The 72089-nt window shown below is 36.4% G+C and overlaps 5 protein-coding genes and 3 long non-coding RNA genes across 9 annotated transcripts; 4 read left to right on the forward strand and 4 right to left on the reverse strand.

Annotated features, from left to right (window-relative positions):
• The first annotated feature begins 685 nt into the window (after positions 1-685).
• On the forward strand, positions 686-2150 carry LOC131001449 (uncharacterized). Its single transcript, XR_009093937.1, has 2 exons — positions 686-1251; positions 1870-2150. It is a non-coding gene; the product is annotated as an uncharacterized LOC131001449 (long non-coding RNA).
• Positions 2151-14129: 11979 nt separating this feature from the next.
• Positions 14130-17575, forward strand: LOC131001453 (uncharacterized). Its single transcript, XM_057927844.1, has 3 exons — positions 14130-15045; positions 16395-16505; positions 17162-17575. The coding sequence occupies exons 1-3, from the start codon at positions 14410-14412 to the stop codon at positions 17327-17329; spliced, it is 915 nt and encodes a 304-aa protein (XP_057783827.1). The 5' UTR covers positions 14130-14409; the 3' UTR covers positions 17330-17575.
• A 1425-nt stretch (positions 17576-19000) lies between these two features.
• On the reverse strand, positions 19001-23467 carry LOC131001451 (protection of telomeres protein 1b). Its single transcript, XM_057927843.1, has 10 exons — positions 22954-23467; positions 22719-22852; positions 22418-22610; positions 22103-22167; positions 21900-21988; positions 20956-21237; positions 20730-20806; positions 20581-20639; positions 19789-19941; positions 19001-19326 (listed from the first exon to the last, which is right to left on the reverse strand). Exons 1-10 carry the CDS (start codon positions 23072-23074, stop codon positions 19120-19122), a joined length of 1380 nt encoding a protein of 459 aa, XP_057783826.1. The 5' UTR covers positions 23075-23467; the 3' UTR covers positions 19001-19119.
• A 2184-nt stretch (positions 23468-25651) lies between these two features.
• On the reverse strand, positions 25652-33913 carry LOC131001454 (ABC transporter G family member 1-like). Of its 2 annotated transcripts, none has more exons than XM_057927845.1 (8): positions 33527-33913; positions 33372-33451; positions 32839-33303; positions 32680-32766; positions 32477-32587; positions 31550-31744; positions 30653-30739; positions 25652-26447 (listed from the first exon to the last, which is right to left on the reverse strand). In XM_057927845.1, exons 1-8 carry the CDS (start codon positions 33786-33788, stop codon positions 25824-25826), a joined length of 1911 nt encoding a protein of 636 aa, XP_057783828.1. In that variant the 5' UTR covers positions 33789-33913; the 3' UTR covers positions 25652-25823. The 2 variants fall into 2 exon arrangements, with proteins under 2 accessions (XP_057783828.1, XP_057783829.1); XM_057927846.1 differs by having other exon boundaries at positions 33372-33447; positions 33527-33820.
• A 3202-nt stretch (positions 33914-37115) lies between these two features.
• LOC131001455 (uncharacterized) lies at positions 37116-40082 on the reverse strand. The gene is made up of 3 exons (XR_009093939.1): positions 39784-40082; positions 37820-37886; positions 37116-37306 (listed from the first exon to the last, which is right to left on the reverse strand). It is a non-coding gene; the product is annotated as an uncharacterized LOC131001455 (long non-coding RNA).
• A 6415-nt stretch (positions 40083-46497) lies between these two features.
• On the reverse strand, positions 46498-49507 carry LOC131001456 (uncharacterized). The gene is made up of 3 exons (XR_009093940.1): positions 49207-49507; positions 47243-47309; positions 46498-46729 (listed from the first exon to the last, which is right to left on the reverse strand). It is a non-coding gene; the product is annotated as an uncharacterized LOC131001456 (long non-coding RNA).
• A 13788-nt stretch (positions 49508-63295) lies between these two features.
• LOC130998128 (uncharacterized) lies at positions 63296-64449 on the forward strand. Its single transcript, XM_057923562.1, has 2 exons — positions 63296-64064; positions 64181-64449. Exons 1-2 carry the CDS (start codon positions 63296-63298, stop codon positions 64447-64449), a joined length of 1038 nt encoding a protein of 345 aa, XP_057779545.1.
• On the forward strand, positions 64446-68540 carry LOC130998129 (uncharacterized). Its single transcript, XM_057923563.1, has 2 exons — positions 64446-65371; positions 65576-68540. Exons 1-2 carry the CDS (start codon positions 64446-64448, stop codon positions 68538-68540), a joined length of 3891 nt encoding a protein of 1296 aa, XP_057779546.1.
• Positions 68541-72089: the final 3549 nt, after the last annotated feature.

Genomic DNA, 72089 nt, shown 5'->3' on the forward strand with positions numbered 1-72089 from the left:
GAAAGAAATGATATTATGTTTGGTAAATACGAGTCTTTAAAGGAAAACCCTCGTATCTTACTACTGTTGAAAGGCTTGACAATAAAATATTATGCATGTATGTAAATTTCGGCAAGTGTCCACTAAGTACTTTTGTACTTAGCCCTGCATGTATTTTTTTAATGTGCAGGTTGAGCGGTGATCGAGGATGTAGTGTGCAAGCGGAGCTTTGTCAAACTAGGATGATTACCTCAGAGTGGAGTATATGTCTTCATACATATACTCAAATTGTTATTCCGCTGCAAACACTGATTTTACTAAGACATTATGTTATCTGTCAAAACAATATGTACTATTTAATAATGTACTCAAACTCGTTGAGTACCCCTTTGAATAATATTATGTACGGTCCCCTTGTGGCCTTCATTGATTTCTAGATATTTCGATTGATTTCTTTATACAAGTCAAGTCATCAAGAAACCGAATATGCCCCTTTCTAAATCCCGCTCCTAAATTCCCTCCCTTAGTCGCGGTTTTCCCGAATTTGCTATCCTTAGCAAGTGCGGTCGTGACAGTTGGGCTAGGGCTTGAGGACTTGGGCCGATTTTAATGGAGTGTTGGGCTTAGGTTTGGGTTGAATCAGTTGGGCTTTTGTTTTAATCTCTTTGGGCCGGTTTTTATTTTATTAAACAGTTGGGCCTTTATTTTATTTATCAGTTGGGCTGATTAGTTTAATTCAGCTGGGCCTTATTTTAAATCCTAATTGGGTCAGTTTTATTTTAAAACTTTGGGCTGTCTTGATTAATTAATTAATTGGGCTGCTCTATTTTAATTAATTGAACTATTAATTAGTTTAATTAATTATTTTCAAAGACTAATTTTCATAATAATATTAAAATTATTATTATGTGCATATTTTAAGTAAATTACTTATTATATGTTAAGCAAGACATGAAATTGCATTATATTTTGCAATAAGAGAATTTATGATTTAATTGGTTTTAATTATAATTCCAATTATTAAAGAAAGTCGAGTAAGAATATTGTTGGTGTTCTTAACTCAAGAGAAATGTTTTTAATTATTTATTCATTAAATTTTAAAAACCCGGCTAAGTGAATCATAGAATATTAAGCACTACACCATGACTTAAGATTAGCTTCACGAGACCTATTAAGAATAGAATTTCTTGTAGGCTTTGTGACCAGGGGGATTAGCGCTGCTTTCCCAAGACAGGTTTTTATGTGTATGATCTTCAGGCTTTGCCTATCCAGGTGGGCTTACTTTCCAAATGTACAAAGTATGATTGAGTTATTAAGCTCTAAATGTTTTCAATGAAATGCAAATTGTTTATTTAATGTAATGAAAACTGTTTATCCAATAAAATGTTTATGTGCACTATGCTCTGTTTAAGGCTCGCGCAGTTAATCAATTGAGGTTCTCTTATGACCTAATACGTTGTTTGAGAATTGTGTACACTTGTTAGTTGACTCGGTGGGTTGATCTCCATCGGGCTCTAACCAGAGGCGTTATAAGGGTGCTCGGCTGGATGTGTTCCGGAGCATGAGAAATATCAGGCCTGCCTGGGTAGCGTCCCGAGGTCAAAGTAAACTTGTTTGAGTTACGCCCTCAGTTCAAGTAAGCGGGAGACAGAGATCCGTCGGTGGCTAAAAGGTCCGGGATCACAGCGAGTAACAGAAAGGGAGTGTGACATGTGCGCACAAATGAAAAATGTTTTAACATGCTTAGAAGTTCTTTCAATTTAAAACCTTCTAAGTCATGTCAAGTATGATTGGATAAACTGTCTTTATTAAAATATGAGATGTTTCAGAAAATGCATGCCCACTAAGTACATTAGTACTTAGCCCAAAAATACTTTCAAATGTTTTCAGGTTGGCTGGCCGGTGCTGACGGGACGGAGCTGAGGCTAGCGATAAATTCCTATGTTAGACTTCCGCTGTAGCAATTACTCATATCAGTCTTTTGTTTTCCCAACTTAAGATCTTCATGTTAAATTTCAAATGATATATCTGACCGAGCTTAGACTCTTCACTACTTAATTTATGCCAATGAATGTCGGTTGTCAGAAGCATGAAACAAAACTTGTGATCCAAAGGGGCATAGCCCGACTTTCTATCATATTTCGGGTTTTTACAAGGTTGTTCCTTGTTTATTTCTATGAATTAGTTGCACCTCGATTATATTTATTCATTCAAGAATTGGGGTGTGACATTGTTTCTTCTATTTTATTTATATTCTCCGTACAGTTGGTGGGGCTGTAATGCCTGTTAAACTGAAAATTATTGTTTTGTCACTTTGTCAACCCAATATAATGTTGGCTAAGTGTTTCATCGACTTAGCTCTTTTTATCATTCTATTTGTTTAGATTCAGTCATGAATTCTTACTTCCACTTTGTAGGAAAGTCTGTTGTCCTTCTATATACATCAAAATATCATGACATACCTGTTGTTGTAAATCTTTCTGATTTTTATGATCTCAAAAGAGGAATTTAGGAACGCTTTGGTAATGATATCTTGGGAAGACTCAAGAAGAACGAAGACATAGATGTAAAAGCTGAGACAGGTTATTGTTTGATTTTTCCAGTTCTTCTTTTGGCATATTTTATCTCTCTCACGTTTCTCTCTCTTCCACTATTCTCTCTTCGTTTAGCCCACGATTTTCTCTTGATTTAACCTATAGACATGTGAATGTGTGTCTCTAAAAATGATAGGAATTTAGTTAGTGTATTAGTTGTAAGTGATGCTATGAGATATTTTAAATTCTTTAATCTACAACATAAATATGTGATTTCTTGAACATTTTTCTAAAGTTAAATTATCATAGATGATCATAGGGATACTATTAAAAGAGTGACTTATTATAAGTTTTATGTTGGACAAGAGAGACTGATATGTGATAAAGGTTTTATTCTAAGAAGATCCTCCAACACCAGTGGTAATGTAACATTGAAAAGGTTCTTATGTCATTGAATTTAATTTCTCTTTTCTATAATAGCTTTAAAAACAGTGGAGAAATGTATCCAGATTGGGTGTCGAAGAAGGATGGAGAGCATTAGAAATTCGATGGAACGAGGGAAGGGAGTAAATGGGTGTTGTCCATCGATGCATAGATCTTTGAGGTTGCACCGGATTTTCATCTGGTCAAGATGAAGAAGGCGAACATAGATACATTGGAGTATCATAAGGGAGTGAAGGAGGAGATAAGGTCATCGTTGAAGGATATTATTTGGACATGGCAAGGGGAGGAGCCGCCGCCTACACCACCACAACAACACGAAAAAATAGAGTTTCAGACATCTCAGATTTCAGAGTTTTTACCTTAGAAGCTTTAGGTTTATGATTGTGACTTAGATATTTATGTATTGTATTTTTCCTTAGGCAAGAGTTGATTCCCTTTGATTTTTTAGTCATTTGTATCTTCATGCTAATTTTTCGATATAATCTAACATTGCGATCTTCATACTCATGTTTATATTTTAAAATAATCTTGATGATATCCGTTTTGTAAGAATAAATAGATGTAACGTTTATTACATTGTCATGTAGATCATTTATGTTTCAACTTGAGAATGAATGTTTTTATACTTCCTTAATATTTATATAAAATTATTTGCTGTGAAATCAACTTAAGAAACAGTAGGTGCATGGAAATGTATGGAATAATAGCAATTTTGGAAATGATTTTTTTTTTTTTAAATATGACATGCATTTTTCCGTGTCTAACTAATGGAAAATGGAAAATTTGATGAAGTCAATTTGTATAATTTTGTAATTTTGATATGAATGTTATATAAAATGAAATATCTCAAAATCAATAAATTTTATGATTTTATATTAAATTTTTGTGATTTATAATTCCATTCTATTGAACAATTTGATTGATGTAAATTATATTTTTGTTATCCATTAATTTAACTCATAAATAATGATATTTTTATATAATACTGTAAAATATGAAAAAATTATATCATGGTCCACGCGATGATCCGTGCATCGCACGGGAGGACGTACTAGTTTAGTTATTATACTGCAGTAGTTTTCAGTTTATGTAATATCATTTTATGTAATTTTAATTAATGTAATTTCAGCTTTTATACCTTATACTTTATTAACATCCATTACTTTTTACAATGTCACATGCATATACTTTTTCACTTCATTTTTTGCAGAGTCACGTACATTTATTTTTGCTACATCTTTTTTGTATAATCATATGCATTTGTATTGTATGCATATATTTTTTTTTCCTTTTTTTTGAAACCTTGCAATTTTCTATTATTTTAATTTATATTTAACATAATTAAAAATATTATAATTAAAAGTAATAATATCGACATTGGATGATTGTAGTGGTCATTGATAACCCATCAAAAGTATGTGTGGTTGAGTTGGATAATATATTGGTGATGTGAAAGAGAAAGAAATTAATAAAACATTGAAAATATTGGATGATTGGGTCGGTCACTATTAGGGATAGTCTTGGCAACCACTTCAAATAGTCAATTATCTAACTCTTTTAATATTTAATTAAGGGTTAAGTACCAGATTCCCCCTATCGATGACGTCTCTATCGCGTACAGGACTTCATAGACAGGGTTAGAGATGTTTACTACTAGGGCTGGGAATTTCGGGATCGGGTAATCGGGTACCCGATATCCGACCCGAAAAAATTGGGTATCGGGTACCCTATACCCGAAAAAATCGGAGTCGGGGTCGGGGTCGGGTATTTAGGCTGTGAAAAAATCGGGTATACCCAAAATACCCGAATTTTTAATTAAATGTATTTTAAATTATATAATTAAATTTAATTTTTAAAATCAAAAGTTAAAGTTTCAAAATGAAGTCAGAGGGTCTAATTCCCATTTCCGAGAATCGAGAATCCCAAATTCCCTATTTCCTTTAATCCCTTCATTTTCCTATTTCCCTTCGTCTTCGTGAGTCTCCCGTCTCCGCCTCCCGCCTGCTGTTCCAGGGACCAGAATCTCCGGCCTCCCACCCAGCGCCCTTCGCCCGCCGTTGCCGTTTCCGCGACGGCGCGACCCTCTCCAGTCGCCCCCAGGTCCGAGACCCTTGCTCAGTCGCCCAGCCGTTCCCGTCGTTCCGCCGCCGCCTACGACTTCGCCCCGCAGCAGCCGCACCGCCTCCGAGCTCCAACAGGCGCTGCTGCTTCTTCTTCTTCCTCTTTTTTTTTTTTTTTAAATAAACAGATATGCTTTTTTGTACAAAATGGAGAATTGCTACAGATCTGAAAGTTGATACGACTTAGAGTTTGAGAATTGAGCAAAAAAAATGAAATTATGTACAGATCTGAAAGTTGCTACAGATCGGGTAATTTAGGGTACCCGAATACCCGATTCGGGTACCCGAGTCGGGTATTAGGGTACCCGATTTTAATTTCGGGGTCGGGGTCGGGTATAGGGTTTAGGGGATTTTCGGGTTCGGGTACCCGATTTTTTCGGGTAGGGTACCCGAACCCGACCCGATTCCCAGCCCTATTTACTACCACAACGTGGCAAAATCGCATCAAATTCCTCCACCATTTAACGGGGGTTAACAGCTTTGACTATGACTATAGGGTCCTATACGATTTTGGTGGGGTATTTGGTGCGATTTTGCCACGTTGAGATAGTAAACATCTTTGACCCTGACTATAGGGTCTTGTACGCAATAGGGACGCCATCGATGTGGAGAAATTTGATACTTAACCCTTTAATTAATTTATCTCTCTTCAATATCACCAATATCTATCTCAACCAACCACATCCTTTTGAACTGTTTATCCACAACCACTCCAACCACACTATTTTATACAACTATTTTGTTGTGATTTTTAATCATAATATTTTTAATTGTCTTAAATACTAATTAAATAATAATAATAAATTAAGAGAGAATGATAAATTTTTTAATAGTGAAAATTGATGTTATATATAGAGAAAATTTCCTAAAAGTACGAAATAAATAGGGGTGAGCAAAATCGGACCAAAACCGACGGATCGGTTTTTTCGATCTGGGTCGATTTTGGTCCATGTATTGGTCCGGCCCGGTCCTATTTTCTTGGACCGAAAATATTTCGGTTTGGTCCCGGTCTCGGGGAGGCCAAAACCGACGAAAATCGGACCAAACCGAATATATACTCCCTCCGTCCCCAAAATAAGTTCCTCTTTGGGGACGGCACGGGTTTTAAGAAAAAGTGGTAAAGTGTATTGATAGTAGAGAAAAATATGTTATAATTAGTATTGGGAGTAGTGAAAATGTGAAAAAGTGAAAAGTAAGAATAAATAATGGGGTAGTTGTCCAAAAATGGAAAGAAAGAAAGAGGAACTTATTTGGGGGACGTCCCAAAAAGGAAAAAGATGAACTTATTTCAGGGACGGAGGGAGTATATTTTAAATATATATTTAATATTTTTATTAATATTATTAATATTTTTATTAATATATTAATATTTTTATTAATTTCTAATATTTTTATTAATATTTTTAATATTTTTATTAATTTTTAATATTTTAAAAATGGTCGGTTTTGGACCGAACCGGACCGAGAACCGATGGCGGTTTCGGTTCGGTCCTAGGGTTTTAGTTGGTCCGGTTCGATCCAAAAACTATTAAAAATTCGGTCCTCGGTTTTATCGGTTCGGTCCGGACCGACTGCTCACCCTTAGAAATAAATATCTCAAATATCATATCCTCATAATTTCCTATTTTGTTATAATAATAATAATAATTTTAATTTTATATGTTTGAATACAAACCAAGAATTTCGTTAAAAAAATACGAACAAAGAACTTTTATCATCATTTGTTCATATCTATGGATAATTCTTTTTTCTTGAAATGTTATGGATCTCAATAGTAAATTTCTGAAAGCATAAAAAAGAAGTCGAAATTTCGATCAATTTTCAGAATTAGAACACATTTTGAATTTGAACATATCGATACTCAAAGAACGTATTTAAAAATTTAGAGCGGCTCAATTTTCCAAAACTATGGTGGCAGAGACTACATATATTCCTGCTCATGTTGCTATAGACAACTCGAAACGTTGGCCGGAATTCTGGCTAGGATGCTCGTCGTCTCTGCAGTCCGAATGTTTCTGTCAATACCTATGGTTATGGCTATGGTCTGTCAACATAAACCAGAGTATTATATAGATTGAAGAGTCACGAGGGGGACTTTGTCAGCAACATTTCAACAAAACCACAAGCCATCCAACATTTCAAAAAAAAAAAAAAAGAACACAAACCATCCAAAATCAAATCTACCTTCACATGTCATAAACCTCTTCATGCATTGTTGGCATTGTTGCCCTCTACCTACTCATGGGGGAGTTCTCGGATCTAGTAGAGTTGTTCCGACTGTCAATAAATCACAGACACTGAAATTGACCCTATCATCACATTTACCATTTCATAGGGAGTCCATGCCCTGAACCCGGCTACGCTGATGTCATCTTCATGCGTCGGGTATACACCTTTAATCCACCTGGCGCTGCTCCATCACTCTCTTCCTGCAAATTCTGCCGTTTATAATCATAGCGATAAGGGATGTCAACGGAGTGAAGCCTGGCTTCTCTCTCTTCCTGCAAATTCTGCTGCTGTTTATGCTCATAGGACATAAAGCGATAGGCGAAATCTGGTACTTAACCCTTAATTAAATATTGAAAATAAAAAAGAATTCACAATAATAAAAATTGATATTATGTAAAGACAAAAAAAATAAGTTACAAATAAAAAATAATTAAAAAATAGATTTATTCAAAACAGATGAGAGAGGATAGAGATTTTTTAATAGTTTTAATCTTTAAATAAACATTAACTTTTATATTTTAAATAAAATATTTACATAAAATAGTATCAAATTCAAGTTCTTATTGTGATATTTACTGGGGTGTATTCGTTGTGAACCCAGCGCTCGCTGGGAACCCAGCGTGTTCTGCCTTCCAGCGGCCGCTGGAGCTCCTATTCAGAATGCACGAATTCTGGGATTTTACTCAAATCCCAAACAAATACCCCTAATTCATGCTCAATTTCGTGAAATTCATCAAATTCCGAACTAATACACCCCTAATTATATAATTCATGCTCAATAAAATCAACCAATATCCATTAAAAAAAATCTAAAAATAACGTCAACATCCATAAAAAATCCAACATTGAAAAATAAAACGTTAATTCAACGACATCCATCAAAACACCTCCCTAACTATTATCTTCGGTTTCCGCCTGTGTGTCTTGATCGGTTTCAGTTGTTTGTCTATTTTCCCACATAGCATTAGCAATACTTGCTCTTCATGCATTAGCTTCATTCCTCTGAGACAGCTGGCTTTGAGAAAGATAATCCAAAATGTCCGCATCGTTCTCAACATCTGCTGCAACATTTCCTTCTTCAACATCGACTGGAAATTAATCAGAACGACACTCCTTTCGGAGAAAGTTATGCAATCCAGCACAAGCCAAAACTAACTATGCTTGTGTCTGAAAAGGGAACGGAGGAGCTGTTTTGAAAATTGTGAAACGTGATTTGAAGATTCCAAAAATGCGTTCAATCACGTTTCGCAATGATGCGTGTCGAAGATTGAACAACTCATCTGCATTTCTTGGATTACGACCGTCACCACCGAAATCTTTGAGATGATATCGAACGCCACGCAACGGAGCCAAAAACTGACGACGATTAGCAAATCCACAATCTACTAGAAAATATTTACCTTGAGGCACGTGGAGTCCGTTTGGTCTAGACAACGCATCACTTAAAATTTTGGAATCATGGGCTGAGCCTTCCCATCCACTAAGCACATAGATGAACTGCAAATCAAAGTTGCAAGCTGCCAAAACATTTTGCGAATTCACCCCATGACGGTTACGATAACAACTCACGTCTTTACCTATTATCGTGGCCGAGATATGAGTGCCATCTATAGCCCCGATACAATCCTAAAATAATAGGTGAATGTGTTATACAAAAACCAAAAATATTTAATATAATACAAGAGCAGAAATATTATACCTTGAAGTAAGGATAAAATCTGGTACTTTTCCGAATTTTAGCGGGTATTGCGCCAGTCGGCTTAACCATCATGTCCGGTGCTATGGTGTTCAATGCTCTCAATATTTTGTTGAAGTTCTGACTAGTAGCAAAATGCGAACGACCAAACCTTTGGCGAACGTTACAATAACGATCGTTGTGCCCTACAATGATGAGGAATGTTGCCAACATTTCTTCAACAGTTGTATATCGTGTATCATCCACATGGGCTTTCTCCCTAATGATCTGGCATAATTTGATGAAGACGTCAGGATACATTCTATACAACTGTCGAAACTGGCTCGGATCTCCATCCATCATTCTCGTAATAAAACGGAATCCTTCCCTAGTCTTTGGTCGTCGCATCAGAGCGTTGTCAGCAGTCGGATGTAGCGTCATAATATTTCCCAATAGAGTGATAACTACCTTAGCTGCTTCCATCAGTTGCCTAACAAGATCAGAAAGTTCAATCTCCATCTCTGTTTCGATTTCATCCTCAAGTTCTTCATCTATGTCTTCTTCAATTGCAATGTTAATTTTATCTACATAATTCATGCTGCCATTTAAAACAATGAAACAATAATTGAAATAAGAATAAAAGGGACTCACAAAAAATAGCCTTTTAAAAATACTCATAAAAAACCATTCATTAATCAACAAAATAAAGTATTAAAACATAAAACCAACAAAACAATGTACTCATAAAAAAATGGTGAAACAAAAATAAAAACATAGTTCAAAAAACATGACTAAACTATCCTCTATTTCCTAGTCTTGAATTCTATCCATCTTTTGCGTTGAGGAACAGTCATTTTCATAAATCCATATTTTTGTGACTTTGTAACAAGCAAGTCAAATGCTGTGTAGCGGTCATCTTCACTCAAATCAGGAATTTCTAAGATAGCATCCCAAGTTGTAAAACTTTTTTCCTTTTCTCTTTTCTCCATCATAGTATCTCGTTTCACGAAGAGGCTTTCAACTCGATCCATTGTGCTAGTGACTTTTTTAATTTCTACCATGAGCTCCTGATGCGAACTATTTTCAGTGTGGCCTGAATTTGTCTCAAACTGGCCTCTGCTTCTTTTGGCGGGAGCTCTTCTCTGAGTTGACTCCACAGGCACTTCAGTGGGCTCCAAAGGTGATTTGGAGCCGGATAACGGTGGATCATCTTCACCCAGTACTACAAACGCCTCAGTAGCAGTATCGTAATTCAACTCCTCTATGAGCGGACCTCTACTTTCATCAACTCCTATTGTCCTAGCATCAGTAGCACTACCAACTCCAATTGCGTTTCTTCCTACAGCCACACCGTTTCCAACAGCAAGCCTCAAGTCATCATAATCCGAAAAACTCCCAGTGCGTAAGTATGCATCTTTTGGGTGAGCCTAAAAACATAAATAAGAAAATTATTAATTAACTATATTATTTAAATTAAATTGTGTTTAAAAAATAATTGATAACAAATTTACCTCTATATACGCATCCCATACTTCATCTGGGGCCGTGAATTTTTTGGTGTCGTTGTCATAACCAAAACCAGAGTTAAACTTCATGAGGTTTGAATACGCAATCCAACGGCTCTTAAACCATTTGATACGACTTTGGTAGTGATTATAATTTTTATTGGACCTAAGTTTTTCATTGAGAACAGGCAATATCATTTCCTCTACTGTTGCTTTGCTAAATATACCACTATTATCGCGCCATCCCCTAATTGCAGATTCAACCAGAATTCGTAACAAGACATCACTTTGTTCCTGTGTCCATGCTTCATCCACTGCCCTTTTTTTGGAATCTTGTGGTTGAGAGTCTCCCATAATAATATTACTAGACACCGAACAGTACTATATGAATGAATAAAAATAAAAAATAAAAAACATCAACAAAAAACTAAAATCAACTCACATGCAATAGAAACACAGCATACAGTTGCTAACAATTTATAAAGGTACAAGATTCATGCTATAGAAAAATTGCATAATTAAAATACTATGAAGATATAAAATTTATGAAAAAATACCTGGCTAAAAGCTAATATAGAACCCTGAACTTGTCTTTTTTTTTTAAGGGGTGGTAGGCGTCTGGCGAATGTGAGAGGAGAACCCTGAACCTGGGTATTTAAAAGCGTTGCTGGGCTGGGCTGCCTGGGCCCAGCGACCGCTGCAACCCAGCGGCCGCTGGGAACCCAGCGCACGCTCAAACCCAGCGAGCGCTGGACTTTCTCAACGGGTGCTGAGTTCCGGCGCTCGCTGGCTTCTTGGCCGCGGGCGCTGGAACTCAGCGCTCGCTCAAAAATCCATGGATTTCAATTCTCGTGGTTCTTGGCTGGATTTTGTCGTGTGTATTTTTTTGATGAAATCCATGAAAGTCATTCCGGATTTGAAGTCAATGGAATAACGAATACACCTAGATTTGTATGGATTTTAAAAAGTCTGAAACGAATACACCCAGATTTATATGGACTTTTAAAAGTCTTGAACGAATACACCCAGATTTCTACAGACTTTTAAAAGTCTGGAACGAATACACCCAGACTTTTAAAATCCATAGAAATCTATTAAACTCCACAACTAATACACCCCCCTTAATTTAAAGGTTAATTACGCCAAAAATCATGAACTATACATCCATTTTCAACTTTTCCATGAACTTTTTTTTATATAAAAAATTCCCTGAACTTAAAGGGTTGAACAATTTTTCCATGACTTTCAAGAATCCCCAAATTGAATGCTGATATGGTGTCGCCGGCACTGACATGACGTCGTCGGCAGTGAATCAAAACGACGTCGTTTAGTTGGGGGATAAAATAATGTCGTTTTGAGCCCCAACCATGCCTCATAGCCGGAAAACTCACTAGACGTCGCCGGAATCAGATTTCCAGCCTCGGGTCTGTTGCAACGCCGTCGCTGCCGCGATTCTGAATGCCCGGTCGCCCGCCGCCGCCTTCACGGTCCTAGGGTTTCGATTTGGGTGTGGGAGGCGGAGGGAGGCGACGATGGCGCCGGTGTTCGAAGGCCAAGGCGGCGGCGACGTCTTTAATGGAGAAGCTAGGGCACGAGGTCTTTAGGAGAAGAAGAATTTCTGGTGGAGAAAAAGACCCTAGGCAGCGCAAACCCTAGAGAAGGGCGGCATGGCGGCGACCGGATGCAGGCGGTGGTGCGAGGGGGATGAAGACCCTAGGCAGCGCAAACCTTAGGTCGGTGGCGCGAGGGGGAAGATGAAGGCAGCAGATCTGGTGTGGTGATGGATGAAGGCAACGGCGGCGAATCTGGTGTGGTGGTGGGGCAAGGCAGCGGAGGGGGCGACAGAGGGTGGTGGATCTGGTGGTGGTGGGGGAAGGCAACGGCGGCGGATCTGGTGTGGTGGTGGGGGAAGGCAGCGGAGAAGGCGACAGAGGATGGCGGATCTGGTGGTGGTGGGGGAAGGCAACGGCGACGGGGGCGACAGATGGTGGCGGATCTGGTGATGGTGGTGGAGAAGGGCGGCGGCAGAGGTGGGAGTCAGTGGGCAGTGCCATGTCAGCTCGTAATTGCCATGTGTCAATTTTCAATCATAATAGGCACCATGTCAGCTCGGAGCTTCACCGGAGCAAAAAAGCATGGAAAAATTGTTCAATCCTTTAAGTTCAGGGAATTTTTGATACTCCATCCGTCCCATTAAAGTTGGCCACATTTCCTTTTTGGGCGTCCCACTAAAGTTGGCTACTTTCCTTTTTGGGTAAAAATCACACCAAATTAAACTCTATAATTAATCAACTAATCTACACCAAATTAAACCTATCTTCTAATTAAATCTAAATCATCTTTATTTAAAAACACACACCAAACACACACGCACACAGCCCACAGCGCCCCACTCCATTCTCTCTTCTTCTCCGGCGGGTGCCACCCCCATGGTCGCCGCCGCCTCCTCTCGCCCCTTCGGCCGCCGTCGTCGTGGTCTTTGCCGCGACCACCGCCGACCCTTTTCCTCTCCCTGGCCTCTGCTATCTCCCTCTCGCCCCACCTCTGACCTCCATGTCCCTCGTCTCAACTATCTCCCTCTCACCACCCCCATGGCCGCCGGCGCCTAGATCTGAGGTGGTGTGGTTGACCGGCGGCGAGGCAGCCGTCGACCGGCCTCCATCTCCCAGACACTTCCGCCGCTTAACAACACAAACCAGATCTCACTCTCTCTCAGCCAAGTTCAGATCGGAAATCGGCCCCCCCTCTTCTCATCCGGCCGCCGCGAACCGCCACCGGGTGCCGCCACCCTCGTCTCCCTCGAATTCCTCTGTTTCTGCTCTACCACCTGCACACAGCGGCGACACTGCTCCCTCCATAGACAAGGGCCGCGAATGGAGGATCTAGGGCTCGGCGGCGGCGGTCTTCCGAGCGATTCTGGCTCGTTTCTTTGAAAATCTCACAGATCTTCTTCTACCTAAGAAAGTCTCTCAGATCTTTCTTTGAATCTATGGTTCAGATCTGGTGTTAAGGTTGTTGGCAGAGATGGTGGTTGTTGGAGACGGTGGTGGTGGTGGTGGTGATTTCTGGTTTTTGAGTGGATTTTGAATTGTTTCTTGGATTGGGAGGGAGACGAGGGTGGCGGCGACTTCGCTGGAGGAGGGGGTGGCTGACGCCGGCGACTTCGCCGGATGAGGGGGTGACTGATGCCGGCGACTTCGCCGGAGGTGGGTGGATGAAGAAGAAAGTGAAAGGAGGAAGAAATTATTTTAATTAACTCAATAATTTTAATGGGCCCCACTCAATTAAAACATAACACTCCATTTCTTAATCTCCGTGCCGAAAAGAATGTAGACGACTTTAATGGGACGGAGGGAGTAAAAAAAAAAATCATGGAAAAGTTGAAAATTGAGGTATAGTTCATGGTTTTTGGCGTAATTAACCCTTAATTTAATATGCATATTAAATATATTATAATTAAGCGAATTCCATAATTTTAGAAAGAAATAAAACAAAGAAATAAAAAGTTAAAGATAAAGAAAATAAACTTTTTTATAGATTATAATTCTAAATTTTATGGTATATATTCATAATATTTTATTATTATTAACAATATTTAACATGTGTCATATCGGTATACAAACAATTAACCCAAATTATTACCAAAATAATTTTTTTTAGTTGATCAAATTATTACCCAAATTATTAACACTTGATGATCACAAGATTATTTAGCAATTATCTGCAGCGAGCACAAGAATGCAGAAAGAAATGGGAAAAAAAATAATGTTAGAGGTGGCGCATCCTAATTAAAAATTGCTAATATGCGCGGGTGGGCTGTCTCTCCCGGCGGCAGCCATAGAAAGCATCGCTCCTCTCTCTCAGTGTTGAAAGTCAAAACCATGCAAACGCAATTCTCCTGCAATCCACTTGAGTGATAGCAGATGGCGCTCACACTTTATACCATCTTCACTAACAAGAATCCCACCCCTACACACTCCCTTTTCTCCCCGACACATTTCTCCAAATCCCCCAAATTAACATTCCCGCCCCCAAATTCGAGGACCCATTTCCCCAATCATAGATTTTTCGCGCCCCAACCCAGCCTTCTCGCCGCCGCGAGAATCACCGAGTCATTCCAAGAACCGTACGGAGCCTCGCAGCAGCAAGCTAACGGCAACGGTGGCGCCAATCTCGACACTTTTCTTTCCGTTCTAGAATTCGTCAGCCTCGCATCGTCCGCAGCTGTTTGCTTTTATGCCGCAGTGAGATGCGGGCTGCAGAGGGGCGGGGGTTTGGGGTGGTTGGGGAGGAGGGTTTTGGTGTGGCAGTGTGTGGTTCTCGTGAGCGGCTTGGCTGCCGGGGCGGCGATACGGCGGCGGCAGTGGAGGAGGATTTGCGGCGTTGGGCTCTCGAGAGTGCCGGCTTCTCCTGCGGCTAATTTGCTGGATAGGGTGGAGAAACTGGAGGAAGATTTGCGTGGCGCCGCGACGATCGTTCAGGCGCTGTCGAGGCGGCTTGAGAAGCTCGGTATTCGGTTCAGGCTGACTCGGAAAGCTCTCAAGGAGCCCATTGCTGAGGTGATTTCTTGTCTTTTGTGTTCTCTATTTGTATTTGGAAAGTAGATTGCTTGGATTGGATCATGGTAGATTTGGGATGTTGATGGCATGGCTTATTTGCTCCTTTTTTGTTACAAATTAAAGCACAAAGCAACTATAAAAAAACACACGAAAATTGGTTACCCAGCTGCATGTAGGGCGCTGCTAAGCCATAGAATTTTCACTATATTTTTTCGGATACAATTTCAGGGAACATGACAGGCTATTTATAATGGGAAAGATAGCCCTAATCCGACCCTAACAAGGATTCCTAAACTCCCTTACTAACAAAACGGACCCCAAGAATTCGGACTCCACAACCACAACTCAACACTTTTCAATTGAAAGATTCTTGCTTGGAATAGTATTCCGAAAGTGGATTACTTGTTGATTATAGGAAGTTTTGAGGTTTTAGATGATACGACATGTTTTCTCCTTTTCAATTGAGCCCACGTTTGGTTGGGTGTTTTTATAGGTTGGAAAGGGAATCAAGTAATTGAATCCATTACTTGTTGTTTGGTTTGGATAATGAAATAAGTATTACCCTTACTTGAGGGTAACTCAATCATTCAATTTGTTACCCCTCAAAATAGAGGGGAAACAAAAGAAATGGAATCCCTTACTAATGATTCATTTCCATTGTTAAACCAAACACTCAATAAAAGTAATGGTTATTGTTACCATTCCACTCCTTTATTTGATTCCATTCCATTTCCATTCCTCTACTTGAACCAAACGAGCACTGAATGTGTTTTTCCTGCTGAAAATGATGCAGGCTTTCTAGTTTCTATGCTTTAGTCCATTGTAGAAGGAATGCAACAAAGTTATCTATTGATAAACTACCATCTTATGAGATAATGTGCTTATGAATAAGTAATTTGAGTGGATTAGACTGATTCTCGATTGGTGAATGCTAGTAGATGAAGCTTTACTTAAGCTGCATCGAATATTAGCATTTCTGTTCATTTGAGTGATATAATGGTTAGCGCTTAATATATAATTTTGTTGCTTTTACTTGGGCATTGTTGATGTGTTGAGAGAATATGATAGGGAGTGCTCATTTGAGTATGCTATACAATGCTCTTGCATGATGATATTAGTTTGATATCAAATTTTTTCCTAGATGTATGACTTCTGCTTTCGAAAACTTGTACAAAAGTTCGGTCCTGCATTGGTTCCTGTGTGTGTGTGTGGTGTATGTGTGTATGAAGATGCTACTCTGTCTTCCAGAGAGTGTTGTTATTGTGTGTGTTTTTTGTATTGGTTATTTAATCAAATGAAGGTTGTTTTTCGACGTTGAGAAAGTTGAAATTTGTTGCCTTTTGTATCAGACAGCATTATTGGTCCAGAAAAACTCTCAGGCCACCCAAGCATTGGCTGCAGAAGGAGATGTTTTGGAGAAGGAGCTCAGTGAAATTCAGAAGGTTCTACTTTCTATGCAGGTATATATTTTTATTGAATTATAACCTTAGATAGGACGATTATGTGAAATTCAGAAGGTTCTACCAATTATCATCACCTGCCATGAAGCAAAGCGCCTAAAAAAATCCTCTCTTTTTTTCGTCACTTTTTAGCTCTTCATTATCAGTGGAAATGATAAAGGCAGAACAAATATGCTCATATAGGCAACAACCCTTCCTCCCTGTTTGTTGTCTGTAATTTCACTCGGATTCATTATATTTACACTTTTTGAAGGATATGTTTCTTTTGTTGTTGGTAACTTCTGCATGAAGTTAGTGTAACTTTGTCGAAAATCAAAACCCTCCTCCAGGCTCCAGTTGTAATCTTGGAAGAGAGAGCATCTACAATATGCTTACCACCACTTTACAGTTGCATTTGTGTTGTCCTGCGCCATTCTTGGATATTTTTATTACTCTGTTAGAAATTTGGCCTAAAGTGCCAAACGAATGATAAGCTGTTCAATTTAGATGCCTTTTCTACCTTTACATTTTTATGTAGAAATGTAATTATTTGAAGAGCTTTATCCGAAATTTTGTGGGAACATATATTAGAGAGCTACTCACCTGTTCCTGCAGAGTTGTTTTGTCATTTTAATATGGTCTGAATCTTACTTCGATTCATCGTCTGAGTTGTGTAGGAGCAACAGCAAAAACAGCTCGAGCTCATTCTTGCAATTGGGAAAGCGGGGAAGTTGTGGGATGGTGCCAAACGCGTAAAAACTCAAGATCGAAAAGCACCCGAGGCTCCAAGCAACCAAATGGAAACAATGGCGTGGCAGAAAGAAGGCAACAACGACAGACCATAGCCATAGGTACTGACAGAAACATTCGGACTGCAGAGACGACGAGCACCCTAGCCAGAATTCCACCAATGTTTCGAGTTGTCTATAGCAACATGAGCAGGAACATATGTAGTCTCTGCCACCATGGAACAGGCGGTTATATCGTATTGATAAGATGATTTTATGTACTCTTGTTTTGTAGATTTTGGAAAATCACCTTGTGTTGGGGGAAACGGTTACAAGTTGGTCTAGTTACGAATTTTGTTAAAAGTTGCGAGTACAGACGAGTTTCACTCGAATTATGCAAGACTACTTCAACGACAATTCGACGTACGGTCCTACTTTTTTCCAGCGTCGTTTTCGAATGCAGAAGGAGCTGTTCTTGCGCATCGTCGATGCTGTTCAAGGTGAAGATACTTTCTTCCATATGAGCACTGATGCACTCGGTCGAGAATCTTTCTCTCTTTTGCAGAAATGCACATCGGCTATCCGTCAATTAGCCACCGGGGTTAGTGTGGATGTTTTCGACGAGTATCTCAAAGTCTCCGACTCCACCGGGCGTGTATGCCTCAAGAAGTTCTGCAAGGCGGTCATCCTGGCTTTCGGAGCCTATTACCTGCGCCGTCCAACGCCCACGGACGTCCAACGCCTCCTTCATAAGCACGAGGCGCGACACGGTTTTCCCGGGATGCTCGGGAGCTTAGACTGTATGCATTGGGCGTGGAAGAACTGCCCAAAGGCGTGGCACGACGCCTACACACGCGGTGATCAAGGAGAGTCCACCTTGATATTGGAGGTCGTTGCATCCCACGATTTGTAGATTTGGCACGCCTTCTTCGACGTCGCTGGTTCGAACAACGATATCAATGTGCTGAATCAGTCGCCTCTCTTCTCCGACGTGTTAGGAGGTACGGCAGCGCCGGTGGTCTTTCATGCCAACCAGCGCGAATACCGGATGGGCTACTACTTGTGTGACGGCATATATCCGAAGTGGCGTTGCTTCGTCAAGAGTCCACCAATGGCGACCAATCCGAAGGAGGCGAGGTTCAAGAAGATGCAAGAATCGACACGAAAGGATGTTGAACGCGCCTTCGGAGTCCTTCAGGCTCAGTGGGAAATCATTCGAAGTCCGGCGTGCAATTGGTACGTACATCACCTCAAGGACATTATGTTGTGTTGCATAATTCTCCACAACATGATTGTGGAGCACAAAGGTGCGGCGGCTCTCAATTGGAGAAATGACGACGGGGCGTCTAGCAATACTTCGACGGAGAGTGCTCGACAAACACCGGTGTCCTTCGAGGAATATGTGCGAAGAGATTCAATTCTTCGAGATAGACATCTACATGCTCAGCTCCGAAATGATTTGGTGGAGCACCTTCGGGCACGTTTCGGACCTCTAGGGCCAGAGTAGTTAATTTTTAAGAATTATTTTCATTTTATTAAAATTTTATGTAATATTTAGGATTTTATAATTAATGCAATTTAAATTTGAAATAAATTGTGTTATTAAATTTGAGCAATTAAATTTAAATGAAAAGCATAAAAATCAAAACTAAAAAAATCAAGTAACTCCAATGCAGCACTACTTACTCAATATGGTTCCCCACTATCAAGTAGGCTATCAAGTAAGCCTATTGCGGATGCTCTTGTAAAAGAAGCAAACGAAATCAATAAACCCAGACACACTTCACATTTCACACAATTAACTGATTAAAATAAAGCCATAACTAATCAAAGCCACAACAAGCGATATCTCAACAGTTTTTAAAAGTATGTCTAAAGCCTATTGATCCATCAGCGACAAACCATGATCAGCCAACACATGTAGTGTCAAAGATCCGATAATTCCTACTTCCCCAATTATCATCTCTGTCGATATAATAAGACTTCAGGCAACACTGTATCCATGGTGGCTTTCTGGTAACGTTCTCCGCCGTCGGATCTCTATCTAATCCAAGCAACATGTTCCGCCTTTCTGTTAGCGCATCAACAGAGTCACACTTCTCAAAAAACTTTTCCTGTGTACCAAATTAACACAAATAAAAAGTTACTACAACATATTTCTGTTTTATATTTACTCATACTTAAGAGTGAGAACTCAAATGCAGGGCATAAATTTCAAAATGATATTATCCCTACGTCTAAGCGTATTCCCAAAGATGCCCCAATGTTTGAACGTAACATCTTCTTGGTAACTAATGTTTGACCATTGTCACAAAATGTTCTAAAACACATTTTCTAGTCTCATCGGTAGTGGTGACGGACAAGGTCTAAAGAGCGGACACATCAATTTTCCAAGACTAAGAAATGTGCTCCCGGACTTTTTTTTTTTTGACAATATCTAAATGTCAGTTACTAAACTGTGACATTCTAAATGGTGGAATATTTTCAAGAATACACTTAAACTGAAGTTCATAAGTTAGAAATAAAATGAAAAGGATAAACTGAAAGGAAATTTTTCACAAGGAATGGCCTTTTACCCCATCCTCTGCATAAAGAAAAGCATGTATTCTTGCAGTGGGATCCTCCAGAGTCAACCTCACTCTGTAAATTCCACTAGGCGAACGGAAGTCCTCTACCCTCCATGGGAATAATGCAACAATCCGGACTACACACTTAAATTTATATGTCACCTGCAATGCTCGGATTAAATAGTTGGAAGTGGCAACAAGTCATCTGAGGCTCACGATTCAAGTTTGATAAGTGTTACATAAGGCATATCCAGTTGTAAGTTACTAATATTACATGCATATATGTTAGAATTTCCCTTAGATCATTTAAATTGTATAACAAGAAACAATTTTTATACCAATTAAAAAGAAATATAGTGCAGTAAGCAGAATATCAGATATCCACTTTTAATATTGTAACCATGAAACCAGATAATACCAGCATAGATAGTCATGATTTTTTTTATAATCTAGCAAAATAATGTAAAGCCTCAATATAATATAAGTATCCACCTAAACATTAAAAAGAGCAAACAATAACTATAAATAAAACTTCCAAGAGACAAAGTGATAGAAGTATCACGAGAAGTGGATAAAATCATAACAAGATGGACATCCAACAAGTAATCATCAAATGACAAATGACTTGGGTAGGAGAGCATGCTTTTTCATGAAGGAACTGCATAAAACAATTCAAAATGTTGCAAAACTAGGCTAAAATCTCCAAGGAAATATTTATGTATGGATGCTTATCCACATATGTAATGAGAGAGGTACACTGACTAACAACATAAGGTTGAGAAAGCAAACGTGACAAGGTACCTCAGGATAAGTGAGGACATCCATCAAGGTTACAAAGGGCACATCAGGATGATCGGTCTCTAATTTCAAAAAAAATAAAATTGTAAGCATGCATTATCAGTATTGGTAACATAAAGTACAAAGTCATCATATCTTCAAAGCAACAAGACCTGTTATGGAAGAAGGCCAAGGAAAACATGTGAAGGGCATCCTTCCCCATTTCAAAGGGACGCGCTCCTCATGATTCCTGAATCACACATTCCTTTAGTAATTACTTGAAAAACAAAGAATATCGGAAAAAAATATATATATGAGATACTTGAGTTGCTGTTACATAATTTGGAAAGAATATCAAACACAATTATCATATTAAACATACTGAATGAACTTTATGACCTTTGACGTAGCATTACAATCTTATCATCATCAGGCAAATAGCAAAGCTTAGAGGAGGGTGTCAACACTGCACGCCACAATGCAGCATGAGATTCACATCTTATGTTGATAAACTTCACCCATCTGTTAGATTTTATAAACTTAATGCCAAGCTTCTCCCGGCCTCGATCAACAACCATCCCAAATACACTTCCAACACCTGGAAAGGTGCATAGAATGTCTCTTGATAATGGAGAGGGTTCCAGCGCTAAAGGTAGTGGATTTTCCTTTTCTTCCTCTAATCTGACATAGTATACCACAAGAGCAAAGGATTTCAGTTCACGGTTATGTTTTATGTGTGAAATGCATATTTTACTAGTTGCTTATAGAGCTTTACATTAGGTTAAATCTGTAAGAAATTACTGAGCCGTGTTTGGTTCCTTAAGATATTAAGGCTTTCTAGTTATAATCATAAAATGACCTAAAATGCATATTGCTCATATTTTTATTTCAAATGCATGGATCATGGTTACACAGAAGATGATAAGCTGAGCAGGGTTCCTCCTCAGCATAAGTTCCATACATGAAGTAATGGCACTATAACTAATCTTCAGTTTCAGAATTTAACACTCGAAACCATAAATCAACTATCAACTATGCTGTAATGGCATTATAATTAAACCTCAGATGTCGTGTGCGTAAGAGGGGATACCTATTATAATCAAATAGAGCATAGTTAAATGTCATGATCAAATATATATAGTTCCTTAGTCTACTGACACAAAAGAGGGAAACAATTCCAAGTCCTACATATCCAATTCACATGCATAAGAGGCAATACCTGATATGCTCAATTGATTCAGAGTTACATATCACCCTAAAATCTATAGTTTCTGCGTCAATGACACAAAAAATAGGGAAACAATTCAGAATTAATAACATATAGGAAAAGAGAAGTATGCAACTTCGCTTCAACAGAAACTGGAGGTGTGTCTGTTCCATCCCAAATAAAGAGCATCCACTCATCTTCCTTGACTTGAGCAATATGCAAAATCTAACACAGTAGTGAAAGAGCAAAAGATTAATAATATCAACCAATTGCAAAAGCAACATGAACCCCAACTCTCTAAAATGGGAGGTGTGTCAGCTCTACAGCATTTCAAACTACCTTGCAAAGCAAGTTGAAGCATTCGCCTTCTTTGATCTCTCTCAGGAACAGTGTCTCATGCAAGGCTGTCAAGCAAACATATATGTATAAAAACAACCAAAAGCTACACACTTATCTTCAAATTCAATGTTGAAATGTTTCACAAGAAAATCAATGAATAAAATAGATAAATATAGACCAGCAAATAAGGAACCCCAGCCTGTGATGAACACATAGACATAATAGCCTCAGGTAATAAATGAGTTATAGTAAAACATTAAAAAAAAAAAAAAGTGTGTTGAATGATTAAACTGAAGCAGTGGCAAGCAAACCTACCTTCAATTTTGTCACCAAAGGAACATTTCCTTAACCTCATTATGGCATTCTTGTCTGTCTCTCTAGGTTTATATTTTGCTGATATTTGATAAGGTACAAGTTCCTTAATGGTAGAGCCCCTTCCTTCAAATAATGCAAAACTTGAAAATTTCTTGTTAAACAAAGCATAAACACCCTCAGCCCTAGTTTTTATCTGTACGAAACCACAATTTAATAACCAGTACAACCAATTAGCACCGAACACAAGGGAGGCTTCAGCCAAGAAAAGCTCAAAGAGAGAGAAGAGTAGTTATTCATTTACCACAACATGAGAAACCAGAACTATATTTCCAACACACTCAATTGCAGGGAGCTCCTCCATAGTTTCAGCAAAAAAATGTATATAAATCCCACTTGGCTGCGATTCATCGATGATCCTTACCGAGCAAAAACAATCTTCAAAACCAACACAGAAAGACAATTCAGTCCCATAATTTCTGAAAAATAAAAATTAAAAAATGAAAGAGGTTAGGAAAATACGAAAGGGGGGAAATTACCGGTTCCTTTAGTACGTTTTGGAAGACTGGTCTCGGTTGCTACACCGATAAGATTGACTCGCTGATTAATACAAGAAACTGCGTCAAGTATTTGCAAAAATGTGTAACCGTCGGCACTCATTTTGCAGTAAAATCGAAAGCCTAGCTTTTGTGAACAATCTGTGAGGCGGAGAGGTCAGTTGTATATCTAAACTCTGAAGGCGGCGATGTCGAACAAGGAGGAATACGTAAAAGCAGAAGAATTCGGTAGGAAATTTTTCCCCGTCTCCATAGCACAATACAATGTGCAAGTCTATATTTTCTGTGTAAAATGGTCATTGATTTTCACCAAAAATTAAATTTAGCTGCTTCTGCTGGCTTTACTTAGAAATCTTTCATTTCTGCGTAAAAATACAAGAACAGAATCTGCACTTCTTTTTAAACGCCAGAATCTGCATCAAGCTTCACTTGGAATAATAATCAACACATTTTACAATTTCAATTTCATTTACTTACTCCGTCCACGGATAAATTAAGGTGTAAGTGGAGTTGGGGTCCCACTATAGTAAATTATATTGTGGAATAGTGTTTAAAAAAAAAAAAACATTTTTCCTGAACATACTAAAATGTCAAAAACAAAACATTGATCGTGAACAGATGGAGTATCAGTTTTCTCATGCAATAAAATTTTATTTATAATTGCTTTCGTCCATCCTGAAATAGTTATTTATTTTATTATTTTGGTATGTCCACAAAAATTTTATTTATTCTATTATTCTATTTTTAATATATACTCCTTTCGTCCCTAAAACTTGTGATCCAATGGAGGTGGCACGGATTTTAAGAAAAAATGTGATAATTGTGATTGAGTGGAGATTAGATCCCACATTTTTTTAGAAATGTGAGAGAGAAAGTTTTTGCGGTCTAATGAAATGTCACAATTTTTAGGGACATCCCAATATGATAATAAGGTCACAATTTTTAGGGACGGGGGAATACAAATTTTGACTCATTGAGTACGGCTCCCTATTTTTGGGACACAAGTATTAAGAAAAATAGTGATTAAATAATAAAAGTATAAAAGATGATCGTAACTTTTTGTGAGAAGTTTTTTTTAGAATGAATCATTATTAATGTGATAGACGAAAAATGAAAATGAGTCATTATGAATGAAATGGAAGGAGTATATTTCACACAATCAACTAATTGTAATCTTTAATACTCCCTTCATTAATAAAGAACTTCCTACTTTTTCTTTTTAGGACGTCCATAGAAGAGCTTTCTATCTATTTTTGGACTATACTCCACCACTTATAATATATACATTCCGTCCACGAGAGAACTTCATATCTTTCCTTTCTGGGACGTTCAAAAAAAATTTCATACCTATTTTTGGACTCCCAATATTAATTATAATACATTTTCACAATTTCCAATACACTCAACAACTTTTTCTCTACTCTCAATACACTCAACAACCTTTTTCTTAAAACTCGTATCACTCACTCCTAGGAAGTTCTTTCATGGACGGATGGAGTATTATTTATTCCTACTTTCCACTTTTTCATCACCCTAATAGTATTAATTACACAACCTCATCATTCTCAATACACTCAACAATATTTTCTACACTCTCAGTACATTCAACAACTTTTTTCTTAAAACTTGTGTCAATCTCTCCTACGAAGTTCTTTCGTGGACGGAGGGAGTATTACCTTTTACTCCTTTCATCAATGAAACATCTTTCTACTTTCAATTTTCGTCCGTCCACGAACATCTTCCGAATCTATTTTTAGAATTAATTTCATCAACTATCACTCTCATAATTTTCACATATTTATACATTACAAGTAATGAATCCGTCATTTTTAAAAATAACCCTAATAATTATCATCACTTGTTATAATTTGTGAGACTTATTTTCTATTCACTAAATATATAATTCTTAGAACTCTATTCATTCTTTTAAGAAGATATTTTGTGGACACGTGAAGTATTTACTAATATTTTTATTATTATATTTATCATTCAATTAAATTAATTACTTTAAAACGACAAGAAAATAATATTCTTATTCCGTGTATAAAACTTGCTTAATTATAATTTGCAGTATTAATTTTATTTATAAATATTATTATTAGATCCATTATTGAACTAAATTAATTATTTTAAAATTATAATAAAAATAAAATCTTTATTATGTTCACAGCACATTCACCCATTTGACGGAGAAAAATAAAATCTCCATTATCGAATGAGTGATTATTTAATGGACGAAGATAATTATTTATTTGTTTCCTATAAGATCTTTTCAGTAAATACTTATTCCTCTGTCTCACAAAATAAAAGATAATATGTGGAAAAGAATGACCCTTAAAGTTCGTTTGGTACGGGTGATTAGGGTGTATAATATATTTATGACACTTTAATATCTTATTTGGTAAGAAGTAATATTAAACACACTGCCCTCTATAAATTAAAAGTCCGAAAATATTATACTGATTTGAGGGATTATGTATCCAACCTCTGTAGGTGGCACATGTAGTACAAATCTTAATTATAACTATTGTCAATTTTATATAATCTTAATACATCATATCAAACAACATATTATATTTTACAGATATTTTAATGCATTTTCAAACATGATATTAATATGACATACAATAAAAGACATTTCAGTCAAACGTATCACACATTATCCCATACTGAGCAGACATTTAAACAATTAAGGATAAGTTTTTATTTAACTAGCATCCGAATATTTCCTAGAAGCACAAAATCCAAAATCAAAATACAATCCAATACTATTATCCTTTAAACCCAAACATTACTGCATTTGAACGTCTCAGTAAATGAAATATATATACATATACTAGTATCTTAGAGAATCAAAGTTTTGATCTCCTGAAAAGATTTGGGGATTTATTATGCTTAATTATCTCGGCCGCCATTATAGCCCCCCAAAACAACAACCTATAAGCCACCACCATCCCAACAATCACACCCAAATCCACCCACTTAGAACGGCCCATTTGGATCTGCCAAACACGGGCCAAAATCTCGGCGCCGCTGACCTGCCCGGATTGCCCGTCGGGCAGCATGAGCCCCTCAAACTCATTCTTGTAGAAACCCTCGTTGGCGTAGCGTTGGAACGACATGTAGTACACCGGAAACTTCCACAACACCTTGGGGATGTCGTTGGGCAGCCGGAAGAAGCCGTTGTTGAGGATCATGATGCCCTGAATTCCGGCGCCGGAGATGATCCCGATCAGGAAGTTGGGGACGAGGGCCGCCACCAGCATCATCAAGCTCTCCACCAGCATCATGCAGCTCAGGAGAAGCAGCACAAAGTAGGAGAAATGGTTGGCGCTTCCCTGGAGGCCCACCAGGTAGTATGCAATCGCTCCGGGAATCGCCGTCACCAGGAAGAGGTATGGCGCCGACGAGATGCTGTTTCCGGCCACGAACGCCGCCACACTATAATGCCCGTTCAGACGCTCGCGCGTGAATACCTGCCGAGTGAATGTTTTTTTCTTTCATAATTAATAATTAAATTTAAAGGTTGCATCACGATACACTCAAATCTAAGACTTTTGACCTTCGACATTAACCACTTTATCATTAGACCGACTCCCGCACACAAATTCCTTTATTATTATTTTTTTTGATAAATGAACAATTAAATAAATAAATTTAAGACCACGCTACAGTGAACTTTAACCCGAGATATTTGATTTTAAACATTAACCATTGATCTATTGCTAAACCAGCAAATACAAATTCCTCTATTTTTATTATCCAGCAGGGTTGCTAGCTACTAAATGCATGCACTATTGTAATAGTAATTCGTTGTTTTTTATGGTAAAAGATCCCATTTCAAAATCGAACGCTTTGTCCATAAAAAGTATTTTCTCACTAATCTCTTGCAAAAAAATAAAATAAAATTGTTTTTGATTTTTGGTAGAATAATTATGTAATTGCAAAAATAAAAATAAAAAATAGTGTTTGATTTTTAGTAGAATAATTATGTAATTTGATGATTTACTGAAATTATCTATGTTTTATTTGAAAGTGAACAACACCTATCTCATATTCAACCCTTTTTTTCCACGAACCCACTGATAAAAGACAACTATCGGTATAATTTAAAATTTAAATGCATATAAAAATTTGTTATCGTATTTATTCAAGTTACTTATCACGTATTCACTCACAACTCACTCATAACACCACTGTTATCAACTTTTTAATAAAATCGAGATTCAACTAAAATAGTACAACATTATTATTTAGTGTTATAATTTTTTAAGAATCAATGTTATAAAATTAAACTTAATAAATCAAGAAAATTATTTATAAATCCTACCTCATTTGCAAAATCATATAGAAATAATAAGTGTAGCTACATTTCTTATATAATATTTTATTGCGTATAAAATGGTCAAATTTAATTATTTACATAAGGTTATAATTTATTACTATTTAATAAAATTAGTTTTTATAAAATTTAATTTGGTTTGAATAGTTATTAGTTTGACCTTTAATTGATACTATTTAATAAAATTATAGTTTTTATAAAATTTAATTTTGTTTGAATAGTTATTTATTTGACATCCACTGCGTTGGTTTTCTTTTGTAATTGATAGTGTTGGTTTTCTAATTGGTGGGTATTGTTGTGAGTAGAGTTGGGTCCAAATATTATTGTGAGTGAAGTTTGTGGATACTACTACTATAAATGGAAGTGAAAATGATATTGTGGATGGATCAAAATAACAAACATGAAAATGTTATCGTGGACGGATGGAGTATCATTTGTACTTACTTTTGATTTTTGATGAATTTATATACTTACAGTGCTCATTATCAATTATTAAAATTTAATTGTTATTTCAACTATTGAAAATATAAAATAATTTTAGTTTCAGGATTACCTTTTTTAAATTAACAAGCATTTGCTTATATTTTGATATTGTTTAATATTTAGTTAATTAAAATGTACATAGTTCAATTTCAATGCTCGTCGTGCACAAGCGGACGTACTAGTTATTTTATTATTTATTACTCTCTTCGTCTATAAAGAGTGTGTGGTGGACTGGAGGACACAAGTTTATTAAAAAAAAAGTTGGAAGATTTGATTTTAGTATTAAAGGACAGTATTGGCCCACAAAAAATGTAAAAGCAAAGGGTGAATGTTTTGTAAATATTGAGTGTGAATGAGGTTTAAAGTATATTAGTTCATAAAATTTATCAAAGACACAATCTTTGTGGACAGAGAGTAAAATTTATGATTTATTGAACTAATCCAATTTAGGACCCAAGAAACTTATTAGTTCATAAAATTTATTAATTTATTGAGTATTATTATTTTAAAGAGGTTTCACTATAATTGTAGAATCAAATAGATCAAATTGCTAACTAAAAAAATAAAATATAGTAATAAATATTATATCTACATTTTTTGATTTTATCAAATAAAATAAAAGTACTTACACGTACAACGTACACTCTTTCTGCTAATATAAATAAAAGGTACCAAGTGATAAAAGGCCTATTATTTTTTTCGGCGTTAACAATAGAAAATTAACAACCGAAATTTTCTATCATTAGTTTTCACTGTTAGCGACCGATTAATGATCAATTTTTTTTACGATCGAAATTTTTTTCTTAATTATTTTCTTTTATCTTTTTTATTTAATTAACCACTGAAATTTGTTGCTATTATTATTATTATTATTATTATTATTATTATTATTATTATTATTATTATTATTATTATTATTATTATTATTATTATTATTATTATTATTATTATTATCACCGAATTTCGGAAGTTAACGTATTTTTTTATTACCAATTTTCATTTTTCTAATGTATACTCCATCCATCCCAGTAAGAACGTCCCAAATTCGTTTCTTGAGCGTCCCGTTTACAATGTCCCAAAACCTAAAAAATGAAATAATTTATTATATCTACTCTCTCTATCTCTCTCCTCATTTACTTTTAATTATTTTTATATTTTATCTTATTTTAAAATTGATGAGAATTTCTTACACGTTTTTTAATGATAATATTAACTTTTTTTTAAAAAAAATAACGATAATATTAATTTTGTACTCAATCATTATTTTGGCTTCACTCTGCCGCCGGCAACAACACAAGTCTTAGATATCATTTTGATATATTTTAAGGGCTTGTTTGCTACTCCCTTCGTCCCACGAATTTTGACACGTTTGGTTTCGGCACGGAAATTAAGGAGTTGTAGATTAGTGTTTTAAGTTTGTAGTTAATAAAATATAAAAGTGATAAAGTAGGTGAGAGAAGGTAATAAAAGTGATAAAGTAGGAGAGAGAAGATAATAATTATTACCTTATTTGGAAATGTGTCAAGATTCGTGTGACGGCCCAAAAAGGAAAACGTGTCAAGATTCGTGGGACGGAGGGAGTATATGGTATGGGATAAGATATATATCTTTGACTTTAAAATCTATTAATTTTATTAGATATCAATATCATGTTTGGTAAGATATATCAAAAAGATTTTACGCTATGGATAATAGATAGCATGCCATTAATTTATAAAGTGTTTTGAGTTTTGAAGGCAAACAACATATTAAGGTGTTATAGTTATCTATCCCACACTTATTTTGCATAAAAAATGGGTCCTAAGGGTAGGGGTGAACAGAAACCGAACCGACACTGAAAACCGAACCGAACCGAACTGGATTGGTGCGGTTCGGTCCCAATTCTATTGGTTCGGTTTTCGGTTCGATTTTGAAAAGTAAAAACCGAAAATTTTTGGTTGGTGTCGGTTTCCATTTTTTGGTTCGGTTTTAAACCGAACCGAACCGATACATAATATTTTATTATATATAATTATTTTATAATATATAATTATTTTTCTAATTTTTTAACCTAAAACTAAAACCCTAATTCACAATTATAATATATAATTATTTGGCATGTTCATGTTGTGAGGATTTGACATTTCAAATTTGTGTATTTTACAATTTTTAATTGGTATTTTTGAAAAAAATAAAATAAAAAATTGCATCGTTCGGTTCGGTCGGTTCGGTTTCGGTTCGGTTCCGGACCCCCAATTGGTGCGGTTCGAGTTCAATTTTAACCATCGATTCGGTTTTCGGTTTTGAATTTTTGGTTCGCGATTTTGCACCGAACCGAACCGTGCTCACCCCTACCTAAGGGTATGCATGAGAATGAGACTGTATAATGAATGAAAGTTTAAATGTATTGATATGTGCTACTTATATCAATAATACACTTCTTCTATGTCTCATTGGGAAGTTTATCAAGACGTAACCCACTGGTAAGTTTATCAAGCTATATGGGATGGAGTTCAAAATACGTTAAATACATTTGAAATACTTGTTGGATAAAAAGCTAAGTTGCTACAATTGATAATGAGTTTTTTCTTTTAAAGTTTTTTTAGCGGTCGATTTTTTCGTTCGTTAAAAATAAAACTTCGATTGTTAAAAAAAATGGTGAAAATTGACTATAAAAATCAGTATTTATAATGATTGAATTTTTTATCGTTAAAATTAATATTTTAACGATTAAGTTTTCGATCATTAATTTTCGGAATGACCATACAAATAACGACCAATTAATTCAATCGTTATCATTTTAACAATTATTTTTTTCATTTTTAAGGATTGAATTTTTCATCGTTAAAGTCGTATTTTCTAGCAGCGGGGACTTACTTTCATATCCTCCACAAAGGAAGGGAAGCCTCCAATTGCCATAAATGTCATGAAAGATGAAACAAAAACCAGCATTGAAGCCCTAGCCTGTCAAAATAATAAGAAAAATGAACCAAGTAACTGGGGTAAATTGATGTTAGTAAATCAACTCAAAAATAATTTTTAGACAGAATTTTGATCAAAGTTCCGTTTTTATTATTAATTCTTTTGTTCACGAGATCAATTTCCTTTGTCAAGTGATATTAGTTACATTACATGTACAAAATAGAATTTCAAATCAATAAGGGGTTAAATTTGACGATGATGATTGATTAGATCTCAAATATTCAAATTCAAGCTCGTAGAATCGGGATGATTTCCAGCGTTCCATAATTTTCTATATATTTGTCAGTCATATTTCATTATTATATCTATATATATTATTTTAATAATATTTTTTATAAAAATAAAATTTATTATTCCTTCCGTTCCACTTTAAATGGCACAATAAAGATAGGTGAGAGTGGGTATAGGAACAGAGAGAGTATATCTAATATTATGAATCAAAGAAAGTGTCATTATAAAATTTGAAATATATATATATATATATATATATATATATATATATATATATACTAACTTTGAATTAATTAGCAACTTGTTAATAGGTAATAAAAGTGAAATTAAATCATAAAATAATTATATTCCTAATAATTGGATGCAATAAACTCTAGTTAAAAATCACAAAACTAAACAAATGCATACAAAATTAAAATTGTTTGAAAAAAAAAAAAGAGAGAATGAGACACAAAATGCGATTCTAACCATCAAGTGTCGTGGCACACTAAATCTCAAGTGCGTAGAATTTTTATTTAATTCTATCACACATATATTGAAGGTGTAAATATATTTAGGTACCTGAATGGAACTATAAGTAGAACCGATATTATGAAACACGGTTCCCACACATAAGCACAAAGCAGTATATATTCCAAAGCGAAACCAGTAATAGCCCACGTCACGAAACATGTTCAAAGATGATCTTCGTGTTAAAACTGCACATTGAGTAATGAATCCTGCTTGCTTCCCTTTCTTCTCCGTCAATCCATTCTTCTACAAACAACAACAAAAAAACATTCAATAATTTGAACTTTTTATTTAACTGAAATAATATATTTATGTTAAGTTGTTCATATTATACACGATAAGATTGTTTAATGTACCATAGATTCTTTTAGGGTGCGTTCTCTTTGGTTGCAAATTTATCATGAAAAAATAAGGGATAATCAAAATTTCACCCTTTAAATCATTCTTTTCTTTTCCCTCATTTCCTACTTAACCCTTACTCATTCCTCATTTTCACTACAAATGAAGGATAATATTATCCCTCCTTTGTAATGTAAACTGTAAAGGAGGAATGAGTAAGGATCAAATAAGATATGAGGAAAAAGAAATGAAAGATTTAAAGGGTGAAATTTTATTTATCATTTCTTTTTCCATGATAAATTTACAACCAATAAGAACGCAAACTTAGGAGTTTATTCTTTCATTTGTGATAATCTTGTGGTGCATAGCAGCTGACTTTAGCTACTGCTCACTCGAATAAGCTAGCCCACCCCTCTATATGTATATTATATACACAATAATTTCAAAAATTACTATTTCACAATTAATTAATTTTGAGCTGCCAAAATATGGTACGCTGAATTTCATTCTCCAAGAATATAGTAACCACTTATTTCAATCTATAAGCTAGAAATTTGAAATTAGGCTATTTTTCATCCACACACGTGGTTTCTCTGTTTCTGAGAGAGAGACGTAGCATCTAATTCCCATGGCACATACCTGTAGTCTTATCTCATCCACACACTGTTTAACTTGTCGGAAAATATCTGACCTCTCGTAAGCTTTAACAAGAACGGTAATAGCTTCCTTTGCAAACCCTTGTTCAATATCCTGAATATTAATTACAATGAAACACATTTCTCCAGATTACATATAATAACAAGAATTAATTATGTATAGTTTATTAATATTCCGGTGCTCACCGAATCAAAGTCTTGATTAATTGTTCTCAAATAATGATCAGAAGGGTTCCTCTTAGGTGGACAAACGAATCCATTTGTTTCAAAAAACTGTTTGCAAAAAATAAATACATGGTTACGTACAACTTAGAAATTACATGCAAGTAGAGTAAATCAAAGTACCTGATTTGCTGCTATAGTGGAGCCAAAATAGACAGTCTGGCCACATGAGAGAAGGCATAGATTATGGAAAAGCTCAAAAACTTCTGTACTAGGTTGATGAATGGATGCAACGACAGTTATCCGTTGGTGTTGGGCGAGTTGGACGATGTGTTTCATTACATGGTAGGAGGCGGCGCTGTCGAGGCCACTGGTGGGCTCGTCGAGGAACAGCAGCTTGGGGCGTCGCAGCAGCTCGATGCAGATGCTGACCCTTCTCTTCTGCCCGCCGCTCAGCCCTTTCACGTTCCACCCTCCGATCCTCGTGTCCATGGCGTCGTTTAGTCCCATCTCTCTGATGGTGCCCTCGGCTCTCGCCTTCTTCTCCGATTCCGACATGGAATCGGGAAGCTGGAGGAGAGCCGAGTAGTATACAGCTTCTCTCACGGTCAGCGTCGTCACCAGCGCATCGTCTTGGGGCAGGTACGACTTCAAAACCGCCATAATTAAGTTAGGAATAAATTAATTGCATTATGATAGTAATTAGTCATTCTTACTGAAATGCCAAATGCAAGTTGCTGCTTTCGGCCGTTGATGAGGATGTCTCCCTTCTGTCTGGTGTTAGAATCGAGCCTGCCTGCATGGTATTTATAATTAATATCTATATATAACCAAAATATTGTTAAGGTATGTAAGTGAGTAATTAATTAACCTGCTAATGCGTCGAGGAGAGTGGACTTGCCGCAGCCGGAAGGGCCCATGATGGCGAGGACCTCGGCCGGCTGGACATAGCCGGTGAGGCCGCGGAGGATGGGCCGCCATGCGGGCTTGTCCGGCACCGTCACCCACAGGTCTTGCCAAGTTAAGTGAATGCCATTGCTGGGAGTAGATGATAGAGATCCTCTTTTATTTAAAAATGGAATGGGAGATGATGTTTCAAGAGGCCCAGGGCTGCTCTCTATTCTACTCACCATTCTCTTGTTTAATTTCTTGGTATATGTGAACTAACACTAGTACACTGGTTGCACAATTTATATAGACATATTTAGCAAATAACTGTATTTAGAAAAGTCAACAATGTACTTTTGGGAGAATTAATTTTCTACCAAAATTGTATAGGTGGTCCATATATATCAAGAGCTATCAAATTCAAGACGTGTTTGGCTAACCTTTTTAAAACAATTTATAAGTTGCTAAGAATTTAAAAGTATTTTCAAAGTGTTTAATAAAATAAGTTCTTAAATAATTTATAAACTCTAAAAATAAATTTCAAGTGCTTATAAGCTTCCCAAAAAATAAATTCATCTACTATAATTTATTTTTTCATAATCTTATACGCAACAATTCTTTTACAAATATTATTCAATTATAATTTGTTATTTTTATCATATATCATTTTAAGTTTATTTCTTTTCAATTTTTTTTCTCTCAACAAATGTTTTTTTTTCTCCAATAAAAAATTATGTCTAGCTTATAAGATCATTTATCTAAACACTTTGATAATTTATAAACTCTTTAAACATTTTATACTCCCTACACACCCACTAAATTACATCACCTACGTATACGGTACAAGAACAAGAAATGCGTGTCATATTAATATTATTGAATTTTCAACAACTCTAAAATGGACCTGCCATTGGCTGCCAATGGATTTTTCAACTATGCAACAGCATGGTGTCGTGTAAAGCATGTTTTCAAAATAATAAATGTAATAATTATTTTTTTATAACTAACAAAATTAATTAGAGATTTAATACAATTATTATTAATTTTAATGGATAAATATAAGTTGTATCTACTAATAATTTATATTTTTTAAGCTGAATCACTTGACGAACATGTTCACGAGCTAACGAGCCAAATACTACTAAGCTCAAGTTTGGTTTATTTATTTATCGAGCTTCTCTAAACGAACTTGAACGAGTTTTTTTCCAACCGAGTTCCGAATAGTTCGCGAGCGGCTTGGTAGAGATACTTAATCCATATTTTGTAAGTTTAATTAATTAAACTATTGTTTGATAGTTAATAAATATTGTATGTATAACACGTTTTGGATGTTTGATAGGCTGTACTAATTAAAATACATATATTCTATACATATGTTTGATAACATAATTTAAGCGATAGTATATCTGGTGAAATTACCATATTGCCCTTCACATAATTGGGATAAGATGAGCCAAAAAAAATACCGCCATTTTTTCAGAATCTAGGGCGCCAAATCGTGATGAATCCCTCCAAATTTATTAGCGCAATTGTGTCTTCTTCATCGATTCAGTTTCGCTCCTGCTGCGAAACAAGCCTTACCTATTGGAGATTCATAGTGATTCCTGTGTAATTGATTGAATTTTTCAGATCCCCTTGCGTCGTTGTTGCTTCGACGCGATAGAAATTGAATCACCATGAGTACCTTCAATCAAGGTGAGTATTTTCATGATTTTGCAGTGATTTTCGTTTCCATCTGCGTTTCCATTGATTCCTCGTTTTTTGTTTTCTAATTTTTGCTATTTAATATTTTTGATTTATGAAATTATATATTATCATAATATGTTGTGGTTACTTCGAATTTATGTTCATAAGAATCATGAGTAATGAATCAATCTCACTTTAGCTTTAGCAAGCATATTTGTTTGAAGATGGCAAGTGGTTGCTTTGAATTATGAAATCGGGCTATTTTGCTCGTTTATGTTTGAAATTATGTCCATAGTTGTGTGATCATTCTTTGGTTTATGTATGCACGATCAGACTCTACGAGCAATGAAATGGGACGTGGCAAGCCTAACAAGCCCGCTAAGAATTCACAAGACATTTCAGAGTATGAGCTATTTTTCAAGACTCAGGCAATCTCCCTCACATTGGGTAAAATCTAGACTAAATACTTCGATTGATTTCGGTAAAGATGAAACCATCGCTCAACGAAAAGCAGTTTGCACCAGAATGAATAACACCACACTAGATCTGTAAGTACTCAAAAAATTTCGAAGTTGTTAGAAATCCCTGAAGCAAAAATATTCAGAGCATTTCAGATTGTCTTGATTAATCTTCTATAATTGAAGAACAAAATTAAAAGAGAAATCATTTCAATCCCAACGTGGACCCAATTTTAAACTACACCACAATTTTACACAGACCCAATATTTACGCAGCTCACTTTGGTCTTCACATCGAAAGCAATATATTTTGGCGAAAGAGAAAGCATTGAGACCAATATTTTTGCAGCCCCAAAACAAATTTGCAGACCCAAATCAGGAGGAAAAAAAAACCCTAATCAACCTCTTCGAAATTTGATTTCGCCAAATCTCACCTTCAAGGATTTCACAAAGGAATCAGTCGGAAAATTTCGCAAATCTGATTTAGAAATTTTACAAATCTGATTTTGAAATTTCGAAAGAAATAAATCAAATTTGCATACCCAAATCATTCCTTTTGTCAAATCTCACCTTTGAAATTTCGCAAATATCACCTTCGACGGATTCAACGAATGTCTACCGACGATCCATTGAAGAACTCATCTTCGTTGTGTCAAAGAGGTGGCGTAATAGGGCGGGATTTGACGAAGCCTCCGATTTTGAAGTAAATTGAGGGATAAAATTGTAAACGGAAAATCTAATCTCAATCACTGTTGAAAACGATATTATTGAACTGGGTTTCTATGGTGGATGAGATTTCTAATTAGAACAATATTTTTTCTGCGGGCTTCGCTTTTACTGTGGGCCTGGAACATACTGATTAAGCTTATCAAACAGGCGGAAATGGTGAGAAAGATAATGTTTCTCACCTAATAATCCCTTTCAAACATGGCCTCACTATCAGCTGCCACGTCTGCAATTCAATTTACTTTTCTATATATAGCTTAGTTTGTAATCTTTTGTAGGCTGCTGAGTATTTTACTTTTGCATCATTAGAGTGAGTTAAGATTTGCTAGTGTTACTGGAGAGAAGAAAGAGAGGTTGTGAGATACAGTTATATAGCTTTTCTTGTTCATCTTCTTGAGCGAATCTTTGTACTGTAACCTTCTTCTCGGTTCATAGTAAAATTGTTGGTGACTCTGCCGTGGACATAGATTTATTTGAACCGAACCACGTAACCCTTGTGTTGTCACAACCCGCCCTAACTAGGGATAGTTAGGCCGAGTGATCCACGACTAGGGATGGGGTTAAAGAAGAAGGGGAAGAAAAGGGGCGTCATTTATAGCCGTAAAACTTACTCATCTTAATAAAACTCGTCATTTTTATTCATTAATACTCAATTGAAAACAGTCTATGAAAGACAGCATAAAACTTAATTAATATCATTAATCAAGTTACACATCATATGAAACCATTCTCTTAAGACTCAAAGTATGACATAACATACTATAACATCAACAACATCTTGCAGCGGAAAGTAGCTAGACATATGTATGAAGACATATTCTAGACAGGTTAACTATTTATTAACAACCCTGGAGACTCCGCTCATTGCAGCACCATCATCACATCAGCTCAACCTGCACATTTAGAAAACATATGCAGGGCTAAGTACAAAAGTACTCAGTGGGCACGTATGCCTAAGTATAAAAATACATGCTTCAAAACTGTAAATTGTCATGCCATCATAAACAGTACAGCAAGGGAGTTTTAGCTAAAAGGCCCAAGCTTACTAAATTCATTTGTGATTCTTAAAGTTCGACTGATCAGTCTAAGTTCTCTTGTAATCTATCATATCTGGAACTGTGTGCCGGAGAGGTGGCCACCTCTCACGGTCACTTGACCGGCCAACCCGCTAGATGACTCACGGTCACTGGTGTACACTAGCCCTGGCAGGATAGCTATCAACTGCTCAGGACCCGAATTCGATTGCATCATTGGCAAAGCCAAAGCAGATAGATATCATACTAAAATTTAAACATTTTATGGCAAGACAATACTTGAAATAACTTTAACTCAAAGATTTTATCATGAAATAACTTGCTTGAACGTAACATTTAAACTCATTTGATATATATGAAAGTAATGCCCACCTCGTTGTGTCTCTGTATCAATGAGTAACGTCACTCTCTCCCTCAAGTCGTTACTTCCCAAAAAGACCTTCATCGTTATGAAGAATCAGTGAGAAGTTATTAAAGAAAACTCGATTAATAATCTAATCTCTTTTATGAAACATTAGTATCTCTAATGTTCATCTCTCTTGGTTGTTAATCAATATAACAATTATTATCTCTCGTCATTACTCATTAATTATAACATCCTTATGTTATAATTAGCAGTGCTTCAATTAAAAGAAATATTTAACTCATCGAAAAGTCCACTTTCTTAGCAGATCAATTCGCTCACATCTCATCTAATAAACCAATTAGAAAGTTAATCTTTCCATTAGGCATGTATTTGAATCACGGGTCAACAAGAATTGACTATGCTCAAATCCTAATTTCACTTAGAAATTATAATGATTATTTGATGATATATCAAAGTATTCATTAAAAATTTCGGCATGACCTATTCATATATAATGTCAGTCACGAGATTTCAACGCGTGAATCTCACTACGTGAACTCGTCTCTCGACTCAAAACTTAACATCTTGACATCTTTTCAACGCAAACCAAACAATTCAAAATCATCAAAACTCTTTATCAGTAAACTATCATTTATACTCGAAACCAATTGTTCGAGTGTCAGATACCAACACGTATGTGCGTAAATCAAAACTCTCACAACTCACACCATTTAGTCATATCGTATCATCCATCAAAACAAATATAATCAAGTTGTTTTCTAGAAAGTTTTGCTGTTTTTGTGTCATCTTTAAAAATTCATAACAACCAACTCAATCATCATAAACTCTCATACCAATTGATCTCAAAAACTCCATGAAGTGTAGTTCACTCTAAAAATGGTAGTTAACCAAAAAGGTTAAAGGTTTTTGGAGATATTGCTCTTTTAGTGCAGGCTGTCAAAGATTGACAGTTTCTGCCAATTTTGTTTAGGCCATTAGAAACCAAGGCAAACCTTAATACAATTCCATCAAATTTAATCAGCCAAAACTAAAGGTATCCTTGAAGATTTGGCTAAAATTTCACAAGAGAAAACGTTCATATGATCTGCCAAATAAACAATGAAACTCATACACTTTTACTGTTGGAAAAATATGACAGCAGAACAGGGCATTTTTGAAATAATAAACTGCTCTGTTTCAGAGGTCATAAAAATCGAAATCTTATGTTTTTAGAAAGATATTGAAGTCTAATTTCGTTTAAAAAAAACGGTGATGCAAAATCCTTCATGGATTAATAGATATAAACGTTTTTGTGAAGTCTACCAACAGTTGACAGATTCTGTCAAGGATTTTTCAAAATATCTTTAAAATAGCAAACATCATCCAAAAGACATGAAATTTTGCAGCGACGAAATACACATATCATAGATAAACATACTAAAATTTCAGAGCCATCAAGCAATGAAAACTCATCGAAACATAAGCTTGAAACTGCTATAAAATTTTGACAGAATTCCAGTTTTAATTTCGTTCAACAATTATCATCCATAAATTGTAAATCAATTAGCATGCTCATGTGATATCGTAGAACACATATACGCAATAATATTCATTATGCAACGTCCCAAACTTCACGAATTTAAATAATCATACTCTAAAAACTTATACAATTTTCGTGCTTGGAAAAATACGAATTTAATATATATCGATTCTAGCATACCCTTAAGCACAAATATCAAGTCAAAACGATCAAACAAAAATCGAAAGACAAGCTAATATGTGAAAAACGGGGCTGCCCTCATGGGTTTCATAGCTACGGTTCGTTCCGTTCTTACTCCCTTCATTAAACATGCTCAACATCTACCCAAGAACAACATACTAAAATTTCACGACGATCCAACGTCGTTTCAAAATAAAGTCGAGAATCGACGTTTTTCGACGTCGACGAAAATCGAAAAGGAAACCATCAAAACGTAGGTAGAGATCTTACCTACTTAGATACGTGATCGAAAAGATGATCGGCGCTCGTCTCGGTGCTCAAATCGGAGGTCAAAAGCTTGAGCTCAAACTAAAATGAAAATGGCGTGAACTAGTGTGTGTTTTAGGTGTTGTATGTGTGAGATTAAAGTGTGAGTGGAGTGTTTGGCTGATACAGCCGTATAATATGTGTGAGTGAGTGGGGTTGGGTGGTTGGTGGAGTGGTTAGGGTAGGGTAGGTTAGATAGTATATTATCCCACTTAGTCGTTAAATATCTCGTTTCGTCTCGTTTTAACGACTAACTACCCATATTCTTCGTTACTCGTCCTCTTAACTCCTACTCACTTTCATTACACTCGTAATTCTATATAAATATAGAAAACGCAAGCTCGTTCTCGAAATTTTGATAAACAAGCTCGGTTCGTTTATCGAGAAATCCCGGTTTACTATTCACTCGTCGTCCAAAAATAAAAACTTTCATTATTGGACTCGTATCGAAAAACTAAGAATATTTCTCGACGACGTGCACGTAAAATTTTGAAAGTCGACAAAAAGACGAAATAGCCGTATTTTACTATTCATCGTCAAAAAGTCAAAAATTTCAAAAACGTCTTAACGGACTCAGATTTCACTTCCGAGTTCATCGTTCTCATTCAAATAATTATCTCGAATTATTCAAATACTCAAACTCAACTACGGATTTAAAATCCCACATCATCCACACATCATCAAAAGAACATCTCAACGTCTTAAAAATAACAAGGGAACTTCATATAACTCCTCATCTCTTTACAAAGTAAATCAAACAAGGGATCTAAACCTTAATTACTCAAACTCAAGCAATTAATCACGTAATCAAAAGCCCGGGTATTACATACCCTCCCCCTTAAAATAAATTTCGTCCCGAAATTTGTACCTCTTGTAAATGTTTCGGGTACTTCTCTCACATCTTATCCTCAAGCTCTCTTTCCACTTCTTTCTAACTATCATATCTCCATTGGACCTTATCCAATGTAATCGACCTATTACTCAATTGCCGAATTTATGATCTAGCATCATCTGAGGTCTCTCTTCATAACTCAAGTCTGGTTCTAAGATCATTTCTTCTTAGTAAACCACATGGTTTGGGCAAAATATATATCCTCTCAATTGTGACACGTGAAACACGTTATGCACATTTCCAAAGCTAGGTGACAAAGCCAACCTATACGCTATTGGACCTATCTTTTGCAATATCTCGTAAGGACTTATAACTCTGGGTCTAAGCTGTCCTTTAACTCCAAATCTATTCATCCCCTTTGAGGGTGAAACCTTCAAGAAAACTTTGTTTCCTATCTCGAAACTTTGTCTCACATCCTATAGGCAAACTCAATTAGTGGCAACACATTCTCCCGATTTACTCCTCTATCAAGGATAGTAGTTCTTATCATATCTTCTATCGTCTGCTATGCTAAAATTCATCCTTGTACCCAACTCTTTCTGTAACTCATCCAAAAACGTGATGTAATTTTTTTTTTTTTTTTTTGAGGTGATCTACACTGGTACTCAATGCAATCTTATAATGTCACGAACATACAATTGTGCTAACTTATCTGGTCCATACGCGATTAGGATCGGTATGAAATGTGCAGATTTTGTTAGTCGATCTACAATCACTCAAATTGCTGTATTTCCTCTTTAACTTTTCGGTAAAGCTATCACAAAATCCATCGCTATGTGATCCCATTTCCACTCGGGAATCTCCAACGGTTTTAACTTCCCATAGGGTCGTTGGTGTAATGCTTTCACTTGCTGACAAGCTAAGCATCGCTCTACAAACGAAGCTATGTCTCATTTCATTCCGTCCCACAAAAATCTATTTTTCACAACCTGATACATCTTTGTGCCTCCTGGGTGGGCGGTGTAAGGCGTGTCATGAGTCCCACTCATGATCGTATTCTTAAGTTCATTTTCGCGGGGAATGCATATTCTTCCCTCAAATAAGATAGCATTGTCTGATGCTTTTTGGTAACTCTTGAGATCTCATGCTCTTATCATTTCTCGTAACTTGTTCATTGTCTCATCTTTCCTTGTGCTTCAATCACCATTTTCCTCAAACTAGGCATCGTCGCAACAATACTCGCTATCGTCCCTGGTGGTTTTATCATCTCTATCCTCATCTTGTCAAAGTCCTTTATAAGCTCATTCTCTCTCGTGAGAAGACATCCTAACTTTGACGAGACCTTCCGGCTCAATGTATCGGCTACTACATTGGCCTTGCCAGGGTGATAATTAATGTTGCAGTCAACATCATTTACTAATTCGAGCCATCTCCTTTGCCTCATGTTAATATCCTTCTGCTCGAAAAAGTATTTCAAACTTTTGTGGTCCGTGAAAATCTCACATCTAACTCCGTAGAGATGATGTCTCCAAATTTTCAGGGCATGCACAACGGCTGCAAGCTCTAAATCATGCGTTGGATAATTTATCTCGTGGGGTCTAAGTTATCGTTATGCATAGACTGTAACTCTTCCTTCTTGCATCAAAACACATCCTAGCCCATTCTCTAACGCATCTGTGTAGATGGTATACTCTTTATCTATTTCCGGGACTAGCGGCACTAGTGCTGTAGTCAATTTCCTTTAAGCTCTTAAAAACTCTCTTCACACTCCTTTTTCCAATTGTTCTTAGCTTCTTTTCTCGGTCTTGCTATCATGGAAAATCCTTCAATAAACCTCTGATAGTATCCTGCTAAGCCTAAAAAGTTGCGAATCTCGTTAGGCGTAGTTGGTGATCTCCACTCATGTACAGCTTGTACCTTGACGGGGTCAACTTTAATTCCTTCGGATGATACAATATGTCCTAGAAAAGTTACTTCGTTCAACCAAAACTCGCACTTGGTGAATTTGGCAAAAAGCTTCTCAACTCTTAGTGTTTCCAACATCGTTCTCAAATGTTTTGGCGCTCCTGCTCATTCTTCGAATATATGAGAATATCATCTATGAAAACTAGGACAAATTTATCCAGTTATTGATGAAAACTCGATTCATGTGATCCATGAAAACTACTGGTGCCTTCGTCAAACCGAATGGCATAACTATGAACTCATAGTGCTCATACCTCATTTGAAAAGTTGTCTTAGATATATCATTCTGTCAAAATTTGAACTGGTGGTAATATGATCTCAAGTCAACTTTCAAGAAAAACTAGCTCTTCGTAATTGATCAAACAAGTCATCTATCCTCGGCAAAGGATATTTGTTCTTGAGTGTCAATTTATTCAGCTCTCGATAATCTATGCACATTCTCAACGTGCCATCCTTCTTTTTGACAAAAAGGACTGGTGCTCCCCACAGGGATACACTATGTCTAATAAAACCTAACTCGAGCAATTCTTGTAGCTGAATCTTCAGCTCTTGTAGCTCCTTAGGCGCCATTCTATAGGGTGCCTTCGACACTGGTGCTGATCCAGGTTCTAGGTCGATAGTGAACTCCAACTATCTTGTTGGTGGCAATCCTGGTAAGACCTCGGGAAATACATCTCTATGTTCCCTTACCACTGCTACATCCTCAAAGTTTTTTTTTTTTTTTACTTGATTCTCCTTCATCATTCAAGTAAACTAGGTAAGCTTGTGCTCCTTTCTTCTTTACCAATTTCGACGCCTGAAGTGCCGAAACGATTGGAACTCTCTTCTTTCTATCAATGCCGTGAAAACATGTCTGTTCCTTCCCAGGTGGTTGGAAAGTTATCTGTCTCTTCTTACAATCAATCGGGGCAAAGTTCTCTGCTAACCAGTCCATCCTTAGAATAATGTCTACGTTCCACATAGGCATTAAGTGCAAGGTTCTTGTTTTCATCTTTAGTGATCCCAACTCAAACTCTAATTTAGAAATCATGTGAGAAACTGTAGTAGCTCTTCCTACAGGAGTGATTACTCTCAACTTGGGACTAGCTCGTTTTGGTTCGAGTTTGAAGGTAACATGCTTCAAACACTTAAAGAATGCGAGGCTCCTGTATTAAACAGGATTCTAACTGGTGCATCCAATAACTTGCCCATACTACCTTAAAGTCCTGCCTTAAACCGGCATTTAAAACTCAGACATCTCTTCATCAGTATCCATCTTCTGATGAGCGAACGTGATAGCTCACAGAATTCTCAATTATACTCTACAACCGATTTCTTTCCTTGCATCAAACTTCGATAATCAGTCTCTCGCTGCTTACTGTACTCCTCGGTACATACTTCTCAAGAGTAGTCTTAAATTGTTCTCAAGTATAGTTTACCAGTTGCTCAGGTGTTAAAGTCCTCTGACGTGCCTCTCACTAGTCTTATACATTAAAAGAATCTACTAGGATAACTCAAAACTTGTAAGGGTTCAATCCTAGAACAACATCAAAACAAATTGTTCAAGAGACTCAAATGAATGACCAGAGGGTAGAATGAAGTAACTACCAGGTCGAACAAAATGACCTACAGTAAGAACCCATCTGGATTTTCAACCGAAAGTTGAAACACATGGGTTTATAAACCCAAAACACGTCTACTGAGATTTAGATCATGCGGACTGGCCAGGTCCAACATAATCACTCCCCAGTCACACGGGATATACTATCCCGAACTTGGAAATTCTGTGTCTTCTAAACCCTCAACATACTATACATAACAAAACTTAAGTTCACACCAACAAGCTAAAAGCTTAAACTCAGGGTCCTATGTTCTAGACTCTTGTTTCGAAAGTTCAATATTTTTCGACTCTCCTCTCATGTTGCGGTGGTGGTGGCGGAGTATTATCCCGCCTATCCTTCACATCACACTCTTGATGACATCTTTGAGGCATTTTTGAAATCACAAAAGGAAAACTCAACTCGACCAACGCTCTAAGCATCCTCGAAACTCAAGTTCAATTTACTAACTCAACTTTAAGGAAACCCTCACGGTCACCTTAACATTCATCTGTAAGGCAATAAGCACTCACGAAATACTAACAAAAAGACCACTCTGGTCAACCTAATATATCCATCAGTAGAATGCCTCTTTTTAGAGGGCTTACATAAAGAGGTTATTTAAACCCTACAAAAACCATAGTATCTATCGCAATGTCCCTTCTAAACCGACACCATTAATAGTACTATGTCTCGGTCTGGACCTCCTACGGTAATTGCTACCAGTTAACTCATCTAGTTGCTACTTTAGCACACTAGGAACATCCATCTATTTAACATCAGTAGGGTACTATATTCGCATGCTTATCTATCATCATGTCAAAATCTCAAGAACCAGTATCTCCTAAGTAAGTTATATACATCGCAATGTAATTGCAACTAATCAAAAACGAGGGTGTACCGCGCATACTCTCAAGATCATCCTGAGCTCTAGCCTACATCGGTTTCTCTTCTCATCCTCATCAACTCTAGCCCTCCTCGGCTACTTCTCATCCTTTCAACCCTAGCCTTCCTTGGCTCTTTCTCATCCTTTCATAGTCTATGAACATGTGTTTGAAAATCTGCTAGGGTATCTCTATACCACATACTGTACGCCTCGTCCTCGTATTCGATCTTCCCTGAGTTCGATCTCACAACAGTTCACTTTCGTGCAGTGCCAACAGTCCTGGCCAACCTATAAGGAGAACTTAAAGGTAGCTCTAGGAACTAACTCTACTTGGCTCCAACAACAGAAATAAACAAAACATAACTTAGCAAAACTCCTACTAAGTAGTACTGTTATCTTAAAACTCAAGCTCAAAACATCTAAATTCTCATCTCGTCCCATCTTTACTTAGTAGGGAATCTCTCTAAACAATGATATTAGATCCCTTAATCTAAATCATCGTGACTCAGTAAGACAACTCAACAATTCTCTCTCAAAGCCATCTCCAAAGACTATGGCTCATGATACCTCCTCAAGTACCATTAAGGTTGCGTGAGCAAAACTCGCGTCACCAAACAACTCAACATATCGTACAATATCTCATTGCAGCATGCTAATAACTCATCATTAATCATGCTATTATACTCAAGCTCATAACTCAAACTCATAACTCAAACCAACAAGTACTTAAAGCAATTGCTAATTCTCTCAAGCTTTAGCTCTAAGTTCTCATTTCATCCTTCTACTTAGTAGAAAATCTCTCTTAACAATGACATTAGATTCCTTCATCTAAATCATCGTGACTTATCACAACTGCTCAAACAATTCTCATCACAAAACATCTCAAATACATCACATCATAACTCATAATTATGCATCTTCAATCATATAACATCATATGATATAAACGCTCTCATGATTCATCATGTAACGTCAACATATGCTCTTACAACATAATAACTCATTATTAATCATGTTGTCATCCTCAAACTCAAACTATGCATCTTCAAAGCATAACATCATAACTCATCATATAACCTCAACATCGTGCTCTTCAAAATTTAACGTCAAATAAACTTTGAAATTTTACATACCTCGTTGAGCCTGGTGTGATGGTGCGCTGAGCTCACGGTTGTTAATAACTATTAGTCTAGTGACTCATTCTAGACTAAACTCAAGACTTCTAATTCAGAGCTTTCCTTCGCTCTGATACCACTCTGTCACAACCCGCCCTAACTAGGGATAGTTAGGCCGAGTGATCCACGACTAGGGATGGGGTTAAAGAAGAAGGGGAAGAAAAGGGGCGTCATTTATAGCCGTAAAACTTACTCATCTTAATAAAACTCGTCATTTTTATTCATTAATACTCAATTGAAAACAGTCTATGAAAGACAGCATAAAACTTAATTAATATCATTAATCAAGTTACACATCATATGAAACCATTCTCTTAAGACTCAAAGTATGACATAACATACTATAACATCAACAACATCTTGCAGCGGAAAGTAGCTAGACATATGTATGAAGACATATTCTAGACAGGTTAACTATTTATTAACAACCCTGGAGACTCCGCTCATTGCAGCACCATCATCACATCAGCTCAACCTGCACATTTAGAAAACATATGCAGGGCTAAGTACAAAAGTACTCAGTGGGCACGTATGCCTAAGTATAAAAATACATGCTTCAAAACTGTAAATTGTCATGCCATCATAAACAGTACAGCAAGGGAGTTTTAGCTAAAAGGCCCAAGCTTACTAAATTCATTTGTGATTCTTAAAGTTCGACTGATCAGTCTAAGTTCTCTTGTAATCTATCATATCTGGAACTGTGTGCCGGAGAGGTGGCCACCTCTCACGGTCACTTGACCGGCCAACCCGCTAGATGACTCACGGTCACTGGTGTACACTAGCCCTGGCAGGATAGCTATCAACTGCTCAGGACCCGAATTCGATTGCATCATTGGCAAAGCCAAAGCAGATAGATATCATACTAAAATTTAAACATTTTATGGCAAGACAATACTTGAAATAACTTTAACTCAAAGATTTTATCATGAAATAACTTGCTTGAACGTAACATTTAAACTCATTTGATATATATGAAAGTAATGCCCACCTCGTTGTGTCTCTGTATCAATGAGTAACGTCACTCTCTCCCTCAAGTCGTTACTTCCCAAAAAGACCTTCATCGTTATGAAGAATCAGTGAGAAGTTATTAAAGAAAACTCGATTAATAATCTAATCTCTTTTATGAAACATTAGTATCTCTAATGTTCATCTCTCTTGGTTGTTAATCAATATAACAATTATTATCTCTCGTCATTACTCATTAATTATAACATCCTTATGTTATAATTAGCAGTGCTTCAATTAAAAGAAATATTTAACTCATCGAAAAGTCCACTTTCTTAGCAGATCAATTCGCTCACATCTCATCTAATAAACCAATTAGAAAGTTAATCTTTCCATTAGGCATGTATTTGAATCACGGGTCAACAAGAATTGACTATGCTCAAATCCTAATTTCACTTAGAAATTATAATGATTATTTGATGATATATCAAAGTATTCATTAAAAATTTCGGCATGACCTATTCATATATAATGTCAGTCACGAGATTTCAACGCGTGAATCTCACTACGTGAACTCGTCTCTCGACTCAAAACTTAACATCTTGACATCTTTTCAACGCAAACCAAACAATTCAAAATCATCAAAACTCTTTATCAGTAAACTATCATTTATACTCGAAACCAATTGTTCGAGTGTCAGATACCAACACGTATGTGCGTAAATCAAAACTCTCACAACTCACACCATTTAGTCATATCGTATCATCCATCAAAACAAATATAATCAAGTTGTTTTCTAGAAAGTTTTGCTGTTTTTGTGTCATCTTTAAAAATTCATAACAACCAACTCAATCATCATAAACTCTCATACCAATTGATCTCAAAAACTCCATGAAGTGTAGTTCACTCTAAAAATGGTAGTTAACCAAAAAGGTTAAAGGTTTTTGGAGATATTGCTCTTTTAGTGCAGGCTGTCAAAGATTGACAGTTTCTGCCAATTTTGTTTAGGCCATTAGAAACCAAGGCAAACCTTAATACAATTCCATCAAATTTAATCAGCCAAAACTAAAGGTATCCTTGAAGATTTGGTTAAAATTTCACAAGAGAAAACGTTCATATGATCTGCCAAATAAACAATGAAACTCATACACTTTTACTGTTGGAAAAATATGACAGCAGAACAGGGCATTTTTGAAATAATAAACTGCTCTGTTTCAGAGGTCATAAAAATCGAAATCTTATGTTTTTAGAAAGATATTGAAGTCTAATTTCGTTTAAAAAAAACGGTGATGCAAAATCCTTCATGGATTAATAGATATAAACGTTTTTGTGAAGTCTACCAACAGTTGACAGATTCTGTCAAGGATTTTTCAAAATATCTTTAAAATAGCAAACATCATCCAAAAGACATGAAATTTTGCAGCGACGAAATACACATATCATAGATAAACATACTAAAATTTCAGAGCCATCAAGCAATGAAAACTCATCGAAACATAAGCTTGAAACTGCTATAAAATTTTGACAGAATTCCAGTTTTAATTTCGTTCAACAATTATCATCCATAAATTGTAAATCAATTAGCATGCTCATGTGATATCGTAGAACACATATACGCAATAATATTCATTATGCAACGTCCCAAACTTCACGAATTTAAATAATCATACTCTAAAAACTTATACAATTTTCGTGCTTGGAAAAATACGAATTTAATATATATCGATTCTAGCATACCCTTAAGCACAAATATCAAGTCAAAACGATCAAACAAAAATCGAAAGACAAGCTAATATGTGAAAAACGGGGCTGCCCTCATGGGTTTCATAGCTACGGTTCGTTCCGTTCTTACTCCCTTCATTAAACATGCTCAACATCTACCCAAGAACAACATACTAAAATTTCACGACGATCCAACGTCGTTTCAAAATAAAGTCGAGAATCGACGTTTTTCGACGTCGACGAAAATCGAAAAGGAAACCATCAAAACGTAGGTAGAGATCTTACCTACTTAGATACGTGATCGAAAAGATGATCGGCGCTCGTCTCGGTGCTCAAATCGGAGGTCAAAAGCTTGAGCTCAAACTAAAATGAAAATGGCGTGAACTAGTGTGTGTTTTAGGTGTTGTATGTGTGAGATTAAAGTGTGAGTGGAGTGTTTGGCTGATACAGCCGTATAATATGTGTGAGTGAGTGGGGTTGGGTGGTTGGTGGAGTGGTTAGGGTAGGGTAGGTTAGATAGTATATTATCCCACTTAGTCGTTAAATATCTCGTTTCGTCTCGTTTTAACGACTAACTACCCATATTCTTCGTTACTCGTCCTCTTAACTCCTACTCACTTTCATTACACTCGTAATTCTATATAAATATAGAAAACGCAAGCTCGTTCTCGAAATTTTGATAAACAAGCTCGGTTCGTTTATCGAGAAATCCCGGTTTACTATTCACTCGTCGTCCAAAAATAAAAACTTTCATTATTGGACTCGTATCGAAAAACTAAGAATATTTCTCGACGACGTGCACGTAAAATTTTGAAAGTCGACAAAAAGACGAAATAGCCGTATTTTACTATTCATCGTCAAAAAGTCAAAAATTTCAAAAACGTCTTAACGGACTCAGATTTCACTTCCGAGTTCATCGTTCTCATTCAAATAATTATCTCGAATTATTCAAATACTCAAACTCAACTACGGATTTAAAATCCCACATCATCCACACATCATCAAAAGAACATCTCAACGTCTTAAAAATAACAAGGGAACTTCATATAACTCCTCATCTCTTTACAAAGTAAATCAAACAAGGGATCTAAACCTTAATTACTCAAACTCAAGCAATTAATCACGTAATCAAAAGCCCGGGTATTACATGTGTTCTAGATTTAGGTGCTACAATTTCTGATTTGTGTGCGTGTGTATTTGTTCTTGGACAGTATCTTCAGCCGAAGATTTATAACATTTTTTTTGGCTAGTCGGTGCAACTCTCAGCGACATTCTTCAATTTTTTTATTCTATTTTTCTCCTATAAATACTACAACTTCTTCACTCTTTTTTTAACACAAAATTCTTCTTCTTCTTCATCTTCTTCATTATAGTTTTAATTTTCTTCTTTCATTTTATTGTGATAAGAAAAATGGAGAGAGATTGGAAAATTATTGGAGTAGCCACCCCAAAATTCGGCCCCGACTCCGGGCAATCTAAATTCGTCTGATGGAGTTTTCTTCCCGTTCTCTCAAGAATCTAACGCCGTACCTACGGCGGGTCTAGACTGAATCAACTTCTTCACTCTTTTTTTAACACAAAATTCTTCTTCTTCTTCATCTTCTTCATTTTAGTTTTAATTTTCTTCTTTCATTTTATTGTGATAAGAAAAATGGAGAGAGATTGGAAAATTATTGTAGCAGCCACCCCAAAAATCGGCCCCGACTCCGGGCAATCTAAATTCGTCTGATAGAGTTTTCCTCCCGTTCTCTCAAGAATCTAACGCCGTACCTACGGCGGGTCTAGACTGAATCAACTTGAAAACCATTTTTGCTCAAGACGATGATGTGGCGGAGATACCCTCCATGTCGACAACGACAAAGCAACAAAGCGGGTACACTATCGTTGAGACGACACTCATATGCACTTTGTGGGCCAAAGCTATGTTGAACATCGTCAAAAGAGCTTATCAAAAGGCTCTCGTCTATTTGGGCGGCATCATAACCAAATACAACGAGCAACGGCCTCCCAACGCCGTTCCACGCAATGTGAAGCAAATCAAGTTGCACTTCCAACACGTCCAAAAGGACGTCAAGGTGTGGGAAACCATCTACAAGAAATGTTGAGCGAATTGGGGGTCCGGCAAGAGCAATGATCAAATCATCATTCAAGCGCAAACGTTGTATGCCTCTATGCATGAGGTTAACTTCAAATATCCCTACGCTTAGAATGTGCTCCAGCAATCTAAAAAAATTGCTTTGTTCACTCCGTCAAACATTCGAAGGCATCAGATGGTCACTACACAACTATTTCTAGCGAGCCGAGCTTCTCAACAAGGTCCTAGGGCCAAAAGGCAGCAAAGAGAGATAAAGGAAAAGGAAAGAAGAAGGCGGAGTCGTCGGACTAGCAAAAAAGAGCATATGGAAAATATGGTGAAAGACATGGATATTTTCTTCCAAACCCAATGGGACCTCGCCGACTCAATCCTCATGAGCAAGGATACGTTGTAAATGGATCCCGACAAGTTGGAGGTTCACTTGAAAAAGGTTGCGGAAATCAAACGTAGCTATATATGGTGTTTAAATTTTAGTATTGTAGGCTTTTATTAATATTATTTTAATTTGAAATAATATCGATTTTTATTTTAAATTAATGTTGTGTTAAATTTTAATTTAATGAAATTTATGTTGTTAAATTTAATGTTTTATTTAATTGAAAAACAAATATAAAAAAATTAAGAGCCTGGGTGCAGAGTTTTCCACTGTGGGGAGGAGGCTCACAAATGGTGGGGACCATTTGAGAGCTTCTTTCAGCTACAGATGCTCTTATTATTCCATAAGCGTGATAATTAAACTTATGAAATAATTATCACCCAATTTATATCGATACCATCGGAAGAAAAAGACTCATTTCACTTTTCTTCTTCAAAATGGCTAAACTTTTGGTATCTTCCTTGGTATTTCTATTAATTTTTGTGATGGTGCACTTTGATTTCTTGTTATATGTGTCTTAGCCATTTGCGTAACTTATGTAAAAATTGAACTTTATTAAGTTAAGTGATTGCAATAAAGGAAGGATTTAGGATTTTAAAAATTGAACTTATTTAAAAATTGAACTTTTATTAAGTTAATAGCTGTCGTGATGAGTGGCTGTCAGCGCGCGATATCTCCTCGTCCACTGCTCCGATGATGGCTGCTCCTTCGGCTGCCATGGCCTGGTTGGCATGATATTCCGGAGGGATGGGTAAGGTGTGGAGTGGACGCGACTTTCTTTACTCAAGATAACTCTATGGGAATTGGTATTGTTATAAGAAACCATGTGGGGGAGTTTGTAATGGGGAAATCGATGAGGATTCCTGGTCATAGGGATGTTGTTGAGGGAGAGATCATGGGGGTGAATGAGGCACTGTCATGGTTAAAGAGTCTTGGGTATTTGCATGGTTGGGTGGAGTGCGACAGCAAAATTGCTTGCGATGCCATTTTGAAGAAGGAGAGGCTCATTAATGAAAGAGGTGTTCTTGCTGATTTTTGTCGTCGTGAGCTGGCCTCCGCCCCCGGAATTCGTTTATATAATGTTCGTCGTACTAGAAACACTATAGCGCATTGCTTAGCTAAAGCTGCGAGAGATATTTCTACGATACATGTTTGGAATGAACCCCCGTTTTTTGTGGAGGGTCATCTCCATGATCCGTGTTCGTGCAATGAATAAAATCTCTCTTTTCTCTCAAAAAAAAGTGGGCAATTAAATTATATTTTTGTATTTAGGGGTCTCCAAAGCTCTAGCTAGCTTCGCCAAACAAAAATAAAAACTTATATAACATCAAACAGTTGTAGTTAGGGGTCTCTAAACTCTAGCTAGCTTTGCCAAACTAAAATAAGAATTTATAGTATGATGATATTGAAAGAAATAATGTAATGTTTGATTTATTTTTGGGTAAGTACATGTTGCTTGCTTTGGTAAGTGGCCAAGTTGCGAGATGGAGATAAAGTATACTAAAGAACCATATAAACAAGATTTGTATTCATTTTTTCTTGTTAAATTAAATAGTATATATAAATGTAAAAGAGTATTGCTAAACGTACATAATATGTACGCACATAATGCCCTTGAAAATTTATTACCTAATTTAAATTATTATCATTACTAAACTACCCTTAATTTATTTTGGAAAGTTTAAAGATTCTATTTCGTTTTTTTTACTTCAATAATTTTGAAAGCCAATTATGGACATGGCCACTAATCACAGATTCACAATCATATCTAAGACTAAAAATATAAGGCCACGTTTTTTTTTTCGAATAGAAAACATTCCTCTAATATTTCATTGCACATCAATACTTTTTGTTTTGATTTTTCTTTCCATTTCCTTTTTCATTTTGTGTTTTATTTTTTATTTTCGATATTTTTACCTTTTTATTTTCACAATGATAGCAATTCTTTTTCATTTTTTATTTTTTAGTTTTAATTTTGAGTTCATTAAATTCATTTATAATACGTATACTTTAATTTATTTTCACAGTGGTGCGCTGGGTAGTATTGCAACTGGTGGTGTTTTTCGTGATAACTACGGTTGGGTTCGCGGTTGCTTCCACTTTAAGGGTGGTATTGATTTTGCTTTTAAAGCTGAGTTACTAGCTGCCATTTATGCTATTAATATTGCCAATAATAGAGGTTGGCGCTTCCTTTGGATTGAGACTGATTCTATTTATATTGTGAATCTTTTGAACTCCCGCTCTAATGATGTTCCGTGGCGTTTTATGGCTCTGTGGAGGTGGACTATCCGTTTACTCTCGAATTTTCGTCTTCAGGTGTCCCACACATGGGCGGATTTACTTGGGGGTTGCACTGGGCTAGAGCCCAGTGCAACCCCAATCTTTCTTTCTTTCTATATATATATATATATATATATATATATATATATATATATAATATTTAGCTTAATATGTACATAGTTTAATTCATAGCACAGTCTAGTCTAAAAAAAAGATAATTTTTTTAATATAATAATAAAAATTAATTTATTTTATTAAAACTAGAATAATTTTTAAAAAATGTATAGATGTAGCTCTTTATGTGCTTCAAACCTATTATTGAATCAATAAAAAGAGTACAACTATATATTATATTAAGTGATTGATTTTTAATTCTAAGACCATTAAAATTCTGTTTAGACACAAAAAAATTGTACAGACTGTCCAAAAAAATTTAGCTCATACACCTTCAAGAAGTTCAGCCCCCTATTGACAAATTCTAGATTCGCCCCTGGTCCCACATTGACAAGAAATACAGCTGATCTTATGGCTAATCAAAATCGTTCGGAGAGTTGGTGGCCATTCGCGATTGACGAGATCAAGGATGCTGTGGTCTTAGATATGGCCACGCACAGCAGGGTTCGTTTAAAATTCTAATGGTGCGGCTTTGGTTTTCCAGTTTAACTAGGGTCTTTTCTCGAACACCTGGTGCTCTCTGTTTGGCGGGATCTCTTGGTGTTTCGCGTCCCTTTTGGCTGCAGCGGTTCAGCTGCTCGTTTTGTTTTGAGCTTGGTCGGTTGGCTCTCTTTTGTTTGATGGGTTTTTGGCATCATGTTGATGATGGTGGTTGGGTGGAGCGGCCTCTTTTTTTTTTTTCAATCCTCGGGTGCACTTGGGATTGAGATTGGGAGAGTCGTATGTTGGTTGCTCTGCGAAAGTGTTTGTTGTTGGCATCGAGTTTCATTAAGGATCATCCGTCTAGTTCGTGCTTTGAGATGATCCTTGCCTATGAGTCTAGCTGGTGGAGCTGGACTTGGGCGCTGCTTTTTTACGAACACTTGGTGGACATTATAGACGTTAGATGCTGGTGTTTAATTGCTGACTCGAAAAGTGTTGTGCTCGAGTTTATCTTGGATTTTTTCTCGAACACCTGGTGCTCTCTGTTTGTTTGCGGTTTGGGTTTCGGTTTGGCGGGCTCTCTTAGTGATTCATGTACCTTTTGGTTGCAGCGGTTTTGCTGCTCGTTTTCTTATGAGTTTGTTTTCTTTTGCTCGATGGGTTTTTGGCGTCATGTTGATGATGGTGGTTGGGTGGACGGCCTCTCTTTCTTTTTGCAATTCTCGTGTGCCCTCGGAATTGGGATTGGGAAAGTCGTCTGGTGGTTGCTCTGCGACAATGTTTGTTGTTGGCGTTGAGTTTTATTAAGGATCGTCTGTCTAGTTCGTGCATTAAGATGATCCTTGCCTATGGGTCTAGCTGGTGGAGCTGGACTTGGGCGCTGCATTTTTACGAACACTTGGTGGATCTGGTGGTTAGTTGCTGGTAGGGATGGCAATCGAGTACGACGGGTACGGATAGTGACTATCCATACCCATACCCACGAATTAAATGGATAGTGGTTGCTACCCACGAAACTATCCATTGATATCAAATGGTATCCAAACCCGCTACCCGCGGATACCCGCTACCCGTCGGGTATCCGCGAAACCCGCTATCCGACGGGTATCCATCACCCACTATCCGAGGGATACCCGCTATCCGCCGGATACCCACTATCCGCTGGATACCTACGAAATAGAATTTAAATATAAATTTACAACAAATTTAATAGAAAAAAAAAATCAACACAAATAGCATAGTTCAAATCCACAAAGAACAATGTTTAAATTCAAATTCACAGAGAACAATGTTCAAATTCATCAACTAAAATATAAAATCCAACAAAGAACAATGTCTATAATTGCTCGACAGTAGAAATAGAACCTTCTTCATTGAACTCTTCTTCTTCATCTTCAAGACAAGTCCAAAAGCTTCCATTCTTTTCTTGACCTATGAAATAAGCAATTATTTACATTAGATATATAAAATAAAAGATTAATTATAATTATAAACTTACATACCTTCAAGTTGATTTCATAGCCAATTTTGAGTATACATTAATGCTTCTAATAGCTTTGGTTTGAGACGACTGCGATGCTCACTTAGAACCCTCCCACTAGTGCTAAAAGCTGATTCGGAAGCCACTGTGGTGATTGGGACATCAAAGATATCACGAGCTATGAGGCGAAGTGTGGATAATGTGTTCCATTCACCTTCCACCAATTTTATTCAAAGCCCATATTTTATAGAATTTTTTGTGGATATTTGACGGATAATTGACGGGTAATTGGCGGGTACTTTTCGCGGGTAAACGGGTTTCGCGGGTATGGATAGTAAGTATCCAAACCCATACCCACGAACTAAATGGATAGTGAATTGCACCCACGAAACTATCCGTGGATATCAAATGGTATCCAAACCCACCCTAATGGGTTCGGGTTTTCGCGGATATCCGCTACCCGCGGGTAGATTGCCATCCCTAGTTGCTGGTTTTTAACAGCTGCTTCGATAAGTGTTCAGCTCGGGTGCGTGCTTTGGTTTTTTGGGTTGTTTCATGGCGGCGACTTCGCCGGCGTTGAGTGTCCTCTTCAGTTTTCGTCGCGTCTTATGTTTGAGTCGCTTTTTGGTGTTTGTCTTAGCTTTGCTCTTGTGGTTTATTGCTTTGGGACTTTTTTAGTTTTCACTGTGTCTTCTTTGTTTAGGTGGTTGAGCCGGATCGGTTTGAGGACAATGGTTAGGCCGGAGTTCTTGAAACTGATCTTCCCGCTCAACTATCCTTTCTTTTCTGTTTTCGTTTTAGACGAGTACTCTTTTTCTCTTTTACGGTTTTTTCCACTGGGTTTTCTGTAAAAGGGTTTTAATGAGGCTCGGCCCTTAGTCTGCTTTTTTGTGCTCTCAAGAGTTTTCTTAGGTTCTTTTTTTTCTTTTTATATATAATCGCATATATTAATTGAATAACTGATCGATGTGCTCAGCGTATGATATTATTATCATAATTATGGTCATTTTTTATTTTTTATTTATAGTTTGCTAAATTATTATAATTTAATATCGTATAATATATTTTTCTTAAGTTATTAATCGATGTGCTCAACATATGACATTATTCCTACAATTATAGTCATATATTTATGTTTTAAAAGTTTTATTTCAATTTCACTAATTTGTTATGATTTATTCATTAACCAATATTTTTATGAAATAATCAAGGAATGTAGTTAACTTATGATATTTTTCTAAATATTTTAGCTATTCTTTACTATTTTATATATTCTTTTATTTCAAGTTCACTAATGTATTGCAATATAATGTCCTATTGTATAATTTCATTTAGTAATTGATCGATGTGTCAGCGTCTGTCATTAATTTCTTTTTATGTTTTAATTTTTTATTTAGAGTTACCTAATTATTATGATATGTTGGGTCCCGGAGGGTCTTTTAACAGGTGTATGAGAGGGGAGAATACACCTGAAGGGTAATTCTTTTCGAGAAACTGATTTATGAAAAGATACGTAAACTATCAGTTTTCTAAAGAGAAGGCTAGTGACTGATACTGATGAAACAGTCAGTTGGTGACAAGTTATCAGAGTCAGTCAGATAACTTGAGTCCAGAAAAGGCTTCAGTCAATTTGAACGTAAACAGAGAAGTGTTATAACCTTACCGATTATCCAAAGATTTATCAGTTAGATTGATAACACAGGCAACGGAAAGTAAACTTAGTTCAATAAGCCTTTAAAGAGAAAGACACAAACAAAATTCTCGGTTACATTTTTCAGTTAATCAATTTCAGTAGATATCAATCAAGAGCATAAAAAGATAATAACTGAAAGCAGATAAGGACACAAGAATTTTACGTGGTTCGTAAATAAAATTTTTACTCCACGGTCAGATGATCAATGTGACAATCACTCTGGGCTAATGCGTTGAGGTGCACCAGCAAACCTACCAACACCACTCTTGGTTGGATTTTACACTTAGCGCGCTCTGACACTCTCGTGTCCACACAGCGAAATAGTAAGATCTTTGGAGACGGAACCTTTAATCTGAACTCCTTCTTGGCTTTCTGGGTGCAAAGGTAATCGAACTGTTTAGTTTTAGACCGGTACTAAACAACAACCACTCCAACTCTCTTTTCGCTCGGTTGAAAAGGGATTTGGATTCTTTCAACTAGGATTACTGAGAATAGGTTCTCAAGTAATCAGAATCTTAGGCTTTGGGTAGAAGAAGGATTTGCCTAAGAACTAAGAGAATATGTGTAATCAGTGATCTGATTTGAGCAATGATGATTCTCTTCTTCGATTCAAACTTCTGATAGCAGTTGAAGGCAGAGTTGCAATTTTTGCAGAGTTTCAGCTTGTGTATTTGAATCGGTGAAGATTGCAATGTTCCTCGAGCTCTATTTATAGGCGAAGTCTTGAATAGATCCATTGGAGAGATGTTTTCAAGATTTCTACCGTTGTGAGAGTAGTTTTGAATCTGGCTGAGTCCGCAATCTTCGAGGTTCCTGTTTTGCTGAAGAACGGCGTCTCATAGTACATCCGGTAGGGTGCCTCTGGGACATGTTGCATCAAATAGGAACTCTCTACAGAGAAAGTACGATCTTCAATATCTCTGCATTTAATGCGACTGCATGAGCATTTTATGCCATCTTCAGAGTATCAGTCCGATGAAGAATGTTAACTGATACTTGTCAGGAGTATCAGTCCGTTAATTCCATTTGCTCCGCATAAAAGCATTAATCATCACTGATGATTCAGTGAAGCTCTCATACAGTCAAACTGATGGATTTTGACTTATCTTTTCTAGCCTTTCTCAGTTGTGGTCTTCAGTCTAGCTAAGGGCATGAACTCTAACACTTGAGTTCGAAAAAGTTCTAGTATAAAACATGTAGAACAAAGAGTTTTGGTATCATCAAAACTAGGGACATGATATTTCAATAAGTTCCCAACATGATATATTGTCCTATAGTATATTTTTATTAATTATCGATATTGTTATGCTCAATGTATGACATTATTCTCACAATTATAGTCATTCATTTATATTTTTTAATTTTTATTTTAGTTTTACAATTATTATGATGTTTTCATTAACTTGTACTTTTATTAAATAATCAAAGAATGTAAATAATGTATTATATTATTCTAATCATTTTTAGCCATTTTTTTATATTTTATACTTTTTATTTAATTACTCACAATTTCCCTTTAAAGTTTCTTATTTCAATTTCATTATTTGTTTTCTTCTAAATTTTAAATAATATAATTTTATGATATAAATCAAAGAATGTAATCAATGTATATGACGTTATTTTCAGAATTATTGCAATATATATATATTATATATATATATATATATTAATTTATTATTATACTTATTTTGACTATATAAGATTGATTGTATTCAACAATATGTTGTGTATGTTCGGCAAGGTGACAAAGGATTAGAAAATACATGATTAAATATAACTATAATATAAGATTGATTGATTGATTTAATTTTTTAAGTGTTTTTTATTTATAATTTCTTATTTTAAATTGTCTTCAAATTATTTTATAAAATATTTTTTATTTTTTTGAGAACTTAAATTGCATAGATGTATCTGTTCAAATTAATTTTCTACTATTAAATTTCAATTTACTATCATTTTTTTACTACATATAATCGAACAAAAATTTCAATGTGTGCCACTCTTCTTAATTCTATATCTATGCATATTGGAATTCGAGTATTTGGAATTCAACTTTACTAATGTGTAATGTTGTTATTTCGCTATATATACTATAATTTTATATAATAGTCAAACAATGTGGCTATGAAACTCTCTATAGTGTTATTAGGGTTGTAAATGAATTAATTAGCTACTCGTAACTTATTCAAAGTTTGGTTCGATAAAAGCTTGTTCTAACTCGTTAGTATGAAGCTCGTTAGTTAAACTAGTCAAGTTTGAACAAGGTAGTATTTGGCTCGATGAGTGATTTATCATTAAAATATAATTAGATTAACTCATAGACTGGCTATATTCTTTAATTATTATTATTACATTAGAAATATAAATGAATTACTATATAATTTTGAGAAAAATATCATAAGTTGACCGAATTGATGGATTAAATCATACTTTGAATTACTGTAATTATAGTCATTCGTTCATATTTTCTAGCTTTTATTTTAATTTCACAATTTTTTTTTGTAATAGACTATAATTTTATTAAATAATCAAAGAATGCGGCGCCACAGTTATAATAAATATTTTTTATTTTGATACTAACGTAATGCCATATAGTATAATTTTGTGGAGTAATCAATCGATGTGCTCACCGTGTGATATTATTATAACAGTTTTAGCCATTCATTTGTATTTTCTAATTGTTTTATTTCAATTTCATTAATTTCTTGTAATACAAAGTACTATAACATATTTGTAAGAAGTAATTGATCGATGTGCTCAACGTACTGCATTATTCTCACAATTATATTCATTTATATTTTAAATTCAATATTTCTAATTTCTTATAATGTGTATATTATAATTTTATAATTTAATCAATCGATTTGGTCTCTTAATCAATTGATATAGTAAATGTAACTATAGGGGTGGTAAACCGGTCGGTAAAACCGAACCAGTTTACCGGTTAACCGGAACCGGATTAGGCCCAATGGAGTAACCGGTAACCGAACCGGTTTATGGTCCGGTTAACCGACCGGCTATTCGGTTAACCGGACAAACCGATTAATTCGGTTAATTCGGTTAACCGGTTACCAAAAAATTCGAAATTAATGAATTTGTAGGAAGTGAGATTCGAACCTTGGCCTTTCAAAGAAAGGATGAGGTCTTATCCACTCCACCAACTAATGTTTTATGCTTATTTAGAACAAAAAACTATTTTATAAAGACTTGTAAAGTTATATTTAAAAAAAAAAGAACAATTCTAATTCTAATAAATAAAAATGTTGAAATTTGTTGATAACAACAACAACTATTCTCATTGAATGTAAAACTGTAGTTACATCTCATTATCATGATATCTAACTACCATTCACAGTCTTGGCAATTCAGAAGAGAATCGTGCTCTTCATTATCATCACTCATCATTGATGGTGGTCATCACTCAATTTATATAATCAAACAGACCACAGCAATACGATTAAAATACCATAATCAAAATGGTGGTCATCACTCATCATTATCATCAAAAAACACCATAGCAGTACGATGCCAAATTCAAAAAAACATCAAAATGGTGGTCATCACTCTCAATAATCCAAACATACAGTAAATGTAAATAACACCAAGTCACCACCAATCACCATCTCCAAAATCCAAATTAAACAATGCTTGAAAAAGGAAGATAAGAAAAGATTAACACTACCTGAATCTGAATGGGAGAAAAGAAAGGTGTCGTGCTGCTGCTGCCTGCGCCTGAACGGGACTGCTGCGGTGGTGCGGCGCCGGTGGGGGTGGCTGGGATGTCGGGGAGAAAGCAAAAATCGCCGCAGCCCGCAGACGACAAGAAACAAAGGAAGGGGAAAATTGCCTGCTGGTTCGTTAGGATTTCAGGGTCCAACGGCGGCGCCGGTGGCCGGTAGGAAGAGGCGCCGGTCGTCGGAGGGAGGCAAGGCCGACGGGAAGAGGTGTGGAGGCGCAATGGATGGAGTGGAGGAGGCTGAAGGCGTGGAGGCTTGGCTGAAAAATGCCCTAGCTGGCAGCTGCTAATGTAATACAAATTGAAAAATACAACTTTATTAATTAATCTAATATTTAAACCGGTTAATCGGTTAAACCGGTTAACCGACCGGTTAAACCGATTAACCGGTTAACTGCCAAACTACTAACCGAAAACCGAACTGAACCGAAATAAACCGGTTATCGGTTAACCGATAATCGATTTTTTCGGTTCGGTTACGGTTTTAACCGGATAACCGGAACCGGTTTACCACCCCTAAATGTAAGCCATTATTATCACAAATCTAATCAATGATTAGGTATCATATTGACAATAACTTGTACACATATAATTAAATGAGTAAATTTAAGCATATCATAAACTAAATTAAAAATAAATGTTACAATAAATTATAAATTATTTTGGGATTTTAATAACAGCGAAAACAAATAATTAAATTAATGACAAAAATAATAAACTACATAAAAAAACAAGATGAGAAAATAATAAATCACATAAACAATAATAAACCACATAAGTTGAATGAGTGATGCGTATATATTGCAGTGCATATAATCCACAATCAGTTGAATGGATAGATAAGATGAAGATTATTATATTGTAATACATACTCATAATTTTATAATCAATGTTAGTTATATTAATTTATAGAAATAAAATCTTTTAATACTAAGGAAAGACTATAAATTCAATATTATTTCCTTAATTATTGTAAAGGGTAACTATGTAAAATGTAATTTCAATTACAATGAATTAATTACTTAATATTTGGAAATATTAAAAATGACAAAAATATCTAATTATGTACGCACATATATATTATGATTGTGTCGAGTTGAAAGATTGTGATTCACAACAATAGTATTTTGCCGCACAATTGAAAGATCGAAAGATTATGAAATTGTGATGAATTTAGCAGGTTTCGGTGGAAATAAAACAGTAAAGAAAATTTGCCAAATTTTACCACCATATTCGTCGGATTTTGCTACTTATTTGCAACTTATTTACAAAATTGCATAATTTGTGTATTAGATTTTTGAATTATTATATAAATACATGTTTAATTTATGTATTTGTCCTTTTCAATTTACTAGCATTTGCATCCCGTGCAATGCAAGAAATTTTTTTTTTATTTTTATATTAATATAAAATTAATACTAATTCAATTATTATATTTATAAATATAATAAAATTTTAATTTTAATTAAATATATTTAAATTAAATATTGAAAAAATAAAAAATACTATTTGACAATTATAAAATTTGATATTATTAGAAACAAAAATAAAAACTTAAGTTAAAAAATTAAAAATAAAATACCAATTAAAAAGAATTAAAAATATATTTATTCAAAAAAGATGAGAGGAGAGAAATTTATAAAATTTTAATATTTAAATAAATTTATTTTTTGCGTTTTAAATCAAATATTTTCATAAAATATAAGTATCTTATTAAAGCTCTTATCTCGATCTTTAATTTGATATGCATATTAAAATTTTATTATCAATTGAATTTCACAATTTTGGGAAAAAAATGTAACAACAAATAAGAAGTTAAAGAAAATAAAAATAAGAAGAAAAATATATAGTTTAAACATAAACCTTCAATTATATTATAACTACAAAATTGTCACTCAATTTTTAAATTAATTTGATATTGATTTTAAATTGAAAACTCCCTTTCTAATATAGTATAAATATAGATAGATAGATAGATAGATATAGATATAGATGTATAGTCAAGTAGAAACCTAAAAATTTATGTGATGATTATTTTTTTCTCTCCTTGTTGAGAGCCCTAGTTTTCTCTCCCTGTTGAGAGCCCTAGTTTTTTTGTGTTCGTTTCTTGCTGTTCCATGGAGGACCAGATGGCCAATCTCCATATCTCCGAAGAAGATGATGAACTTGTTCTTGATGATGAGATCACTGGCGACTCTAATGTCACAGTCGATTTATGTTTAGTAGGGAGGTTCCTCACCGATCAAACGATCAATTTCCCTTTGATGCGAAGTCGCCTGGCTAGTGTTTGGAGACCTGGAAAAGGAGTTTTTGTTAAGGACATCGGGCAAGGGCGGTATATTTTCCAATTTTTCCATGAGATCGATCTGATAAGAGTCTATGATGGCGGCCCATGGGCGTTTGGAAATTTTCCCCTCATTCTCCATCGTCTCAAAAGAGGAGAATTTCCGTTGCAAGTTCCGTTGGATCACCTTTCGTTTTGGGTACAAATTCATGATCTGCCGGCGGGTTTTCTAACAGAAGGTGTGGGGCGTGTTTTGGGTAATTTCATTGGAAAGTTCTTGGAATATGACAGTACCAACTCTTCGGGGGTTTGGCGTCAGTATATGCGAGTGAGGTGCGGAATATGTGTTGATGCTCCTCTTAAGAGGTTCAAGAAACTGAAGCATAAGGATGGTACTTCTTTCGTCGTCAATTTCAAATATGAGCGGCTCAATATTTTTTGTTTTCTATGTGGGCGTCTTGGGCACTCGGAGAGCTTTTGTGAATTGATATTTGATCCAAAGATGAAGGAGAGTGATCGGGAATGGGGAGTTTGGTTGAAGGCAGCTGATCGGCGTGGCCTGACTCTTGCCGGAGACAAATGGATCCGTGGTGATGAATCTGGTGCTAACCCTAAAGGGGGGTGGCGGCTACTAGGGTTTCTAATGATAAGGTTTTTTTGGATTCAAAAATGAAGGAACCGGAAAAAGAGGAAGACTCTTCTTCTCTCTCCTTGGCAGTTATCCCAAAAGATCCTATCCCTCCACAATCGAATAAGCTGGTGCTGAGAGATACGACCAATGAATACAGTGATCACGATACTATGATGATTGATAATCCTTCTGCTGATTCCCTTGATGAACGTAAAAGACGACGTGGTATAAACATCGGGTGTTTTGAAAATTCCTCTACGCTAGATACTTTTCCTACTGGCCTTGCCAAGGATGGGTCTGGCGTCCTCAACTCTTCAACGGCAGGCTCCGGGGTCGGGGCCAGCCGATCCCAATGAATGCTATAAGCTGGAACTGTCGAGGTTTGGGGCAGCCCTTGGCAGTTCCGATCTTAAGTGAACTTGTTCGAGTTCACAAGCCTCAATTTATTTTTCTTTGCGAGACTATCTCCACTCGTTCTCGCATGGAGGAGTTTCGGGTTAAACTTAATTATGAAGGTTGTTTTACTGTTGATTGCGTGGGACGTAGCGGTGGACTTTGCATGCTTTGGAAGTCCTCCTCTTTGTGTACTCTGATTGGGTATTCTAACAATCACATCGACATGCATGTTTCTGATAGTCGGGGTGATTGGCGCTTTACGGGTTTTTATGGTTTTCCGGAGCGAACTCGAAGAAGAGAGTCTTGGCAGCTCCTTCGTCGGCTTGCTGGGATCAACTCTTGTCCGTGGATTATCTTGGGTGATTTTAATGATCTTCTCGATCCGGGAGATAAGAGGGGTCGAGTCGATCATCCTAATTGGCTTTTTACTGGTTTTCGCTCTGCGGTTCTTGATTGTGGTTTGTCGGATATTCCTTTGATTGGTTATCAATTCACTTGGTCGCGGGGTTTGGGTACGGCTAACTTCGTGGAAGAACGTTTGGATAGAGGAATGGCTTCTTCTGCTTGGAAGTGTCTTTTTCCAGAAGCCTCGATTATTCCCTTGACTGTTCCTATGTCGGATCATGTCCCTTTGTTATTAAAATGTTCGAATAAGGTGAGCTCTCTTGGAAGTCGCAGGTTTCGGTTCGAGAATAAGTGGTGTCTCGAACCAGAGTTTCCTAACATTATTAGTGACTGCTGGATGAATCTTCATGGCTTTAGTATCATGGAAAAATTGGAAGCAGTGACCGATTCTATATCTATGTGGGCTAGACATCGTGGACAGAATTTGGGCCGTGAAAAGACGAGACTTCAGCGAATGGTTTCCAGTCTACAAGGCAGGTCAGACTTGGCCTCCATCCACAAATATAAGGCTGCTAGGGGAGAGTTGGCGAGCCTTTTACTTCGGGAAGAAGCCCACTGGAAGCAGCGAGCTAAACAACACTGGCTCAAGGATGGTGATCTAAATACTAAATTTTTCCATGCGATGGCGTCGGCACGAAAGAAAAAGAATTCTATTGTTAAACTTCAGAGATAAGATGGCAGTTGGGCTTCTAGTGTTGATGATGTTCAGGCGGTTGCTTTGGATTACTTTGTTAAGCTTTTTGATGTGCCCCATGGCCAACAAAACTTTCATCAGGTGTTAGATAGATTGACGCCTTGTATAAACGATGAAAAGAACTCGGAGCTCACAAAAGACTTCCATATTGATGAATTTCGGAGTGCTCTTTTTCAGATGCATCCGGATAAATCTCCGGGCCCGGACGGTCTGAATCCGAAATTCTACCAAAGTTGTTGGAATGTGGTTGGAGAGGATGTTTTCAAAAGTTGCTCGACCTGGCTTTCCGATGGCATGTTTCCTGATGGTCTTAACCACACTTTGATCTCCCTGATCCCGAAAGTTGATTCTCCGGCTAATATGAAAGAACTTCGACCCATCGCGTTGTGTAACGTTCTCTACAAGATCGTTTCTAAAGTTTTATGCAACAGGCTCAGACATGTTCTACCGGATCTTATCGATAACACCCAATCAGCCTTTGTGGAGGGAAGGCTCATTCAAGATAATATTTTGATCGCTTTCGAAACTATTCACACGATGAAGCGGCAGACTAGAGGTAAATTTGGTTCTTTTGCCTTTAAAATCGATATCAGTAAGGCGTATGATAGAGTTAACTGGGCTTATCTTGATGCGGTGTTGAGGCGTTTGGGATTCTGTGATAAATGGCGTGGGTGGATGAGATTATGTGTTCAAACGGTGTCCTATGACGTGTTGGTGAACAATGTGGCAGTGGGTCCCATTCTGCCGGGAAGAGGCCTTCGTCAGGGAGATCCTCTCTCTCCCTATCTCTTTATTTTGTGTGCCGAAGGTCTCTCGGCTATGGTCAAGCATGAAACTGCTAGAGGCGCGATGCATGGTGTGAAAATGGGGCGTGGCGGTCCTTTCATCTCTCACCTCATGTTTGCTGACGATTGTCTGTTTTTTTGTCGTGCCGAGGCTCAAGAATGTGAAGTTCTCAAAAGGGTGTTGAGAGATTATGAAGAGGCTTCTGGGCAAGCTATCAATCTGCAAAAGTCGGGCATCTTTTTCAGTTCCAATGTGAGCGAGGTCTTGCGGGCTGATATCTCCTCTATTATGGGAGTCTCACTCCCTTTAAACACTGGCAGGTACCTTGGGCTCCCCTCCTTGGTGGGACGTAAAAAACGGGAGATTTTCAGCTATCTTCGGGAGCGTTTGTGGACTCGAATTCAGGGCTGGCACAACAAAAAACTTTCGAAAGCGGGCAAGGAAATTCTTATAAAAGGTGTTGCCCAAGCTCTTCCTTCTTTTTGCATGGGAATTTTCTCTCTCCCAATTAGCTTGACTGATGAACTAGAAAGGATGCTCAACTCTTTCTGGTGGGGTAACAATGCGGTGGTTGGCAAAGGAATTAAGTGGCTTAAATGGGAGAAGCTGTGTATTGATAAGAAATTGGGAGGTCTGGGATTCCGAAGTCTCCAGTTATTGAATGTGGCGCTGCTTGGAAAAACTTGTTGGCGACTTATTGAGGAACCGGAAGCTCTCATGTGCCAAGTTATGCATGCTAAGTATTTTCCAAATGGAGATTTTCTTTCTGCTGGCATTGGGCATAATCCGAGCTATACATGGAGGAGTATTATCTCGGCTCAAGATCTTGTTCGTCGTGGCATTCGTTGGAGGATTGGTGATGGTACTCGGGTCCGCTTCTTTCACGATCCTTGGCTGCGTACTAAGGATACTTTCCGGCCTTCTCTAGAACTTTGTCCTCCTCACCTTGCTAATGTTATGGTCAGTGACATGTTGCTCCCTGATTCTAATCGCTGGAATTTTGATCTCCTTCAAGAGATGGTGCCAGCTGCTGATGTTCAAGAGATTATGAGCACGCCTGTGTTTTCACGTTCGGGAGCAGATGAGCTTATTTGGCACTTTTCATCTAATGGCCGTTATACTGTGAAGTCGGCATATCAACTTGCGAGTTCTCTTACTTTGGATATCACCTATAATGTGGATGGGAATTGGGACAATCTTTGGAAACTTACTGTTCCGCCAAAGGTTAAAAATTTTCTTTGGCGTGCGGCTCGGGATAACTTGCCTTCTAAAGCGAAACTCTTGTCGAGAAGCATTGCGGTTGGAGGGGAATGCCCAATCTGCTCTACTGATTATGAGACTCTGTGGCATCTCTTTCTTTGCTGCCCTTTTGCTGAGGAGTGTTGGAGAATTAGTCGTTTGAGTGGTATTATCAATCCTCTTATTTCTGCTAGTGATTCCTTCGTGCAGTTGCTTTTCAAGATTGTCGATCATCCGGATGGTGTTTTTAAGATTAAAGCTAGTATGTTGCTATGGCAAATCTGGAAGGACAGAAATCGCAAGGTTTGGAATGAAAAGCAACCGGTCCCGGCGACTGCTGTTATGACAGCAGCCTCGACTTGGACTGAGTGGAGGCTCGCGCGGGGTTCTGGAACTGGACGCAGTTCCCAGCAGGCTGCAACTGCTCTTTGTCTTGGCTGGCATCCACTACCTCCGGGTTCCATTAAATGCAATGTGGACGCAGCCTTCTTTGAGGCAGAACGGATGATGGGGATTGGCATGGTTATAAGGGATCACAACGGCGCTTTTGCTGTGGGCCGTTCTATCAAACTGCCGGGCTGTAGAAGCGTGGAAGAAGCAGAACTTGTTGGCATTAAGGAAGCCTTGTCGTGGATCAAGGAATTGGGCTTTACCAAAGGAGTGATTGAATCGGATTGCAAACGGGCTGTTGATATGGTTAAATCGGTGGAGAGAAACATTTCGGAGTTGGGTGTCATGGCCTCTCTTTGCCGAGGTGAGCTTGTTTTGTTTCCGGATCTTCGTCTTATTTTTGTCAAGCGTGAGTTAAATGCTATCGCGCATTGTCTAGCGAAAGCAGCGAGAAATTTTATTTCACATCATGTTTGGACTGAACCCCCGATTGCTGTGGCGGGTCTACTCCATCTTCCATGTTCTTGTGAGCAATAAAAGATCTCTCTTTTCCCTCAAAAAAAAAAAAAGATATAGATGTATAGACCTAAACGCTAAATTATTTCTAAATCAGTAAAATTTTAACTTTTGATTTCTCAAATCAAAGACTCGAACGATTTGATGTGGATTTAAAAGTTTGAATTGCCAATTTTTTTTTGACAAATTTGACTATTGCAAAAAATTGTGAGTAAAAAATATCAATTAGAATTATTTATTGTCAATTTATGTGATATTTCGTATTAAATTCGTGAATAATTGATATCTATTAATTGATATTTCATCTAATATATGTGGATAAGACAATGGAGATGTGGTTTATTTTTAACCACCACATTATACATATATTTTCAAAATTGCCACTCAAATCAATTTCAAATTAATTTGAAATCAATTTGAAATTGAAAATTGCATTTTTATTTTTAACTAGTATTTGCATCCCGTGCAATGCACGGTAAAATATTTTTTATTTTTTAAATTTTTATATAAATTAATACTAATTTAATTATCATACTCATGAATATAATAAAATTTAAATTTAACTAAATATATTTGAAGTTAATATTAAAAAATAAAAAATAAAATAATTTACAATTATAAAATTTGATATTATGAAAAGAAAAAAAAAGTTAAAAAATAAAAAATACTAATAAAAAAGAATTATTATTTTTTTTTTCAAAAACATGAGAGATGAGATAGAAATTTATCAGATTTTAATATTTAAACAAATTTAATTTGTACATTTTAAATCAAATATTTACATAAAATATATCAAATTAAAGCTCTTATCGCGATCTTTAATTTGATATGCATATTGAATATTTTATGATTAATCGAATTTCACATTTTGAAAATAAATTAAAACAACAAATCAAAAGTTAAAGAAATGGAAAATAAAAAGAATAATATAGTTAAAACATAAACCTTCAATTTTTATTCTCAAAAAAAAAATAAACCTTCAATTTTATTATAACTACAAAATTGCCATTTAATTTTGAAATTACATTCCAATTAGAAACTGCCTTTTTAATATAGTATAGATATAGTATAGATTTACTTAATTTGCTTAATTTGTGTGTTAGGTCTTATGATTATTATATTAGTAAAATATGATTACTGAATACTCCCTCCGTCCCGCTAAAGTTGGCAACATTCGTTTCGGCACGGAGATTAAGAAATTGAGTGTTATATGTTTTAATAGAGTGCGGCCTACAATTGTTGACCAAATTAGTGAGTAATTGTTGACTTAATTAAAGTAATTTTGGCATTTTTAGAAAGTGGCCTACAATTGTTGACCAAATTAGTGAGTAATTGTTGACTTAATTAAAGTAAACTTTTGCCATTTTTAGAAAGTGACCAACTTTAGTGGGACACCCAAAATAGAAATGTTGCCAACTTTAATGGGACGGAGGGAGTATTAGATTAGTGTGGTGTAAATTATGAACGGAATAATGGAATATTTATAGAAGAAATTAAGAAATAAAGAAAGAAAAATGCATATAACCGTTGTGTGTCAAACGATTCTTTCACATTAATTATTTTTTTTATTATTATTATTTGTGCTTCGCCTAGCGCACACTTTCTGGTGCGATCCCGCTCTGCGAGCCGCAATATGTATGCTCTTATTAACCTATATAGGGGCAGAGGCATGACAATCATTTTAGATATGCTAACCTTAACTAACATGGGATACGATTTGATAGGTGAGTTTGTTAGTAGTGTGCAGTTTGTGACACACGTGAGCTCTCATAAATCTCATGCAATTCTAGGAATATGGTCAACAAAGATTGGCCAATTACAACATTAATGGAAATGGAATTAAATACGTTGGACTTTCCAATCGACACTGCAAAAAAAAAAAAAGTTTTAAATAATGGTCGAAACTAACAATGTTGACCGAGCCGTCGAGAAAAAGGCGCAACTAACGACGGATTAACAACGACTGATAATGTCGATCGATAATTTGTCTGTTATTCGTCGTTAAAATTTAAATTTTAAAATTATATATTTCATATGTCCCCTATATTTATGCATACCTTTCATTTTTGGTACGTCCCCCAAATTTATGCATACTCTATTTTTGGACACTAACCACACATAATTCTTACAATTTTATCCTTTTAACATATACCGGCAACCTACTTAACAATGTTGCCTCATGATTACGCGGTCCTAAAGCCAACTGTTGTGAACGATAAACCTTGCCTTATTCTCTCTGAGGCATTTCACCAACGGCAGGTACGTGCGTTCAATCATGCTCTCCACTGCTGAATAATTCTTCGTAAGGGGGACCGCCCTCGTTTTGCCATCGATCTCTACACCGAGCTTTCACAAATATGGCTACCAAAACTCTCATGGCATATTATTCCACTTGGGAAATGATATTTTACCATTAAGTTCTCTGCCACGGAGGATATGGCGCTTGCTTTTGCGAAAACCACGTGGCGTCTGCGTCCCGGTATTCTCCACTTGCAAGCTTGGGTCCCTAATTTTGATCCATACAAGGCTACGACCTCTTTATCACAAGTATGGATTCGTATTTTCAATCTTCCTCATGAATATTGGCACCCGGAGGTGCTCTCGGGCATTGCTAAGCATGTATGGGCTTCTATAATCATTAATGGTTTATCTGCTCATGCTACTGTGGGTCATTTTTCTAGAGTGTTAGTTGAAATGAATGTTTCTAAGGCTGTGCCTGATTATTTTGATGTGAAATGCGGTGATCGTGTTTTTGTGATTGAGTTTGGATATGAGGATCTCCCTTATTACTGTTTTGTTTGCTGCATTGTGGGCCATGCTACTAACTCTTGCAGGTGGTCTAAAGCGGACAAAGAGCAGGCGTCCGTTTTAGACAAGGGGGTTGTGGATGTTAATAGCCAGCAGACACGTCCTGGTTCATCTTCAGCTTCTCACTCCAATGCTGTGTTGGACTCTCTAGAGTTGCAAGATGAACAAAGACATGTTGTTGATGATGACATGGCCAAATTGCCTTCTGATGGAGCCGAGTCCGAGGGGAGGATAGGGGTGACACCCGCTGCTAATGACAAAAGCTCGCCCTCCAGTATAAAGCACCGACTCCGACGTATAATCAAAAATTGTATGTCTTCATATATGAGTAAGATAGCAACGAGTCGTGCTGTTGGGGCCATTTTGCAGAGCGCAGCTCTTGACACTTCGTTGCCGGTGGAGTTCTTGAATAAAGTGCAACAGGCTCAGGCTGGAGGTGCAATTTTGCAAAATTTTGTAATTCATTTTTCTTCCGACGCAGCTCAATCTATGTCGGCGGTGGCTTCTAAAAGATGGGGAGATATGATGGACGACGAAGAGTCTTTGGATGAGGATGACCCTCTAAATATTTTCTCATAGTCTTGGTTTGTTTGGTTTTTGGTTACCCATGGTATCTTGCGGGTGTTTCCGCTTGATTTTGTTTTGCCTCTAGACGGATCTTTCATTTTTCCTTAATTTTAATAAAATTTCTATTTCAGCAACCTACTTAACAATGTGGGACCCTTTCTCCACTATCATTACTACAAACAGCTTTTTACTAAG

The sequence above is a fragment of the Salvia miltiorrhiza genome, chromosome 8 (genome assembly GCF_028751815.1).
Source record: "Salvia miltiorrhiza cultivar Shanhuang (shh) chromosome 8, IMPLAD_Smil_shh, whole genome shotgun sequence".
In the NCBI taxonomy this organism is placed as follows: Eukaryota; Viridiplantae; Streptophyta; class Magnoliopsida; order Lamiales; family Lamiaceae; genus Salvia; species Salvia miltiorrhiza.

Bases quoted from the DNA above. Each gene is read 5' to 3' on its own strand.
- LOC131001453 (XM_057927844.1), top strand. From the start codon at position 14,410: ATGGCGCTCACACTTTATACCATCTTCACTAACAAGAATCCCACCCCT. The intron at 15,046-16,394 runs GTGATTTCTTGT...CTTTTGTATCAG, and splicing joins TCAAGGAGCCCATTGCTGAG to ACAGCATTATTGGTCCAGAA. The intron at 16,506-17,161 runs GTATATATTTTT...TGAGTTGTGTAG, and splicing joins AGGTTCTACTTTCTATGCAG to GAGCAACAGCAAAAACAGCT.
- LOC131001451 (XM_057927843.1), bottom strand. From the start codon at position 23,074: ATGAGTGCCGACGGTTACACATTTTTGCAAATACTTGACGCAGTTTCT. The intron at 22,853-22,953 runs GTAATTTCCCCC...TTGGTTTTGAAG, and splicing joins AAAACGTACTAAAGGAACCG to ATTGTTTTTGCTCGGTAAGG. The intron at 22,611-22,718 runs GTAAATGAATAA...GGTTTCGTACAG, and splicing joins TTCTGGTTTCTCATGTTGTG to ATAAAAACTAGGGCTGAGGG.
- LOC131001454 (XM_057927845.1), bottom strand. From the start codon at position 33,788: ATGGTGAGTAGAATAGAGAGCAGCCCTGGGCCTCTTGAAACATCATCT. The intron at 33,452-33,526 runs GTTAATTAATTA...AATACCATGCAG, and splicing joins TCTCCTCGACGCATTAGCAG to GCAGGCTCGATTCTAACACC. The intron at 26,448-30,652 runs GTAAGTCCCCGC...TTCACTCGGCAG, and splicing joins CCTTTGTGGAGGATATGAAA to GTATTCACGCGCGAGCGTCT.
- LOC130998128 (XM_057923562.1), top strand. From the start codon at position 63,296: ATGGAGGACCAGATGGCCAATCTCCATATCTCCGAAGAAGATGATGAA. The intron at 64,065-64,180 runs GTGCTAACCCTA...TCTCCTTGGCAG, and splicing joins GATCCGTGGTGATGAATCTG to TTATCCCAAAAGATCCTATC.
- LOC130998129 (XM_057923563.1), top strand. From the start codon at position 64,446: ATGAATGCTATAAGCTGGAACTGTCGAGGTTTGGGGCAGCCCTTGGCA. The intron at 65,372-65,575 runs GTCAGACTTGGC...ATAAGATGGCAG, and splicing joins GTTTCCAGTCTACAAGGCAG to TTGGGCTTCTAGTGTTGATG.